This window comes from Ascaphus truei, chromosome 2, assembly GCF_040206685.1.
Source record: "Ascaphus truei isolate aAscTru1 chromosome 2, aAscTru1.hap1, whole genome shotgun sequence".
NCBI classification, from domain to species: domain Eukaryota; kingdom Metazoa; phylum Chordata; class Amphibia; order Anura; family Ascaphidae; genus Ascaphus; species Ascaphus truei.
The window spans coordinates 469,566,117-469,638,205 of NC_134484.1; the positions used below are offsets into that span (position 1 = coordinate 469,566,117).

At 51.5% G+C, this 72,089-nt stretch overlaps 2 protein-coding genes across 3 annotated transcripts; both read right to left on the minus strand.

Moving 5' to 3' along the window:
* Window positions 1-8,598: 8,598 nt before the first annotated feature.
* On the minus strand, window positions 8,599-35,619 carry LOC142488338 (uncharacterized). 2 transcript variants are annotated; one of them, XM_075588723.1, is made up of 5 exons: window positions 35,430-35,617; window positions 22,925-23,051; window positions 16,425-16,538; window positions 11,743-11,789; window positions 8,599-10,786 (listed from the first exon to the last, which is right to left on the minus strand). In XM_075588723.1, the coding sequence occupies exons 1-5, from the start codon at window positions 35,448-35,450 to the stop codon at window positions 8,942-8,944; spliced, it is 2,154 nt and encodes a 717-aa protein (XP_075444838.1). In that variant the 5' UTR covers window positions 35,451-35,617; the 3' UTR covers window positions 8,599-8,941. The 2 variants fall into 2 exon arrangements, with proteins under 2 accessions (XP_075444838.1, XP_075444839.1); XM_075588724.1 differs by lacking the exon at window positions 22,925-23,051 and having other exon boundaries at window positions 11,663-11,789; window positions 35,430-35,619.
* Window positions 35,620-39,316: 3,697 nt separating this feature from the next.
* Window positions 39,317-42,395, minus strand: LOC142488294 (paraneoplastic antigen Ma1 homolog). The gene is made up of 3 exons (XM_075588666.1): window positions 41,061-42,395; window positions 40,614-40,730; window positions 39,317-39,349 (listed from the first exon to the last, which is right to left on the minus strand). The coding sequence occupies exons 1-3, from the start codon at window positions 42,393-42,395 to the stop codon at window positions 39,317-39,319; spliced, it is 1,485 nt and encodes a 494-aa protein (XP_075444781.1).
* Between the last annotated feature and the right edge of the window lie 29,694 nt (window positions 42,396-72,089).

Below are 72,089 nucleotides of genomic sequence, written 5' to 3' on the forward strand. Positions count from 1 at the left end.
GCCATGATCTCAAAGCGACGCCTTTTGATAAATTGGTCAAAGATAGTGGAGTTCCACAGAGAGAGATCTTTCGTTATCTCCAGTTAAGGGCCTTTTACGCTAAAGTCAGGCCCACTATTTCGCTCTCCCTGTTTGAAAGACCGTGTCTAGGAGCAGACTCTCACGAAAAGGCTGATATTGAAACTACACGGCCAATTTTCCCTGCCAGCCGAAGACCCCCCCAAGTTAAGCTCACTGTACATTTATAGAAAAATGGGAAATAGATTTGGGTGAGGAATTGGAGGATGAGGATTGGGAGACTTTTTTCGAAAGCTGTAGCCCAAAGCTCAATCTGTTCATCTATCTGGGAAAATGCGTACAAAGTTATGACCCGTTGGTAAAACACTCACAAAAAAATAGCTAAATTTGTCCCAGGCTACTCCCCTATGTGTCCTAAAAGGTAGTGGGGGAGTGGCCTCTTTTCTACATATGCGATGGTCAAGCCCTCGTGTGCAGGCCCATTGGAGATCCTGGATCAGCCAGATCATGGGCTCGGACATTCCCCTAGATCCGTGGCTGTTTCTACTAAACAAACCACTTCTAGACCGCACTAGGGCGGAAAACAAGCTATTAACACCTTATCACCGCGGCACGGTGTGCCTTAGCAGGTCTTTGGAAACAAGATAAATTGCCATCAATCCAGCTAATTAGAAACAAGGTATGGTTTTTGTATGTATACAACAAAAGAGACAGGGGTGCCCAATGCTACATCCAATTGAGAAAACATGTAAAGTAATAAGTATAAAGTTTAAATACTTCAATAATAATATTTAGCGTCATAAGCCTGCATACCAAACGTCAAGGTATAACCACAATTAATGCAGGTCCTACACTACAATGTGAACCCTTCCCTTTACCCCTGTATGAGGGAAAAGAACCATAATAGATCCTGTTCTTTGCAGCAAAGTGAAAAGACCTCCCAAGTTAAAAAGGTGATGAATGAGCTCTGGGGGGGGGGGGGGGTGCCAATGAGCTAGCTGGGAATGTGTGTGTTAATGGTTTGTATGTGCAAAAAAAAAAAAAAAAAAACTCACTAGTTTTCTGAATGATACTTGTAAAAATTTCCAGAAGGTGTGGATAATGTTCACAGGCAGCCGAAATGTAGCCTAAGGGCAGGGACCCGCTGCGCCCGGCGGCCACACGAGCGTTCCCCACCAGCAGGGGAATTCTCCCGAGCCGGTCCCGGTCCCCCCTGGCTGCACTGCTCACTACACGCTGTGACGCGTCAGCCGCCAGGGGATTCAAGAGAATTGTAATCCCTAGCGTCGACGCGTCACGTGGTGTGGCTGTGAGCCAATGAGGGGAGGCTTCGGGAGGAGGGGAGGCTTCGGGGAGCGGGGAGGAGTGTGGAGGGAAAGCAGCGTGAGTGCCTGTCTGTGTGTGTATGTGTGTGTCTGAGTGCCTGTCTGTGTTTATGTGTGTGCCTGAGTGCGCGAGTGCCTGTGTGTGTGTACAGTATGTGTGCATGAGTGTCAGCGTGTGAGCCCGCAGCATCTCGCGAGCCTGAGGAGGGGGGGGGTAGCGGGTCCCTCTGCTTAAACCACACCCCCCCTCCCACTCCAGCCCCGGCTCCCTACTGACCGCATATCGCGGTCTGTGTCTGTCAGCGCCCCGCCTGTCTGCTGTGCGGGCGCACTGATTGAGGGAGCGGGGCCTAAGGCCTGGGACACAGCAGGTTCAGCCGCGCTGAGCCGCACTCCTGCTCTGCCTCGCCTGCTCAAAATGGAGTTTTTTCCTGTCCTGGCAGGCGAGGCAGCGTTCGCGCTTTGGGGGCGGGGCGGAGCAGAGGCGTGTCAGGAGGTGGAGCGGGAGGCGGGGCTAATCCCTCGCTCACATTGGATGTTTTTGGTCACGTGACCGCTCACATCGCTTCCCCGAGCGGCAAATTTGAAACTTGCCTGTCTCGGCAAAGTTTCTCAGCCTCCGCACGCATCAGCACGCATGCGGAAGGGGAAACTATAGCCGCGCTGATGACAGATGCAGGGGGTTAGTGCATCTGCTCAGCCCGGCTGAACCTGCTATGTCCCAGGCCTTAATCTATCTCAGCTTGTAGGAACCCATGTTCCTTGCCCACCACCTCGGTTTCCTCAGAGATAGACCCCATAAAGGACAAAGAGGCTGCCCCAGAATCTCCTTGTAAAAAGCAAATTATGATATGTTTATGTAGAGTATTGTTTTTGAAAAACCAAAATGCTGTTTCTCCCCCCCCCTGCCCCTGCCCCTCCCGTTTCTTTTTTTGTATCCAACCTCCCCTGATAACCCACTCAATTATGCTATATTTCTGTAAATCCCTGCTTTGCTACCCAATAAAAAAACATTAAATTGAAAAAAAAAAAAAAAAAATCACCACCATCACAAATACAATTTCTGTGACAAAAGTCAAAGAAGTTTCACTTAAAATGTGCGTGCTTGGCACACACAACGGTTTATATATATATATATATATATGTTATGTGTGTATATATATATATATATATATATATATATATATATATATACACACATTACTGTAGTTTTCCTCTGACCATAGCTGACCCGTCTCACCTTCTGGGCTAATTACAGACCCTGGATGTAGAATCCAAATAATAACACTGTGTAAATATACCCGGCACTGATCCGGAGGGCGCTGTGACTATTAGATAGACTAGTGCCACATAAATACAGCGCTATAAACATTTGACAACATTTTATCTATCTCCTCTGATTGCCACCAGATTGCACAGTGCCTGGGAAAATCACCAGCAAAAAGCTAACTACAGGCATACCCCGCATTAACGTACGCAATGGGACCGGAGCATGTATGTAAAGCGAAAATGTACTTAAAGTGAAGCACTCCCTTTTCCCCACTTATCGATGCATGTACTGTACTGCAATCGTCATATACGAGCATAACTGATGTAAATAACGCATCTGTAACAGGCTCTATAGTCTCCCCGCTTGCGCACAGCTTCGGTACAGGTAGGGAGCCGGTATTGCTGTTCAGGATGTGATGACAGGCGCATGCGTGAGCTGCCGTTTGCCTATTGGGCGATATGTACTTACTCGCGAGTGTACTTAAAGTGAGTGTACTTAAACCGGGGTATGCCTGTATATCTTTTTGATATTAACTATTCCTAATAGTGTATAGTACATCCATGCGACAATCAAACGGCATTATCAGAGCTGCAGCCCTCCCACGCCCCCCACCCCACGCTACCTACGGACCGCCAATAGTGGTCAAGTGCCTCTCCACACACCGCCTGTATGCAGTGCGGGCACGCCGACTGAAGCAGCGGGGCCTCGGCCCAAGTCCGCGCTTATAGTCCTTGCGACAGCGACGCTGATGTCACGCTGCGGTCGCTGAATTTTTTTTAATTTTATTGACTTCCAGCGATTGCGAACACGCCGTCGTGCCGCTCCTTCTATAAGCGCACGCGACGGATTCAATACATTTGTTTTGACGCGACGTTGCGTCGCCATCACTATAAGCCGCGGTCCCAGTCTGCACTGTAGCATGCGCGCCCGGTGGAGTGCTAGTACGTGCCCAGCGATTCACCGCGATCTGCGGAGGCAGATATTGCGACAGGGGGGGGGGGCGTAACCATGAACTCAGCTAGTTCGCCCTTATTGGCTGAACCGCCGGGGGGGGGGCGTGGTCACGCCTCCATCGAAGTTGCAAATACAACAAAATTGTATTTGGAAAAACCCGTTGTAGAGCGCGGTTGCCAGGTGCGCGCCAAGGTACCTAGTGGGCCCAGCCCCACTGAAGGGCGGTACTTGTTCGTACAGCGCACGCCGAGCCGTGCGCTGCAGAACGCACTGGGACCGCAGCCTTAGGCTTGCATGAAACCCACATGTATTCAAGACCGACCACCTCCTTACCATCTCCCACTGAAAGAATGACTACCTGTTAATATCAGGGACAATAGAATACAGAGTGCAGCGTTTGGTCTAGAAGCCGATACCATTAGGAAATAGATTGTCCAGCCATGATGACAAGCCCCTGTGTGAACGCAGAAAGGTCAGGCGTGCGCTCTGCTACATTTTTTACTTACCGTAACCATAAACTGGGAAGATATGGAAGTCAGAGAAGGTAAAATGGGCAGAGATTCTGCACTGTACCGACAAAAAAAGGATGACGTTTTATTTAAAGCTGCAGACCAAGCAATATCCTACATGTTTTTTTTATTTATTTTTAATAAATCAGTTCTGTACTATGAGAAAATACTTGTAGCATTTTTCTTTAAAAAAAACAACATTTTAATGTATTATAACGTAACAAGTATTTGTTGTTTCTATAGCAACCATTTACAAAGTCACACCCCCTTCCTCTTCTGAAACAGGCTCTGGCACAACCCTTTTTGAGCCCTGCACTCTCTCTAGCAGGGCACCTATTGTATCTAGTGACTGCCTGGTCACATGATCTTCCCCACAGAACTTTGCTTCTTTGGTCCTATTCTGCTGCACTGACTGCCATTTAGTGAACCCCGAGCCCAATCTTCCCCGATCGATCACAGGGGAACGGAACGATTGGCTACTTAGCAAATTACTTATCATTGGGGGGATTGCATTAATGCACATATTAAGGGGGGGGGGGGGGGACTGGCAGCTTTTACAGCTGCTTAAGTCATCCTAAATAAGTGTTAAAGTGACTCACACACATCAAGGTGATTTAAATAAAAGGTATATTTCTGTTTGCTTATCTGGTCTGTTTAATAAAATCATTGTTTGCCTGGGTGGTGCAGTCTCTCTCTTAACATGCCTGAATACCGACCTGCAGCCGGCACGCAACGCGGGACAGAATTACGGGCGCCAACGCCACAAGGTGCGGAGGAGATAACACAATGTCCAGGGGTCGCCACAGAAGGTATCATTGTTATTTCCCCTTACTGTTTTTCCGCTATATATATATATATATATATATATATATATATATATATATATATATATATATATATATATATATATATATATATATATATATATATATATATATATATATATATATAACCATAATACTGAGTTAAGTTATGGTGAGTAAAAAAAGTGACAAAAACCCTCCACAGGAAAGCAAATATGCAAATATAGCTGTATGCTCATCTGCATGTCTTAGGCAGGTCTGCAACCCTGCCTTTCCCCATTATCACCCAGCATACAGCACTTCCACTGCAGCAAGGGATTCTGGGAAATGACATGCAAATGAGCACAGAGTGTCACTTTTTGCCTCAATAACCATTTTTAACATGGTTCCCTATAGGCTTGTCACTTTTTTTACTCACCATAACTTAACTCAGTATTATGGTTTAGCCTATCCCATAAGCCTCTCTTGCATTCCCAGTAAAATCAACCCCACACTGATGAGACCCATCAAGGTCGAAACGGCTGTCTGTGGGTGGTTTTCTGGGTATGCACCATAACCCTGGCTGTGCTCAAAGCTGTGACCATGCAGCAAGCTTAAGCCTATAGGGAACCATGTTAAAAATGGTTATTGAGGCAAAAAGTGACACTGTGTGCTTATTTGCATGTCATTTCCCAGAATCCCTTGCTGCAGTGGAAGTGCTGTATGCTGGGTGATAATGGGGAAAGGCGGGGTTGCAGACCTGCCTAAGACATGCAGATGAGCATACAGTTATATTTGCATATATATATATATATATATATATATATATATATATATATATATATATATATATACACATACTGTATACACACACACACACGTATATATATATATATATATATATATATATATATATATATATATATATATATATATATATATATATATGTACCGTTTTAGCTGAGCATAATAATCAAAAACGAACAGACGATACCGTTCTGTGGCTAAACTAAATGCTTATATTTGTGCAAGCTTTCGAAATACACTGATCTTTTCTTCCGGCGATGGTACATTGAATCAAGCAGGCAAGGGTTTAACTTAAAAACAGTGCCTATGGAATGTTATCTGTGACTGAAACCTAACACCCCCCCTGTGTAGTATGCGATTTATGACTACAGGTGTTACATAGTCCCTGCATGTTAGGGATGTAAGAGTGTGTGTGTGTATAAATGTATGTATGTAAATATAAATGAAGGAAGAGCCCACAGTATATACAGCGCTTTACAAAAGGTGTGTGTGGAGTGGGAGTATATATCAATGGTGTGGGTAGGTGTGGAAATGTAAGAGGCTGTTGCATTACTAAAAGTGTGTGTAGATACTATATGGTCCTTATTTGTATATAGGGATGGAATTACATAGAGTATTTGTATGTGTAAGAGACAGCTGTGTTTGCATACATATAACGCAGTATGTATAGACATGGCCTTTAGCTCTCATGGGAAGAGAGTTCTCTCATGTCAGTAGTGACTCATAAAACTTCGGTCTCGGTTTAGGCCACCGCTACGTGTCCTGAACAGTTGCATACTGTAAATTTGTATTCATGCAACCGTCTCTCTTTCGGCATCATTCTTTCAAGTGACTTTCTCTCCACCTGTCACTTGAAGCCCCTTACATACCTTCGGTACATCGATGACATCCTCCTGATTTGGACCTCTGCTGAACAGGAACTCCTACAGTTCCATGAGAACTTCAATACATTCCACCCGACCATCAACCTCAAACTCACCCATTCCCCGGACAAAGTATATTTCCTAGATACCACCATTACTATAAAGACCAACTAACTACAGACTTCTTTATACCGCAAACCAAAAGACAGAGCCAGCTATTTGAGGGACAACAGCTTCTACCCGACGCACACTAAGCATGCAACCATCTACAGTCAAGCCATACGATAGAACCGGATATGCTCCGATACAGCAGACAGCGGATTACAGTCTTAAGATCGGATTTTATAACCAGTGGATATAACCGCAGAATTGAAGACCAGCAAATCCACAAAGCCACCAGAATATCAAGAAGTGATCTCCTTGAATACAGACAGAAAGAGACAAGCAACAGGGTACCTTTGGTGGTCACATATAACCCACACCTAGAAGCCCTGCGCAAGATCACAAGGGAACCCATTCTGCAGGTAGATACAAGACTGCAACAGGTCTTCCCTGAAACACCCTTATTATCATACAGACAACCTCATAATCTCAAGAAAATGATGGTGAGAAGTAAGGTACCCAACAATACAACTGAATGCGGGACCATGCCAAGACGCAATATGCAAAACCTGCGCAATGCTCCACACAGTGGACACAATACACATACCACACAATCTGGAGTACAAAATCAGAGGAAGGTTCACCTGTTCCTCCAGCAATGTCATGTATCTCATCATGTGCATGAAATGCCCAGGGGGCTGCTACTACATAGGTGAGACGGACAGGGGCTACACAAGAGCTTGAATCTGCATTGCTGCAGCATCACACGCGGAAAAAGAGACAGTCCTGTCAGCGAACAATTCTCTGACTATGGCCATAAGATGAACGATCTGAAGGTGGCCATACTCAAAGGTAATCTTAGAACACCGAAAGAGAGACGGTTGCATGAATACAAATTTAGCAACTGTTCGGGACACTTAGCGGTGGCCTAAACCAAGACCGAAGTTTTATGAGTCATTACTGACACAAGTGAACTCTCTTCCCATGAGTGCTAAAGGCCATGTCTATACATACTGTGCTATATGTATGCACACACAGCTGTCTCTTACACGTACAAATACTCTATGTAATTCCATCCCTATATACCAATAGGGACCAAATAGTATCTACACACACTTTTAGTAATGCAACAGCCTCTTACATTTCCACACCTATCCACACCATTGATATACACTCCCACTCCACACACACCTTTTGTAAAGTACTGTATACACTGTGGGCTCTTCATTCATTTATATTTTCTCTCTCTCTCTCTCTCACACATCCCTAACATTCAGGGACTATTTAACACCTGTAGTCATAAATCGCATACTACACAGGGGGGGTGTTAGGTTTCAGTCACAGATAACATTCCTTTATGCCCTGTTTTTAAGTTAAACCCTTGCCTGCTTTATTCAATGTACCATCGCCGGAAGAAGAGATCAGTGTATCTCGAAAGCTCGCACAAATAAAAGCATTTAGTTAGCCACAGAACGGTATCGTTTTTGATTATATATATATACACACACACACACACACACACACAAACATGTGTATATATATATATATATATATATATACAAAAAATATATATACACACACACGTGTATGTATATATCTATATATAGTATGTATATGTGTGTATGTGTGCATGTATATATATATATATATATATATATATATATATATATACATATATATATATATACATATACATATACACACACACAAACATATATATATACACACATACATACATTCTAAAAACATAATAAAACACAATAACAGTTATTTAAATGAATGTGTAATCTGTTAGTGTCGATGAGAGTAATATAAATGACTAGAGACTTCTTGTAGCTGCTATATAACTGGCCTGGACTAGTCTCTTACTCAGTATTCGAGGACACAGATTACCAAGGAGTCGAGATGAAAATGGAAACAAATAACAAAAAAACTGCCAGCCTCCCCAAGGAAAGTAATACACGGTGATATAACTAGGATAATAATAATAAAAAGGTGTTGATCACAATAATGAGGTCACAGCTCTGTGCACTCACGGTATTCAGTCTATTTGCCACCCGGTGCTCAGTAACAGTGGTCCCGTGGTCAAACGGCTACCATCGACACTCCAGAGGTACAAGTACTGGCGCTCGTGGGGTCTTGTGTAAAAGGTATCAAATGTATTTAATGATCGGTTAATTTCACAAGACCACACGAATGCCCCTATTTCTTGTACCTCTGGATCACAATAATGCGCTAGATGTTATAAAAGTCCCAGTAGAAACAGCACAACACAAAGTATAGGAGGTGCTATGTCTAACCCAAAATGAAATTAAAAGACTCCAGGATGAAAGTTTGTTTTCCGAGGGTTCCTCAGCTGATTGTTCACCCCGTCTCTTATTTGTTGCTTTTCTACTCGTCCCAAGATAAAAAAGTATTCGCCCAAGCAGGAAAGGAGCTTGTTCTTCACATTGACTGGGATGGCTCTCTTCTGGTGGGTGCCATTATAGTTGGCCATGTGGCACCACTGGAGATAGGTGGGAAGGGGTACAAGGGAGCGAAACACCAGCCCGGCAAACCTCAGCAAACTGCCCTGTGAGGCCACATAGAGTTTTTCAATCCGCTCGCTGTTGATATGGCACATCTCAATATCGGGCAGGCAGGGTCCATGTCCCCTAGCTAGATAGCTTGCATCCAGTTTGGGCATTTTTGGTGGAGGGGAATGAGATATGATAATGGTGGGTGAAGAAGTCTGTGGCTGGGGAATGGCTGGAGGAGACAGATGTTTGGTGGAACCAGTCAACAATCCATTAGTTAAGGATGGCAATTTGCCAATGGAAGGATGCTGAATCACTGGTGGGTATTTCAGTTTCTTTTCAGCTTTTTTCCGCTTGGCCTTTATCACTCCCTTGCGGATCTTGTGAACTTTCACTGGAACAGTGGATTCCCGCAGTTTGCTGGACGTTGATAAGGTGGCGGAGGTCTTTAGCACTTTCTTAACACTAAATGGTCCCTTTAGCTTTTTCCGTTTCATCAGTTTAACAAATTCTGGGGTGGAATCAGATGTCTTTTCAGATGGAGCTTCCGGACTGTTCGATGATGCAGAGTAAAGCTCCACATCTGACGGTGAATGCGTCTCGGCTGTTGTTCGGCTACCAAGGAGGAAGGCAGAGGTTAAAGTGGGCATTATTATCTGAATTTCTGGTGATATAGAACGAATGTTCGGCAAAGTGGGCATCATTATCTGGAAGTCGGGGGACATAGCAGGGGTGGGCTGAAAAGTAGGCATCATTATCTGAATGTCTGGAGATATAGCAGTGGTGGTCTTCAAAGTAGGTATCATTATCGGATTGTCGGGGGACCTAGAAGTGGTGGTCTGCAAAGTAGGCATCATTATCTGAATGTCTGGAGACATAGCAGTGGTGGTCTTCAAAGTAGGCATCATTATCGGATTGTCAGGGGACCTCGCAGTGGTGGTCTGCAAAGTAGGCATCGTTTTCTGAATGTCTGGAGACATAGCCGTGGTGGTCTTCAAAGTAGGCATCATTATCTGATTGTCGGGGGATCTAACAGTGGTGGTCTGCAAAGTAGGCATTATCCGGATGTCGGGGGACCTAGCAGTGGTGGTCTGCAAAGTAGGCATAATTATCTGAATGTCGGGGGCCATAGCAGTGGCAGTACATACAGGGCTGGATTGCAAATTGGGCAGGTTTACAGTAGGGACCTCCATAGCTTCTGGCTCTTCTGAGAAGACAAGCAAACTCTGAGCACCCAGAGGGCTGGTGCATTCTCGCTCCTTTGTCACGGGTGTATCAGCCTGAAAACTAGGCGTATCATAGCTGGGGATGGAGAGGCAAAAGTCTGGCTCCTCTTTAGGTGAGTAAGGCATCTCTGCAATGTACTCAGGTGGATTTGTGATACTATAATCTATGGGTGCTTCGTAAGGAAATAACCCCTGGCTGATCTCCTCCAGCTTCCCCAGGATGTCCCGATGAGACTGCTCCATGTACGCCCGGATCTTCCGCTGCTCTTTCTTCAGTCCCTGAAGACTCTGAATGATTAGTTGTCTCTCCTTACGATCATCCAGCGAGGTGCGCTGAAGAACGCCCATCCGACGTTGGAGGGCAGCCAGACTCCATCCTTTCATTCCGTTCATCTTCGCCCGGAGCAGCAACTTCTGAAACAAAAACACAAAAAAACAGTGAGCAGGATGGGGGGAAATCATTCTGAATCACATGGTACCGCGATCAACACCAACTACAAATTAATCCTCAAGATGAAGCAATGCCCTTCACTGTTAGTGAGGCCTACAGTAGACTAAAATGTCCATTTTGCTATAAAATGGAACAAGTATCCTATCAGTTTCCCAACACCACGCACACAAAATACAAGTGGATGGTTAATTTTCCCTCATCAGGATAATGACCTCATCAGTATTCCTGACCTCTGATTAATGAAGAAAACAATTAGTCGGACAGCACTCCAACAAAAGAATAAGGTTCGATCAACTGAAATATATACCAGCCTGCCAGCCAGTGGGGGAACAGGGGAGATTACGCATTGGGTGATAGGAGACAGACTGCACTACACTAAAAGAAATACAACATACCTTTCTTCTGCTTCGGGAATGTGGGGAATGGGCTTAAAGAATGGATTTAGGGCTCGAAACGTTGCCCCCTGACTTCCGGAACTATTTATACTTGGATTGCTCCCTACCACTATACATTTTGATTTCTAACACCCCCATGACACATTCAACGTGATCCAGATCAGTTCGGTATACATTTGAATGCAAATGAGTATATCTCGCTACTTGGTTAAAGTGCATATGTGTTACTATTACAATATATTGGCTTTCACTGTGTGTTGATGTTTTCTCTGGCATAACGCCAGTGGTATTATATTTCGTTTTTATACCAATTGAACACGGTCTTTCTTTTTTTTTTGCAATTACCATTTTGGGACTATACAATCATTATTTTGGGCTTTCATTCTTTGTATGGCCCCGATGACAATTTTAAGTTTTGACCTCTAGTTTCAGTTCTTCACTAACCTCCAAGGTGTCCTTGTCATCTGAATAGGCAGAGACGGGGTGTCGAGAGGGCATTGTCTTACTGAAGTAACAGTTCTTACCTTTGACAATGAAGCACCTAAGCCAGACTCCCTTTTTATTCTGGGAACTGCAAGAAAACAGCAAGGGGACAGATAGCATAACAACAGGGAGGCAACACTGAAAAAGCAAGTCACAATATACAAGGAAAAAGGCCTAAAATCTAAATTTCAGTCCAGCTGAATTCGTACAGAACCCCTGCAGCCTACATCTGCGTCACCCCAAAGGCGGGACGTCTGAAAGGGTTCCCCAAGAGATGCTCCCATCTGCACAGAACCAGCATGCTAAGGGTTAACATCTGGGATTGCTTGCTGCTTGTGTGTTTCGTCTGCCCCACCCTCTGCAGCGTTTATGACTCTGGACAAAGGAATGTCAAAGTCCAGCTGAACTCATTCAGAACCCCTTCAGCCCACATCTGCGTCGCCCCAAAGGCAGAGAGCCGAAGGGTGTCAGCCGTCTGCTGCCGATCACTGCTCTTACAGCTGCTCGGATACTGGGGTGCATAAAGTCTCCTAACACAGCACATTGCAGGCCTATCCTACCTCTTCTAACACAGCACATTGCAGGCCTATCCTACCTCTTCTAACACAGCACATTGCAGGCCTATCCTACCTCTTCTAACACAGCACATTGCAGGCCTATCCTACCTCTTCTAACACAGCACATTGCAGGCCTATCCTACCCCTCCTAACACAGCACATTGCAGGCCTATCCTACCTCTTCTAACACAGCACATTGCAGGCCTATCCTACCTCTTCTAACACAGCACATTGCATCCCTATCCTACCTCTTCTAACACAGCACATTGCAGGCCTATCCTACCCCTCCTAACACAGCACATTGCAGGCCTATCCTACCTCTTCTAACACAGCACATTGTAGGCCTATCCTACCTCTTCTAACACAGCACATTGCATCCCTATCCTACCTCTTCTAACACAGCACATTGCAGGCCTATCCTACCCCTCCTAACACAGCACATTGCAGGCCTAGCCTACCTCTTCTAACACAGCACATTGTAGGCCTATCCTACCTCTTCTAACACAGCACATTGCAGGCCTATCCTACCTCTCCTAACACAGCACATTGCAGGCCTATCCTACCTCTTCTAACAAAATGTCAACCTTGTCTTTAACTGTATGCCGTATATCAACCGTCCCCCTGGCTCACCCACACTCATTTTCAATGAGTTCGACTGCTTCCTTTCTTCACTCTCGCCCTCTCCCAACCCCCTTATCCTCGGTGACTTTAACCTCGACAACCCCACCTTTGCTTCTGCCTTCATCCCCCTCATCTCCGCCTTTGGACTCTCTCTCACCAAATCTCGCCCCACCCACATACACGGAGCCACCCTCGATGTCATCCTCACGGCAAGATACCATGCAGAGTCCCCCCTCCACACTTCTTGTCCCACCTGTCGATCACCTCCTCCTCTCCATCATCCTTTGCATCACGTTTCGTGCCCCTCCTCACCACTCATCCCATCCTTCGCAGAAACCTAAAATCCATTGATCCATCCTCCCTTATCTCCTCCACCTCATCACTCCTCACCCCAGTCACACAATTTTCCTCTCTCCCACTGAACTCTACCCTATCCATCCTCAAGCCTGCCTTATCCTCCTCCCTCGACTCAATCACACCACTCCACCCTGTGCATCCCACCACAAAGCCACCTCAACCCTGGCTCACCTGCCAACTCAAAACATTCTGTCTCTCCCTTCACACAGCCAAGAGATCATGGAAATCTTTCCGTTCCTCATCCTCACTTGCCAACTTCCAATCCTTCCACCATCAAATCACAAAATCACAAATATGCGATAGCATCCTTACCACCTCACTTTCACCTCATTCACGCCAACTGTTCTCCACCCTAAACAATCTGCCTGATCCTCTCTCTCGCCAAAGCCCCTCACCTCCTACTTCTCACAAAAAATTAACAACAGCCATGCTTCCTTCCCCACTGCTGCCCTCGCTCCACCCACCCACTCATTTCCCCTCCTTCTGCCCAAACTCTGATGAATATCTCCTCCCAATCAAACGCTCTCATCCCACCAAATCCCCTTCTGACCCCATTCCACACTCCCTCCTCACACTCCTCCTCCCCTATCTCTCCTACGTCTCCCTATCGAGAGGACAATACCCAGACTCCTTCAAACGGTGGTAGTCATCACTCTCCTCAAAAAAAAAACCTCTCAACCATGCCCACCTCTACAACTTTCTCTCTCACTCCTTCCATATTTCTTAAAACTCCGATTGCATCGTTCACAACCAACTCTCCACCTTCATCCACACCCATTCCCTCCCTCCCATTGTCCAGTCTGGCTTCCACCCCTCACACTCTACTAAAACTGCACACTTCACCATCCACAACTTTCTCTCCCAAGCTCGCTACTCCAAACTCTCTTCCATCCTCCTCGACCTCTCATCAGCCTTTGACATCAATCACCTTACTCACCTCCACCCTCATCAACCTTGGCATCACTGACACCACCCTCTCATCCTACCTCTCCCACCGCTCCCACTGTCACCATCAACAATTCATCCTCTCTGTCCACCAGCCTCCAAGTGGGTGTGCTCCAAGGCGCCATCCTTGGTCCTCTCCTCTTTTCCCTCTACACTCCCTCCCCCCCCTCTTTGACCTCATCTCCTCCCATGAATTCAACATCCATTTTTTTGCAGATGACATCCAAATTTATTTCTCCTTCCCACTATTCTCACCTGAACTTTCCACCCATATATCTCTGTCTACCTTTCTGCCATTTCCACCTGGATGTCCTCCCATTTCCTACATATTAACCCAGCTAAGACTTTCTTGCTTCCCGCTCCCTTCCATCCACCCCCAATCCCCCCATCTCCTTTGCCCCCCCTCCCCCTTGGGTTGCAACCTTGGAGTCACCTTTGACCCTTCTCTCCTTTTCGCCCAACACATCACGTATACAACATAAGAAAAATGTGTCCACTCATTTCTCTCTTCTCTCTCCTTGGCCAAACTTCTCATCCACTCCCTCTTCTTCACTCATCTGGACTACAATTCCCTTCTCCTTGGTCTTCCCCTCTACTCTTCCATACCCCTCCAACAAATCCAAAACGCTGAAGCCCATAGACGTCTTAATCACCCCCGCTCTGTCCTTCTCTCACAACTCCACTGGCTACACATCCAACAACTTTCCCTCTTCAAATTCCTCAAGTTTGAGCACTTCTCTCTCGCTACACCCCTTCCCGTCCTCTTCGCTCCGACTGCCACAACCATCACTCCCCCCTCCAGCCCCCTGTGCCTCCTCTCGATTCAGATCCTTTGCCTTACTCGCCCCCCTCCACTTAAAACTAGCTCCCCCACTACCAGTGCTGCACCGAGGGAGTCGCGTGCCCTGGGCAGGTCGCCCCTCCTCCAGTAACGTCAAATGGTGCTGCAACGTCACGTGACGATGCGGTGCCGTGATAACGTGGCGCCACGTGATGTTCCGTTGTCATCGAAACGCACCGCCACGTGACGTCGGACCCTGAAAGAGGAGACGGCAAAAGGAAAGTGCATGTGCGCTCTAACCCCGGTGCCATCTTTAAATGTCCGGCAATGTCGAGGTCGAGGTGTCGCGTCGTAGTGGTAGGCACGGGACTCAGAGCAGCGGCGCAAGCAAAGGACATTAACACGCCACGGACAAGAGCAAATCCAGAGACTTGACCAGAACCAATGCACACTCACCAAGCAAGCTCTCAATGCACCTAACCCATAGCCCGACCATAATGTTCCCGCTGCAGTGACATTTGAACAATTACTGTATCATCTAATCCAGGGGTGCACCAACTGCGGGGCGCGGTGCTTGCAGAGGCCCCACGGTCTTCCCCATAGCATTTAAATCAAACGCCGGGGGAGTGCACAAGGCCTCTGTAATTCCCTTGCCTGATCTCCCGCGGCTTCTGGTGATGCGTTGCCATGGCAGGGGATGTACTGCTGTATTTAGGGGTGCCCTATTACCCACTGAAAATATCATGTACTTGGACATGCGCAATATGCAAATGGGACTTTCTGGGAGAAGGGTCTTTACTGATGTATTAAGTGGGCTACTGATTAAGCCCAATTAAGTATAAAAAACCCGTTAAAGTGTATTAAATTAATCAGAGCCAATGACAAGGTAACGTTTCTGGACAAAGAGTCCCTTTGTTTGGTCTGAAGAAGAGACTCTTTGTGCAGAAACGTTACCTTGTCATTGGCTCTGATTAATTTAATACACTTTGAAGTTTTTTGACTCTACCACCGTCTTTTGTGTGCTCCTTCTATTTCTTGTTTATTGCTATTACGTGGATCCAGCTTTGGGACGCCGAGATCAGCAGGAGGTGAGCACCAAAAGGGAATACACTGCAAATGTATTTTTCTAAACAGTGGTGTGCCATGTATACCTTCTCTTTTCCAAGCCCAATTAAGTAAAATGAAACCGTTTGAGCCCTGCAGTCACTGTCCTGTGACTGTCAGAAAGTACATTTACCCAACCGTGTCACAGGTAACCGCGTGTTAACTCCGGGATTCAGGGTGCATACATTTAAGGCTCATGTAAAAAATATATATTAAATACTCTTATTACCATTAAAAAGCCACTGAGGCTGTGAGAGAGATACAGTATACATAGTGGGACGCCCTCACATAAATATCCATTCTGTAAGCAAGCTTTAAAGTAAAATGGTCCCTCGATGCCGCAAGCCTCGCTACTCACCAACGGGACAGTTCCCGGGGCTGCAATTCTGATTGGTCGTTCCGTGTCCTCCAGGTCTCAGCAGTCTCCACTTCTCCAGAGCAGATATTAAATCAGGTTTATCTGCTGCACAGCCTGAAGAAGACGTACAGAGCACAAAGAAAGAAAGAAAAAAAGTCAATAGGCCTCTGAAGCCACCCACAGCCCCCAACGTAAAACACAACAGTGACCAGAAAGGACTCCAGGTCTACTGGCTATCGACCTCGAATGAATGAAGGAACCTTCAACAAGTTCCTCTGACTCCGTGGGACCTCGGCCACCCATCCTATGTACTTCAAATCTCCTATTCTATGTACTTAAAGTAATATCACTACTACAGGGTGTATTTGTTTTCATTTAACACTTTGTATGCCAGGTGGGCCTTCTGTCAGATATAGGGTAAAATAACATCTCTAAGTTGACGTGTAACATTACCACATAACCCATTGGAATAGCATGTATGGAGTTCTTACGTTTCAAAAAACATAGTGCAACAAAAACAACGATGGTGTCTTTAAAATGTAAAACATTGGCCATTAACCGTTTTTCTCATGAAATCTCGGGCAATGTCCAGCAGAAAACCAAATTTCCAAGTGTACAGTACAATAGCAGGAGGTTAAATTAAAGACGTGGGGGGGATGGGGGGAGGAGATTTTGGATGGATTGGAGAGGGGACAGTCGGATGAGAGGGAATGCCAAACTAGGAGGTTGAATTAGTCGAGGTGAGATATAATGAGTGAATTAAGATTTTGGTTGCTTATCCAGTGAGACAAGGGCGTCTACTAGTGATATCTCGTAGCTGGAGGTGGCAGGACAGGAAGGGATGAACGTGAGGAAGAAAGGAAGGGGATGGTTGGATGTGACCCATTGGCAGCTGGCTTGAGGTGTTGACAAGATTGTGGAGTTATTGATGTTGTGTTGACAAGATTGTGGAGTTGTTTATGTTGAGGGAGAGTTTAGGAGTAGGGGTGCTAGTGGAAAAGAGAGATTGGGAGTTCTGTTTTGGACAAGTTAATCAGTTACCAGTGGAACATCCAGGAAGAGAGCGGAGAGACAGTTGGTGACAGGAGAGAAGGAGGTTAATTTGTGTAGCATCAGCATAGAGATGATGCTGAAAACCAAATGAATGTATTTAGTTGACCAAGAGCAGAGGTAGAGAGTGCAGAGGACCTAGTGGGAAAGTGGGAGTGGAGGAGACACCAGAGAAATAAACACTAGAAGAGCAGTTAAGTAAGTTGGATATGAACCAGCAGAAGGCTGCATGCTGGAGACCAGTAGAGTGGAGAGTGTGCAGGAGAAAGGGATGTCAAAGGTCGCAGAGAGATCCAGGAGAACAATTACGGAGAAGTTACCCATAGATTTAGGTTAGGCCATGGGCTACTTTTGTACTGCTGTCTAATTGGTTTGTAGAGGGCAAAAGCGAGATTGCGGAGAGTTGGAGAGATACAGTAAATCAATCGTTGGTATACAAGCGCTCGAGTAGCTTGGAGGCAACGGGAGAAGAGCGATAGGATGGCAGTTACAGAGAGGTTGGGTCAAGAGAGGGTGTGATGAAAGCATGTTTAAAGATGGGTGGGAATTTGCCAGTGTTAAGATATAGGGGGCTATGCACAAAGCAGTGATAAGGGTTTTTAAGTGAGATAAATGCCTTTATTTCTCAATATTGCGTGCAGCGTGATTCGCAAAGCAGTGATAACACTGCAGTATCGCGCTTAAAAGGCTCTTTATTATCAAAACACCGTCATTGCTAAAAAAAATGCGCCATAAATTGCGCCATAAAGCACTTATCTCCCTTAAAAACACTTATCACTGCTTTGTGCATAACCACCATAGTGTCAGAAAAAGAAGGGAGTTAAGATATAGTGTCAGAGAGAGAGCAGAGAGAGAGAAGTGAGTTAAGATATAGTGCGTCGGAGAGAGAAGTGAGTTAAGATATAGTGTCAGAGAGAGAAGTGAGTTAAGATATAGTGTCAGAGAGAGAACTGCGTTAAGATATAGTGTGTCGGAGAGAGAAGCGAGTTAAGATATAGTGTCAGAGAGAGAAGTGAGTTAAGATATAGTGTGTCGGAGAGAGAAGTGAGTTAAGATATAGTGTCAGAGAGTGAGAAGTGAGTTAAGATATAGTGCGTCGGAGAGAGAAGTGAGTTAAGATATAGTACGTCGGAGAGAGAAGTGAGTTAAGATATAGTGCGTCAGAGAGAGAAGAGAGTTAAGATATAGTGCGTCAGAGAGAGAAGCGCGTTAAGATATAGTGTGTCGGAGAGAGAAGCGCGTTAAGATATAGTGTGTCGGAGAGAGAAGCGCGTTAAGATATAGTGTGTCGGAGAGAGAAGCGCGTTAAGATATAGTGTGTCGGAGAGAGAAACGCGTTAAGATATAGTGTGTCGGAGAGAGAAGCGCGTTAAGATATAGTGTGTCGGACAGAGAAGCGCGTTAAGATATAGTGTGTCGGAGAGAGAAGCGCGTTAAGATATAGTGTGTCGGAGAGAGAAGTGCGTTAAGATATAGTGTGTCGGAGAGAGAAGTGCGTTAAGATATAGTGTGTCGGAGAGAGAAGTGCGTTAAGATATAGTGTGTCGGAGAGGGTGTGAAGATGCTGTAGGAGAATAGGGCCAGGTGATAGCATGAGAGGATGAAAGGAACATGGAGACTTCCTCCTCCTCTGCCCCAGCAGTAGAATGAGGTGTGTGTGTGTGTGTGTCAGTGTGTGTGTGTGTGTGTCAGTGTGTGTGTGTGTGTCCCGACATGAGATGTCATGTCTGACAGTGTCGATTTTATCTTAGAAGTAGATGGCAAGGTCATGGGTCGGGAAGGTGTAGTAGTTGGGCAGAGAAAGGAGTGAAAAGTGGCAAATAGGCAATGAGGGTCAGAGGACAGAGTAGAAATGAGAGAAGAGAAGTATGTTTGCTTGGCATGAGAAAGGCCTGCGATGCAGGGGGAAAGTAGTCATTTGTATTAAAGGAAATCTGCTTTCTTTAGATGGTGATCTCCTTGAGTAACGTTCAGCAGTGCATGAGCTGTATAGAGAGGTGCAAGAGATGTACTGCTGTATAGAGAGGTGCACGAGATGTACTGCTGTATAAAGAGGTGCACGAGATGTACTGCTGTATAGAGAGGTGCAGGGGATGTACTGCTGTATAGAGAAGTGCAGGGGATGTACTGCTGTATAGAGAGGTGCAGGTGGTGTACTGCTGTATAGAGAGGTGCAGGGGATGTACTGCTGTATAGAGAGCTGCAGGGGATGTACTGCTGTATAGAGAAGTGCAGGGGATGTACTGCTGTATAGAGAGGTGCAGGGGATGTACTGCTGTATAGAGAGGTGCAGGGGATGTACTGCTGTATAGAGAAGTGCAGGGGATGTACTGCTGTATAGAGAGGTGCAGGGGATGTACTGCTGTATAGAGAGGTGCAGGGGATGTACTGCTGTATAGAGGTGCAGGGGATGTACTGCTGTATAGAGAGGTGCAGGGGTGTACTGCTGTATAGAGAGGTGCAGGGGATGTACTGCTGTATAGAGGTGCAGGGGATGTACTGCTGTATAGAGGTGCAGGGGATGTACTGCTGTGTAGAGGTGCAGGGGATGTACTGCTGTGTAGAGAGGTGCAGGGGAGGTACTGCTGTATAGAGAGGTGCAGGGGATGTACTGCTGTGTAGAGAGGTGCAGGGGAGGTACTGCTGTGTAGAGAGGTGCAGGGGATGTACTGCTGTGTAGAGGTGCAGGGGATGTACTGCTGTATAGAGAGGTGCAGGGGTGTACTGCTGTATAGAGAGGTGCAGGGGAGGTACTGCTGTATAGAGAGGTGCAGGGGAGGTACTGCTGTATAGAGAGGTGCAGGGGATGTACTGATGTATAGAGAGGTGCAGGGGATGTACTGCTGTATAGAGAGGTGCAGGGGATGTACTGCTGTATAGAGAGGTGCAGGGGAGGTACTGCTGTATAGAGAGGTGTAGGGGATGTACTGCTGTATAGAGAGGTGCAGGGGATGTACTGCTGTGTAGAGAGGTGCAGGGGATGTACTGCTGTATAGAGAGGTGCAGGGGAGGTACTGCTGTATAGAGAGGTGCAGGGGATGTACTGCTGTATAGAGAGGTGCAGGGGAGGTACTGCTGTATAGAGAGGTGCAGGGGATGTACTGCTGTATAGAGAGGTGCAGGGGAGGTACTGCTGTATAGAGAGGTGCAGGGGATGTACTGCTGTATAGAGAGGTGCAGGGGAGGTACTGCTGTATAGAGAGGTGCAGGGGATGTACTGCTGTATAGAGAGGTGCAGGGGAGGTACTGCTGTATAGAGAGGTGCAGGGGAGGTACTGCTGTATAGAGAGGTGCAGGGGATGTACTGCTGTATAGAGAGGTGCAGGGGATGTACTGCTGTATAGAGAGGTGCAGGGGAGGTACTGCTGTATAGAGAGGTGCAGGGGGTGTACTGCTGTATAGAGAGGTGCAGGGGATGTACTGCTGTATAGAGAGGTGCAGGGGAGGTACTGCTGTATAGAGAGGTGCAGGGGATGTACTGCTGTATAGAGAGGTGCAGGGGAGGTAAGGCTGTATAGAGAGGTGCAGGGGATGTACTGCTGTATAGAGAGGTGCAGGGGATGTACTGCTGTATAGAGAGGTGCAGGGGAGGTACTGCTGTATAGAGAGGTGCAGGGGAGGTACTGCTGTATAGAGAGGTGCAGGGGATGTACTGCTGTGTAGAGAGGTGCAGGGGATGTACTGCTGTATAGAGAGGTGCAGGGGATGTACTGCTGTATAGAGAGGTGCAGGGGATGTACTGCTGTATAGAGAGGTGCAGGGGAGGTACTGCTGTATAGAGAGGTGCAGGGGATGTACTTCTGTATAGAGAGGTGCAGGGGATGTACTGCTGTATAGAGAGGTGCAGGGGATGTACTGCTGTGTAGAGAGGTGCAGGGGATGTACTGCTGTATAGAGAGGTGCAGGGGATGTACTGCTGTATAGAGAGGTGCAGGGGATGTACTGCTGTATAGAGAGGTGCAGGGGAGGTACTGCTGTACAGAGAGGTGCAGGGGATGTACTTCTGTATAGAGAGGTGCAGGGGATGTACTGCTGTATAGAGAGGTGCAGGGGATGTACTGCTGTATAGAGAGGTGCAGGGGATGTACTGCTGTATAGAGAGGTGCAGGGGATGTACTGCTGTATAGAGAGGTGCAGGGGATGTACTGCTGTATAGAGAGGTGCAGGGGATGTACTGCTGTATAGAGAGGTGCAGGGGTGTACTGCTGTATAGAGAGGTGCAGGGGATGTACTGCTGTATAGAGAGGTGCAGGGGATGTACTGCTGTATAGAGAGGTGCAGGGGTGTACTGCTGTATAGAGAGGTGCAGGGGATGTACTGCTGTGTAGAGAGGTGCAGGGGATGTACTGCTGTATAGAGAGGTGCAGGGGATGTACTGCTGTATAGAGAGGTGCAGGGGATGTACTGCTGTATAGAGAGGTGCAGGGGATGTACTGCTGTATAGAGAGGTGCAGGGGTGTACTGCTGTATAGAGAGGTGCAGGGGAGGTACTGCTGTATAGAGAGGTGCAGTGGATGTACTGCTGTATAGAGAGGTGCAGGGGAGGTACTGCTGTATAGAGAGGTGCAGGGGATGTACTGCTGTATAGAGAGGTGCAGGGGAGGTACTGCTGTATAGAGAGGTGCAGGGGATGTACTGCTGTATAGAGAGGTGCAGGGGATGTACTGCTGTGTAGAGAGGTGCAGGGGATGTACTGCTGTATAGAGAGGTGCAGGGGATGTACTGCTGTATAGAGAGGTGCAGGGGATGTACTGCTGTATAGAGAGGTGCAGGGGATGTACTGCTGTATAGAGAGGTGCAGGGGATGTACTGCTGTATAGAGAGGTGCAGGGGATGTACTGCTGTATAGAGAGGTGCAGGGGATGTACTGCTGTATAGAATTAGGATATTGGCTGACAGATTACGAGAGAACGAATCGATCAGCAGCGCTCTGTAGGTAATTATTATTTCTTTTTTTGGATCCCCTCTTTAAATGTTTCATCCTCTCCGTTGCCCGTTTTTTCGACCCTCTGCTTGACCCCAACGTAGATGAGGATTACAGGACCGGGCAGGTTTCCTCCTCCCTAATCTGTAAAGTGGCATCTCCACCTCCTTCCTGCAGATAATTTTCTCCCCGTCTAGTCGCCCCCAGTACATGCCTCGTCCCGCCTGAGACTAGACACGCGTTTCGCCGTGAGACTAGACACGCGTTTCGCCGTGAGACTAGACACGCGTTTCGCCGTGAGACTAGACACGCGTTTCGCCGTGAGACTAGACACGCGTTTCGCCGTGAGACTAGACACGCGTTTCGCCGTGAGACTAGACACGCGTTTCGCCGTGAGACTAGACACGCGTTTCGCCGTGAGACTAGACACGCGTTTCGCAGTGAGACTAGACACGCGTTTCGCAGTACAGCGCGGATCCAGACACCAGCACACAACCCGGGCTGCCCTGGTGCGTGGGGCCATTACCTAGGGAATGTAACAGCTCGTAGTTGTCCCTCATCACATCCGCGTACAGCTCTTTCTGCCAGTCCTGTAAGCTGTTCCACTCCTGCTCCGAGAAACGCACAGCGACGTCTTCAAACGTGATCTGCTCCTGGAAAGGACACAATTACTGGCCTTTTTCTCTCGCCCCGGGGTGATGCCAAACACTCCGTGCCGGGTAAGTGGGGCAAAATATGGAACACCCTGCACTCAGCCCTCTTGTATTTGTACAAGGTAAGATGCACTGTGGCAGGAGCGGGCCAACTCCAGTCCTCAAGGGCCACCAACAGGTCAGGCTTACAGGGTATCGCTGCTTCAGCACAGGTGGCTCAGCTAATGGCCGAGCCTCTGAGGCCACTGTGCTGAGGCAAGGAATTGAGCCGTCAGTGCTGAAGCAGGGAATCGAGCCACCTGTGCTGAAGCAGGGGTATCCTTAAAACCTGACCTGTTGGTGGCCCTTGTGGACAGGTGTTGGCTGCCCCTGCACTATTACTTCCGTGCTGATCAAACTCACAATGCTGATTTGCCCCCGAGAAACGCTGGTGCTGCCGGGTATTTTCTGAGACCCGCGGGGTAGCCGGCGCTGTTTTGATGTGAGTAAATGAGAAGCTGGCAATCACGTCAAAAGGATTGCGTCTCTTCTCAATACAAAATGGTGTTACTGTGGCTCACGACTTTGTCAGTTCTCAGAGAACGACGGATTGTTTCGGAGTTTTTTCGGGGCAAGAAGAGCTGCCAGCTCCTGTAACCGTAATTCTGTCATTTCCAGGGAGAAAATGAGAAAATGCCGTCTGCTTCTCATGCAAATCCAGAAAACGCAAACTTTGCAGAGACACCTACCTATCTCCCTGCGCACCCACCTACCTGCCACCCCGTATAACAGCGCAGACACACCTACCCGTCACCCCGTCTAAAAGCGCACACACCTACCTGCCACCCCGTATAACATCGCAGACACACCTACCCGTCACCCCGTCTAACATCGCATGCACACCTACCCATCACCCCGTCTAACAGCGCAGACACACCTACCTGTCACCCCATCTAACAGCGCAGACACACCTACCTGTCACCCCGTCTAACAGCACAGATATACTTACCTATCACCCCATCTAACCGTGCACACACCTACCTGTCACCCCGTCTAACAGCGCAGACACACCTACCTGTTACCACATCTAACAGCCCAGACACACCTACCTGTCACCCCGTCTAACAGCGCAGACACACCTACCTGTTACCACATCTAACAGCCCAGACACACCTACCTGTCACCCCGTCTAACAACGCAGACACACCTACCCCGTCTAAAAGCGCAGACACACCTACCCATCACCACATCTAACAGCGCAGACACACCTACCCGTCACCACATCTAACAGCGCAGACACACCTACCCGTCACCACATCTACCAGCGCAGACACACCTACCTGTCACCACGTCTAACAGCGCAGACACACCTACCTGTCACCACGTCTAACAGCGCAGACACACCTACCTGTCACCCCGTCTAACAGCGCAGACACACCTATCCATCACTCCGTCTAACAGTGCAGACACACCTACCCGTCAACCCATCTAACAGCGCAGACACACCTACCTGTCACCCCATCTAACAGCGCAGACACACATACCCATCACCCATATAACAGCGCAGAGACATCTACCTGTTATGCCGTCACACAGCACAGACACACCTACCCGTCACCCTGTCTAACCGCGCACAGACCTACCCATCACCCTGCCTAACAGCTCAGACACACCTACCCGTCACCCCGTCTAACAACGCATGCACACCTACCCGTCACCCATATAACAGCGCAGACACACCTACCTGTTACCCAGTCTAACAACGCATGCACACCTACCCGTCACCCCATATAACAGCGCTGATACACCGACCTGTCACCCCATCTAACAGCGCACACACCTACCCATCACCCCGTCTAACAGCCCAGACACACCTACCCATCACCCCGTCTAACAGCGCAGACACACCTACCCGTCACCCCATCTAACAGCGCAGACACACCTACCTGTCACCCATTCTAACAGCGCAGACACACCTACCCATCACCCCATCTAACAGCGCAGACACACCAACCTGTCACCCCATCTAACAGCGCAGACACACCTACCCGTCACCCCATCTAACAGCGCAGACACACCTACCTGTCACCCAATCTAACAGCGCAGACACACCTAACTGTCACCCATTCTAACAGCGCAGACACACCTACCCATCACCCCGTCTAACAGCGCACACACCTACCTGTCACCCCGTATAACAGCGCATGCACACCTACCTGCCACCCCATCTAACAGCACAGATATACTTACCTGTCCCCGTCTAACAGCTCAGACACACCAACCCGTCACCCAGTCTAACCGCGCACACACCTACCTGTCACCCCATCTAACAGCGCAGACACCTACCCGTCACCCCATCTAACAACGCATGCACACCTACCCGTCACCCCGTCTAACAGCACAGACACACCTACCTGTCACCCCGTCTAACCGCGCACACACCTACCTGTCACCCCGTCTAACAGCACAGATATACTTACCTGTCACCCAGTCTAACCGCGCACACACCTACCTGTCACCCCATCTAACAGCGCAGATACACCTACCTGTCACCCCATCTAACAGTGCAGACACACCTACCTGTCACCCCGTCTAAAAGCGCAGACACACCTACCCATCACCACATCTACCAGCGCAGACACACCTACCCGTCACCACATCTAACATCGCAGACACACCTACCTGTCACCACGTCCAACAGCGCAGACACACCTACCTGTCACCCCATCTAACAGCGCAGACACACCTACCTGTCACCACGTTTAACAGCGCAGACACACCTACCTGTCACCACGTCTAACAGCGCAGACACACCTACCTGTCACCCCGTCTAACAGCGCAGACACACCTACCTGTCACCCCGTCAAACAGCGCAGACACACCTACCTGTCACCCCGTCTAACAGCGCAGACACACCTACCTGTCACCCCATCTAACAGCGCAGACACACCTACCTGTCACCCCATCTAACAGCGCAGACACACCTACCTGTCACCCCGTCTAACAGCGCAGACACACCTCCTGTCACCCCATCTAACAGTGCAGACACCCCTACCTGTCACCCCGTCTAACAGCGCAGACACACCTACCTGTCACCCCATCTAACAGTGCAGACACACCTACCTGTCACCCCATCTAACAGTGCAGACACACCTACCCATCACCCCATCTAACAGCGCAGACACACCTACCCGTCAACCCATATAACAGCGCAGACACACCTACCTGTCACCCAATCTAACAGCGCAGACACACCGACCTGTCACCCGTCTAAAAGCACAGATACACCTACCTGTCCCCCGTCTAACAATGCAGATACACCTACCCGTCACCCCATCTAACAGCGCATGCACACCTACCCGTCACCCCGTCTAACAGCCCAGACACACCTACTTGTCACCCCGTCTAACAGCGCAGACACACCTACCCATCACCCGTCTAAAAGCACAGATACACCTACCCGTCACCCTATCTAACAACGCATGCACACCTACCCGTCACCCTATCTAACAACGCATGCACACCTACCCGTCACCCCATCTAACAGCGCATGCACACCTACCTGTCACCCAATCTAACAGCGCAGACACATCTACCTGTCACCCATATAACAGCGCAGACACACGGACCTGTCACCCGTCTAAAAGCACAGATACACCTACCTGTCCCCCCGTCTAACAATGCAGATACACCTACCCGTCACCCCATCTAACAGCGCATGCACACGTACCCGTCACCCCGTCTAACAGCCCAGACACACCTACTTGTCACCCCGTCTAACTGCGCAGACACACCTACCCATCACCCGTCTAAAAGCACAGATACACCTACCCGTCACCCTATCTAACAACGCATGCACACCTACCCATCACCCCATCTAACAGCGCATGCACACCTACCCGTCACCCATTCTAACAGCGCAGGCACACCTACCCGTCACTCATATAACAGCGCAGAGACATCTACCTGTTATGCCGTCACACAGCAGAGACACACCTACCCGTCACCCTGTCTAACCGCGCACAGACCTACCCGTCACCCCATCTAACAACGCATGCACACCTACCCGTCACCCCGTCAAACAGCGCACACACCTACCCATCACCCCGTCTAACAGCGCAGACACACCTACCTGTCCCCCCGTCTAACAATGCAGATACACCTACCCGTCACCCTATCTAACAACGCATGCACACCTACCCGTCACCCCGTCTAACAGCGCAGACACACCTACCCGTCACCCCATCTAACAGTGCAGACACACCTACCTGTCACCCATTCTAACAGCGCAGACACACCTATCCGTCACCCATTCTAACAGCGCAGACACACCTACCCATCACCCCATCTAACAGCGCAGACACACCTACCCGTCACCCCATCTAACAGCGCAGACACACCTACCTGTCACCCCGTCTAACAGCGCAGACACACCTACCCATCACCCCATCTAACAGCGCAGACACACCTACCTGTCACCCAATCTAACAGCGCAGACACACCTACCTGTCACCCATTCTAACAGTGCACACACCTACCCATCACCCCGTCTAACAGCACATGCACACCTACCTGCCACCCCATCTAACAGCACAGATATACTTACCTGTCCCCCCGTCTAACAGCTCAGACACACCAACCCGTCATCCAATCTAACCGCGCACACACCTACCTGTCACCCCATCTAATAGCGCAGACACCTACCTGTCACCCCATCTAACAACGCATGCACACATACCCGTCACCCCGTCTAACAGCACAGACACACCTACCCATCACCCCGTCTAACAGCGCAGACACACCTACCCGTCACCCCATCTAACAACGCATGCACACCTACCCGTCACCCCATCTAACAGCGCAGACACACCTACCCGTCACCCCGTCTAACCGCGCACACACCTACCTGTCACCCCATCTAACAGCGCAGATATACTTACCTGTCACCCCGTCTAACCGCGCACAGACCTACCTGTCACCCCATCTAACAGCGCAGACACACCTACCTGTCACCCCGTCTAACCGCGCACACACCTACCCGTCACCCCATCTAACAGCACATATATACTTACCCGTCACCCCGTCTAACCGCGCACACACCTACCTGTCACCCCATCTAACAGCGCAGACACACCTACCCGTCACCCATTCTAACAGCGCAGGCACACCTACCCGTCACTCATATAACAGCGCAGAGACATCTACCTGTTATGCCGTCACACAGCAGAGACACACCTACCCGTCACCCTGTCTAACCGCGCACAGACCTACCCGTCACCCCGTCTAACAACGCATGCACACCTACCCGTCACCCAGCGCACACACCTACCCATCACCCCGTCTAACAGCGCAGACACACCTACCTGTCCCCCCGTCTAACAATGCAGATACACCTACCCGTCACCCTATCTAACAACGCATGCACACCTACCCGTCACCCCGTCTAACAGCGCAGACACACCTACCCGTCACCCCATCTAACAGCGCAGACACACCTACCTGTCACCCATTCTAACAGCGCAGACACACCTACCCGTCACCCATTCTAACAGCGCAGACACACCTACCCATCACCCCATCTAACAGCGCAGACACACCTACCCGTCACCCCATCTAACAGCGCAGACACACCTACCCATCACCCCGTCTAACAGCGCAGACACACCTACCTGTCACCCCATCTAACAGTGCAGACACACCTACCTGTCACCCCGTCTAACAGCGCAGACACACCTACCTGTCACCACGTCTAACAGCGCAGACACACCTACCTGTCACCCCGTCTAACAGCGCAGACACACCTACCCATCACCCGTCTAAAAGCACAGATACACCTACCCGTCACCCTATCTAACAACGCATGCACACCTACCCATCACCCCATCTAACAGCGCATGCACACCTACCCGTCACCCATTCTAACAGCGCAGGCACACCTACCCGTCACTCATATAACAGCGCAGAGACATCTACCTGTTATGCCGTCACACAGCAGAGACACACCTACCCGTCACCCTGTCTAACCGCGCACAGACCTACCCGTCACCCCATCTAACAACGCATGCACACCTACCCGTCACCCCGTCAAACAGCGCACACACCTACCCATCACCCCGTCTAACAGCGCAGACACACCTACCTGTCCCCCCGTCTAACAATGCAGATACACCTACCCGTCACCCTATCTAACAACGCATGCACACCTACCCGTCACCCCGTCTAACAGCGCAGACACACCTACCCGTCACCCCATCTAACAGCGCAGACACACCTATCCGTCACCCATTCTAACAGCGCAGACACACCTACCCATCACCCCATCTAACAGCGCAGACACACCTACCCGTCACCCCATCTAACAGCGCAGACACACCTACCCATCACCCCATCTAACAGCGCAGACACACCTACCCATCACCCCATCTAACAGCGCAGACACACCTACCTGTCACCCAATCTAACAGCGCAGACACACCTACCTGTCACCCATTCTAACAGTGCACACACCTACCCATCACCCCGTCTAACAGCACATGCACACCTACCTGCCACCCCATCTAACAGCACAGATATACTTACCTGTCCCCCCGTCTAACAGCTCAGACACACCAACCCGTCATCCAATCTAACCGCGCACACACCTACCTGTCACCCCATCTAACAGCGCAGACACCTACCTGTCACCCCATCTAACAACGCATGCACACCTACCCGTCACCCCGTCTAACAGCACAGACACACCTACCCATCACCCCGTCTAACAGCGCAGACACACCTACCCGTCACCCCATCTAACAACGCATGCACACCTACCCGTCACCCCATCTAACAGCGCAGACACACCTACCCGTCACCCCGTCTAACCGCGCACACACCTACCTGTCACCCCATCTAACAGCGCAGATATACTTACCTGTCACCCCGTCTAACCGCGCACAGACCTACCTGTCACCCCATCTAACAGCGCAGACACACCTACCTGTCACCCCGTCTAACCGCGCACACACCTACCCGTCACCCCATCTAACAGCACATATATACTTACCCGTCACCCCGTCTAACCGCGCACACACCTGTCACCCCATCTAACAGCGCAGACACACCTACCCGTCACCCATTCTAACAGCGCAGGCACACCTACCCGTCACTCATATAACAGCGCAGAGACATCTACCTGTTATGCCGTCACACAGCAGAGACACACCTACCCGTCACCCTGTCTAACCGCGCACAGACCTACCCGTCACCCCGTCTAACAACGCATGCACACCTACCCGTCACCCAGCGCACACACCTACCCATCACCCCGTCTAACAGCGCAGACACACCTACCTGTCCCCCCGTCTAACAATGCAGATACACCTACCCGTCACCCTATCTAACAACGCATGCACACCTACCCGTCACCCCGTCTAACAGCGCAGACACACCTACCCGTCACACCATCTAACAGCGCAGACACACCTACCTGTCACCCATTCTAACAGCGCAGACACACCTACCCGTCACCCATTCTAACAGCGCAGACACACCTACCCATCACCCCATCTAACAGCGCAGACACACCTACCCGTCACCCCATCTAACAGCGCAGACACACCTACCCATCACCCCGTCTAACAGCGCAGACACACCTACCTGTCACCCCATCTAACAGTGCAGACACACCTACCTGTCACCCCGTCTAACAGCGCAGACACACCTACCTGTCACCCCGTCTAACAGCGCAGGCACACCTACCCATCACCACATCTACCAGCGCAGATACACCTACCCGTCACCCATTCTAACAGCGCAGGCACACCTACCCGTCACTCATATAACAGCGCAGAGACATCTACCTGTTATGCCGTCACACAGCACAGACACACCTACCTGTCACCCTGTCTAACCGCGCACAGACCTACCCGTCACCCTGCCCAACAGCTCAGACACACCTACCCGTCACCCTGTCTAACAACGCATGTACACCTACCCGTCACCCCGTCTAACAGCTCAGACACACCGACCTGTCACCCCGTCTAACAGCGCACACACCTACCTGTCACCCCGTATAACAGCGCAGACACACCTACCTGTCACCCATTCTAACAGCGCAGACACACCTACCTGTCACCCCGTCTAACAGCACACACACCTACCTGTCACCCCGTATAACAGTGCATGCACACCTACCTGCCACCCCATCTAACAGCACAGATATACTTACCTGTCCCCCCGTCTAACAGCTCAGACACACCAACCCGTCATCCAATCTAACCGCGCACACACCTACCTGTCACCCCATCTAACAGCGCAGACACCTACCCGTCACCCCATCTAACAACGCATGCACACCTACCCGTCACCCCGTCTAACAGCGCAGACACACCTACCCGTCACCCCGTCTAACCATGCACACACCTACCTGTCACCCCATCTAACAGCGCAGACACACCTACCCGTCACCCCGTCTAACAGCACAGATATACTTACCTGTCACCCCGTCTAACAGCTCAGACACACCAACCCGTCACCCAGTCTAACCGCGCACACACCTACCTGTCACCCCATCTAACAGCGCAGACACCTACCTGTCACCCCATCTAACAGTGCAGACACACCTACCTTTCACCCCGTCTAACAGCGCGGACACACCTACCCCGTCTAAAAGCGCAGACACACCTACCCATCACCACATCTAACATCGCAGACACACCTACCTGTCACCCCGTCTAACAGCGCAGACACACCTACCTGTCACCCCATCTAACAGCGCAGACACACCTACCTGTCACCCCGTCTAACAGCGCAGACACACCTACCTGTCACCCCATCTAACAGTGCAGACACACCTACCCGTCACCCCGTCTAACAGCGCAGACACACCTACCCGTCACCCCGTCTAACAGCGCAGACACGCCTACCCGTCAACCCATCTAACAGCGCAGACACATCTACCTGTCACCCCATCTAACAGTGCAGACACACCTACCCATCACCCCATCTAACAGCGCAGACACACCTACCCGTCAACCCATATAACAGCGCAGACACACCTACCTGTCACCCAATCTAACAGCGCAGACACACCGACCTGTCACCCGTCTAAAAGCACAGATACACCTACCTGTCCCCCGTCTAACAATGCAGATACACCTACCCGTCACCCCATCTAACAGCGCATGCAAACCTACCCGTCACCCCGTCTAACAGCCCAGACACACCTACTTGTCACCCCGTCTAACAGCGCAGACACACCTACCCATCACCCGTCTAAAAGCACAGATACACCTACCCGTCACCCTATCTAACAACGCATGCACACCTACCCGTCACCCTATCTAACAACGCATGCACACCTACCCGTCACCCCATCTAACAGCGCATGCACACCTACCTGTCACCCAATCTAACAGCGCAGACACATCTACCTGTCACCCATATAACAGCGCAGACACACCGACCTGTCACCCGTCTAAAAGCACAGATACACCTACCTGTCCCCCCGTCTAACAATGCAGATACACCTACCCGTCACCCCATCTAACAGCGCATGCACACCTACCCGTCACCCCGTCTAACAGCCCAGACACACCTACTTGTCACCCCGTCTAACAGCGCAGACACACCTACCCATCACCCGTCTAAAAGCACAGATACACCTACCCGTCACCCTATCTAACAACGCATGCACACCTACCCATCACCCCATCTAACAGCGCATGCACACCTACCCGTCACCCATTCTAACAGCGCAGGCACACCTACCCGTCACTCATATAACAGCGCAGAGACATCTACCTGTTATGCCGTCACACAGCAGAGACACACCTACCCGTCACACTGTCTAACCGCGCACAGACCTACCCGTCACCCCGTCTAACAACGCATGCACACCTACCCGTCACCCATTCTAACAGCGCAGACACACCTACCCATCACCCCATCTAACAGCGCAGACACACCTACCCGTCACCCCATCTAACAGCGCAGACACACCTACCTGTCACCCCGTCTAACAGCGCAGACTCACCTACCTGTCCCCCCATCTAACAGCGCAGACACACCTACCTGTCACCCAATCTAACAGCGCAGACACACCTACCTGTCACCCATTCTAACAGTGCACACACCTACCCATCACCCCGTCTAACAGCACATGCACACCTACCTGCCACCCCATCTAACAGCACAGATATACTTACCTGTCCCCCCGTCTAACAGCTCAGACACACCAACCCATCATCCAATCTAACCGCGCACACACCTACCTGTCACCCCATCTAACAGCGCAGACACCTACCTGTCACCCCATCTAACAACGCATGCACACCTACCCGTCACCCCGTCTAACAGCACAGACACACCTACCCGTCACCCCGTCTAACAGCGCAGACACACCTACCCGTCACCCCGTCTAACAGCGCAGACACACCTACCCGTCACCCCATCTAACAACGCATGCACACCTACCCGTCACCCCGTCTAACAGCGCACACACCTACCTGTCACCCCATCTAACAGCGCAGACACACCTACCCGTCACCCCGTCTAACCGCGCACACACCTACCTGTCACCCCATCTAACAGCGCAGATATACTTACCTGTCACCCCGTCTAACCGCGCACAGACCTACCTGTCACCCCATCTAACAGCGCAGACACACCTACCTGTCACCCCGTATAACAGTGCATGCACACCTACCTGCCACCCCATCTAACAGCACAGATATACTTACCTGTCCCCCCGTCTAACAGCTCAGACACACCAACCCGTCATCCAATCTAACCGCGCACACACCTACCTGTCACCCCATCTAACAGCGCAGACACCTACCCGTCACCCCGTCTAACCATGCACACACCTACCTGTCACCCCATCTAACAGCGCAGACACACCTACCCGTCACCCCGTCTAACAGCACAGATATACTTACCTGTCACCCCGTCTAACAGCTCAGACACACCAACCCGTCACCCAGTCTAACCGCGCACACACCTACCTGTCCCCCCATCTAACAGCGCAGACACCTACCTGTCACCCCATCTAACAGTGCAGACACACCTACCTTTCACCCCGTCTAACAGCGCAGACACACCTACCCCGTCTAAAAGCGCAGACACACCTACCCATCACCACATCTAACATCGCAGACACACCTACCTGTCACCACATCTAACATCGCAGACACACCTACCCGTCAACACATCTAACATCGCAGACACACCTACCCGTCACCACATCTAACAGCGCACACACCTACCTGTCACCACATCTAACAGCGCACACACCTACCTGTCACCCCATCTAACAGCGCAGACACATCTACCTGTCACCCAGTCTAACCGCGCACAGACCTACCCGTCACCCTGCCTAACAGCTCAGACACACCAACCCGTCACCCCATCTAACAGCTCATACACACCTACCTGTCACCCCGTCAAACAGCGCACACACCTACCTGTCACCCATATAACAGCGCAGACACACCTACCCATCACCCGTCTAAAAGCACAGATACACCTACCTGTCCCCCGTCTAACAATGCAGATACACCTACCCGTCACCCCATCTAACAACGCATGCACACCTACCCGTCACCCCGTCTAACAGCGCAGGCACACCTACCCGTCACCCATTCTAACAGCGCAGGCACACCTACCCGTCACTCATATAACAGCGCAGACACACCTACTTGTCACCCCGTCTAACAGCACAGACACACCTACCCATCACCCGTCTAAAAGCACAGATACACCTACCTGTCCCCCCATCTAACAATGCAGATACACCTACCCGTCACCCTAACAGCGCAGACACACCTACCTGTCACCCCGTCTAACAGCGCAGACACACCTACCCGTCACTCATTTAACCGCAGATACACCTACATATATATGATATACATACACACAATGTGCTATATGACAGAGGGGAGGATATCCCCTGTGGGCCCTTCCTGATACTGTCACCCTCCTTTGACTGTAACAGCTGCCCTGAATGTTACACTTCCCATGAAACATGTCCATAGTAATAATAATAATAATAATAATAATAATAATAATAATACACATTTCCCAATGTGAAGATGACAGTGGCAGTATATCGATACACAGATCACAACAAAAAACACAATTCCTAAACACATGCCATGACAACACCATCCTCACACATCTATACAACATACATGCACCTGAACACACACATACATGTGCAGGGACCCTCAGCTGCAGCTCAGCACACACACATTCATCACTGCATCTGGAACAAAGTGTCACTGGATTGCTGAGCTAACTCCTTGTTGCTAATCTGCATTGAGTCCCAGGCTCTGGGGGGGACCGGGGCCCTGCATGGGGACAGTGTTATTGGGAAGGGGGGTGGGGTGTTGGCTCCACACCCCTGGGTCTCATCCCTACCTGCGAGCAGCCTCTTTCCATCCTCCCCCGCCGGCCTGGGCTGCCCTGGACACCCCAGATTGCCCTGCACAGCTCACATTTGCCTGTGGGATCGGTAGCACTTCCTGCAGCCTGTGTGCAGCCCAGGAACTGAGCTCACAGCACAGGGGGGAGGGCACACAGGGGGGAGGGCTGGGGGCAGAGAGGGGCAGGGAGAGGACAGGCACCCATGCACTGTGAGATACTACTGCACTGGGGAGAGAGCTGATGGAAACTAAACAAAGCATTGCAAAGCACAGTCATCTGGCAAGGAGACTCTAAACCCCCCAGTGCATGCTGGGAGTTGTAGTCCAGCTCCTAAGGCTGCAGTCCCAATCATGCAGCATATACATTTGGGTGTTCTGTATGTATGTGTAACGGGTATTCCCCCACCCAATCGCAGATATTGTGTAGATGCAAGGAACATATATTGTTACTCAGGTGTGGTGCATAACCTGTTGGCTCACAGGAGGGCTGAGCTTCCGCCACGGGGAACCTGGGGCAATTACACTAGGGGTGATCACTTACAACGATGCAGCGCCTCCACCTGCGATGGCTCCCACCAGAGGGGGAGTGGTTCCTCGCAGGACAATCACAATAACCAAATACACAGGTGTGAGATAACCAAAGAGCTTTTAGTGAGAACACAATAACACAGATATATCACACTTCATATAACACGTGTCCCTCTCTAGAGGGAACACTAATCACAGCGTATCACACCACTCTACCTCTGCGCCACGGCGGACGCCCAAACATTATGCGCCACGGCGGACGCCAATACCTTATGCGCCACGGCGGACGCTAATACCTTATGCGCCACGGCGGACGCCAATACCTTATGCGCCACGGCGGACGCCAACGATTGTACAGAGAAAACCCTCCCTGTGTTCAGTAACCCCAACCCAATGTCTCGCACTCCCAAGTCATAAACCAGTGTGTGTGTGTGTGACTGCGCAGCCACTATGTCGGTTGATAGGCCTTGTTGGTGCACGTGAGGGTGTGGGTTACCTGCCGAGCACTCCAGTACTCGGACCTGCAACGGACTTCTCAAAGGATCTAGACGAACTCCTTCACGATTTCCGGATCCAACACAGGATGATCCCTCAGGGGCGATCCCACCCTGATAACAGTCCAGCTTGCTCCACAAGACACGCAGTATTCTTTATTCTTACTATCTAATAGCTAATGGGGCTGATCCCTCTCTAGGGCCTGTCCCTACAATACTTCACTAAGATGACTCAGGGCTATCTGGGGCCTAGGGGAATAGCTGGCCTAGTGCAGAGAGTCACTGACTCCTGCACCCTACCTCCTTCCCCTAGCTGCTCCGGTCACCAACTGCCTGTGTGCAAAAACCCCGCGAAAAGTATCCATTCCCTGCAAGCAGGGAGCTCCTCCAGCCCTATTGGCTCCCTGGCGTCACATGGGGTTCCCTAATGCTCCTGGGATCTGTAGTCCCTGGCCAATACCTTCCCTGGTAGGCTAGGGCTTCGCGGGCTTACATCTGCGCATGCGCGAGCTGACTGGAGTCTCCCGCACCTGCTCTAACTGCGCATGCGCGAGCTATCTTTCAATGGCGGCGCCCTGCTCCGTTAGCCCTGCTCCGTTAGCCGCCGCGACTCCATCAATGCGATCGCAGCCTCGGCAACCGGCCCGATCGCGTCCCCGGCAACCGGCCCGACCGCGTCCCTGGCAACCGGCCGCAACTATAGACAACGCTCGGCTCGCATCCTAGAAGGAGGGGGGTGAGTACGCAAGGGGGACCTGGCTACATCCTCCCCCTGGTAAAATCCCCAACGTCCTCGCTTGGGACACCCTGCAATACAACTATATACAAAAGTTATATAATGAAAATTTCAACAACCAACCGTGATTTCGCTATTATCAGCTCTAAATCAGATTATACATTTCACTGAACATCACAATAACTGACTGTACTTTGCTGCGAGCCCGCTGCTGAGCCTCATAATGGGGTGCCCCAACTTGATCATAGGTTACCCGATTTGGAGGGTACCTGACTCTTTGGCTCCTACGGAGTTGTTCTTCCGCGACTCCCTCGGGGGAGTAGTACACATAGTCCTGAGGCTCAGCCTCTTCCCTCGAGGGGATAATGGTCTCTGAACAGTCTCTGTTAGGCACAAAGCACGGGCTCTGTGCATCCAAAGGATGGCCCGTTGGGGCCACCTTAGTAGGCATTGTCCCATGGGGCCCTTTACCCGTAGCTCCTCCGGGAGATGCCCCTTCTGTGGGGAAGTCCCTTTGAGAGGGTCCCTCCATAGGATCTTCAGAAGTTTCAGAGTGGGTCTCGTTATTGACAGTCTCTTGACCCATCTCTGACGACTCGTGCTCACCGTTGAGCGGTGTGGCCAGTATCTCTGTCTCTTCATCTTCTACTTGTGGAAAGGGGAGAAGATGATTACGGTGCCTTACCTTTACCCGGCCATCAGTGTCTTTGATGCGATAAACCGGGAGGCCAGGCATCTGGGATTCTATTTCATACACTCCGTCTCTCCATCGGTCGGCCAATTTGTGCTTTCCCGGGACTCCCAAATTCCGAAGCAATACAGCATCCCCAGGACGAAGTTCCCGATATCTGACCTTATGGTCGTATCGCCTTTTGTTGTCAGCGTTCAACTTAGCTGTAGCCTTCTCAGCTTGTTGATAGGCCTGCTGTAAACTGTCTTTGAGTCTTTGTACGTATTTGAAATGGGTAGCATTGTGTATCCCATCCGTCGAAACTCTAAGACGTATGTCCACTGGCAGTCTTGCCTCTCGCCCAAACATGAGGAAGTAGGGGGAGAATCCCGTTGATTCGTGTCTAGTGCAATTGTACGCATGCACCAGGGCCTCTACGTGTCGGCTCCATTCAGTTTTCTGAGCACTCCGTAGTGTTCCGAGCATATCCAATAAGGTTCGATTAAAGCGCTCCGGCAGTGCATCTCCTTCGGGGTGATACGGGGTTGTTCGCGACTTGGTGATATCCAGCATTTTGAGTAACTCTCTGATCAAAGTACTCTCAAAGTCCCGCCCTTGATCGGAGTGAAGGCGGTTGGGGAGACCGTAGTGCACGAAGTACTTCTCCCATAATATTTTTGCCACGGTGATAGCTTTCTGATCTTTAGTGGGGAAGGCCTGAGCATACCGGGTGTAATGGTCCGTGACGACTAGCACGTTGCATATTCCCCGGCTGTCAGGCTCAATGCACAGAAAGTCCATACACACAAGGTCCATGGGGTCCGAACTTTTTAGATGGCCCATGGGGGCTGCTCGTGTAGGCAGGCTCTTGCGCTGTATACACCTAGTACAGCGGCGACAGTGACGTTCAACGGCCTCGTGTAGAGACTTCAACACCAGATATTGTAAGTTCTTAGGGAGGACTAGTTGTCACCTATCCGGGTGGTTGTGGTATTGCACCACCCGATAGAGTAAGCAATGGTCTATTTCGAATTTGTCCCATTCCCGCATGAGCAAGGCCACCAGGTCATTGGGTGCGCGTTTCAGAAGGGCTGCGTTCTGCTTTTCAACGGCTCGCCTGATAATACTAACGACAGGGTCTCGTATTTGGTAGTCTACTAGATCCTTCCACCGTAATACCTTGTCATGCGGGATGTTCATCCCTTTTGGGTCGCAGTAGGGGGCTGGGACAGCCTGCGACCGGCATCCCAATGAGTCAGCCACTCTTAATTCTGAAAAGGCCACTTGGTTGTTGACGATAGCGGCCATGCTACACATAGCTCGCACTCCTGGTCCTGGGATTTCCTCCCATTCCTCATCATCTGGATTAGCACTTAAACCGGGTCGTCTGGATAGAGCGTCAGCCCCTATATTCAAGGGTCCCGGCTTATACTTCATGGTGAACCGATAGCTGCTTAGAGCGGCCAGCCAGCGGTGTCCAGCGGCGTCTAATTTAGCCGAGGTGTTGACATAAGTGAGGGGATTGTTATCCGTCCTTACTTCGAAGGTAACACCGTACAGGTAGTCGTGGAGCTTCTCGGTGATAGCCCACTTGAGAGCCAGAAATTCCAACTTGTGGACGGGGTATCTCTGTTCACTGGGTGTCAGGCTGCGGCTGATGTAGGCCACAGGCCGAAGGCCCTCAGGGTGCTTTTGATGTAGGACGGCACCCAGTCCATTGAGACTGGCATCCACATGTAGAACGTAAGGTTGTTCGGGGTCAGCATACGCAAGCACCGGTGCCTCGGTTAGACACTTCTTCAATTTCAGGAAGGCCTGCTCGCACTCAGGCGTCCATTTATCACCAAACGGTTGGCGTGCCGATACAGCTTTCCTCCCGGTCTCTGAGGGATATATCTTCAACAGACTGTTCAGGTGTTTAGCTCTACTAGAGTACCCTTCCACGAAGCGACGGTAATACCCACAGAATCCCAGGAAGGATCGCAGCTCCGTGACATTCTCGGGACGAGGCCAGTTCACTACTGCTTCTACCTTGGCGGGGTCGGTGGCGATCCCCTGGGCGGACACGATGTGCCCCACGTAAGTCACTGAGGTATGACAAAACCGGCACTTGTCTAGGGACAATTTCAGCCCTTCATTCCCTAGCCGGTCTATTACTTTAAGTAACCGCTCTTCGTGCTCTTCTAGAGTCCTTCCGAAGACAATGATGTCATCCAGATATACCAGACACTCCCGCGGGTTCATATCCCCGATTGTCTTCTCCATCAACCTTTGGAAGGTAGCAGGCGCCCCACATATACCTTGGGGCATACGTGTGAATTGGTAGAATCCCAAGGGGCAGACGAAAGCTGTCTTCTCCTGATCTTCCTCGTTCATAGGTACCTGATAGTACCCCGATCGCAGGTCGAGCACGCTGAACCATTGACTTCCATTCAGCGCATTCAGGATCTCTTCAATACGCGGAAGGGTGTACTGATCCGGTATCGTACGATTGTTCAGGGTTCGATAATCAACACACAGTCGTACGGATCCGTTCTTTTTACGCACCACCACTATGGGCGACGCATAGGGCCCCCGAGACTCCTTCAAAATCCCGGCCCCTTTCATGTCGTCAAGGGTTTCCCTCACATCGTCCATATCCCGCGGGGCGATGCGGCGAGAGCGTTCTCGGAACGGGGTGGTATCATTCAGTCGGATGGTATGTTGGGCACTGCGACTGCACCCCACATCCATCTCACTTGTGGAGAATACCTGTCGGCGTTGGTTCAACTGAGTGGCTAGCCGCTCCTTCCACTGAGTGGACAGCGTCGACTCCCCGAAGTTGAAGTCCAGCTCGACTAACCGTTCGTCCACGGCCACCGCCTTCACCTGAGGCGTGGTTTCTACAGGGCTGACTGGATATATGCAACCTAACTTCTGGTCGGCATCAAATTCCATCAAGAAGGGGGAGAGATTCTGTACATACACGTGGGTTCGGAGTGGGATCTTAGTTGTCCACTCCCTCACTTCGGGTAGTATCCTATACGCTCTCGGGACTTCTTCGTCTTCAGGCGTATTCTCCAGGGAGAACAGCTGATCACTCTCCTCTCGTTCGGGATAACAACACCAGACGGCCATCTTTTGTACTCCCCCTGGTAATATGGTCGTCAGTCCCCGTTGACAATTGTATAGATCCCCATGACGCTCCAGAGCATATACCCGTTTGCATTCCTCTCGTAGGACTGGATCTAGGAGGGAGGTGGCTAGCGGCAATTCGTTAGTCTCTTTCAAGTACGCTCGGACCACCGCTTGTACTATGTCGGTGTTGGTACCCAGGATGATCGGATACTTGTACTGATCCTGGGGCTCCGGACACACTAGCGCTGTTACAAACATAGAGTGTTGCTTGGACTTGGCCCCAGTGGCTTTAGTCGGATCACTGGTGGAAGGCTCCTTAACCTTGGCGGGAGTATGCAACCGGGCGTAGGCTTCATGTCTCTTTATCTCATCCATTAACTCATCCCAGCAAGGGGGATCACCTCGCATCCGGGAACATTTAATCATGAGGGCGATAGAATTGTCGGGAAGTGCTCCTCTCAGGAATTGATTCCAGCAATACTCATTCACCTGTGTGGACTCAATCTGGTCCCTTTTTCGCATCTCCCATAAGACAGCCCTAATTCGCTGAAGGTAATCAGATAGCTCTTCTCCCAGTTTCTGGCGAAGGTTGAAGTAGCGCGTCATCAGTTGTCCTTCGTCTTCAGTTCGCCCGTAGGCCCGTTCAAGAGTCTCTAACATTTGCTGAGCGGTAACATCCGCATGTTGATCCTTAGCCAGTCGTATTGTGGTGGAAGCGGGTGGCCGCAGGCATTCCATTAGGCGTTGTCGTTTTGCTAACTCAGGGCACGTCCACTCTTCTACAACCTGGGAAGTGTACTCTATCCACACTTCAAACGCTTCTTCACCCGCCGGGGTTGGTTTTGTCCCTGAAAAGATTTTTAGTTTGTGATACTGCTGTTGGATCGACGCTTCGGCCTTGGCCCCTCCCAGCTTGGCAATAATCTGAGCTAGCATTCGGATGTCATTTCCCTCGGTAGCAGAGGGCTGGGCAATACTTAGTGGTGGACTGCAGTCGGCGGCGGTACCTAAATTAGACTCGCAATAACTCTCAGGGGGGGAAGGTGATGTACACATATCCACCTCTTCCAAGTTCGTGTGGGAACTGCGGGGCTCAGATTTGATGGGTCGCTCCGGGTACACCACCGTACAATCAACATCAGCCGAGCCTTCGAACCACAAGCTGGACGGACCGTGGCTTTCATTTATATTTCGCCCGATACTCACTAACACGGAGCAATACCCCTTGTCTTCCAAGTGTTGATCAACCACGACTATGGGGGCAGTCCCCCGGAGATGAGGGTTTTGCCTCAATGCCGCTCGTATCTCTGATGAGGGAATATCTACAGGGACGTGGCACACCGCCAGCGCATGGGCCGGCGGCACTCCCAACTTCAGGGCCCAGTCGTGGACCTCGTGTCCGGACTTTACAACCATGATAAAAACATAGGAATTGGACAATTTGGAAAAATAAGATAGGGCACCCCAGGTCTCTCGATCTCAGCAGCGCCTCCAAATGTAACGGGTATTCCCCCACCCAATCGCAGATATTGTGTAGATGCAAGGAACATATATTGTTACTCAGGTGTGGTGCATAACCTGTTGGCTCACAGGAGGGCTGAGCTTCCGCCACGGGGAACCTGGGGCAATTACACTAGGGGTGATCACTTACAACGATGCAGCGCCTCCACCTGCGATGGCTCCCACCAGAGGGGGAGTGGTTCCTCGCAGGACAATCACAATAACCAAATACACAGGTGTGAGATAACCAAAGAGCTTTTAGTGAGAACACAATAACACAGATATATCACACTTCATATAACACGTGTCCCTCTCTAGAGGGAACACTAATCACAGCGTATCACACCCCTCTACCTCTGCGCCACGGCGGACGCCCAAACATTATGCGCCACGGCGGACGCCAATACCTTATGCGCCACGGCGAACGCTAATACCTTATGCGCCACGGCGGACGCCAACGATTGTACAGAGAAACCCCTCCCTGTGTTCAGTAACCCCAACCCAATGTCTTGCACTCCCAAGTCATAAACCAGTGTGTGTGTGTGTGACTGCGCAGCCACTATGTCGGTTGATAGGCCTTGTTGGTGCACGTGAGGGTGTGGGTTACCTGCCGAGCACTCCAGTACTCGGACCTGCAACGGACTTCTCAAAGGATCTAGACGAACTCCTTCACGATTTCCGGATCCAACACAGGATGATCCCTCAGGGGCGATCCCACCCTGATAACAGTCCAGCTTGCTCCGCAAGACACGCAGTATTCTTTATTCTTACTATCTAATAGCTAATGGGGCTGATCCCTCTCTAGGGCCTGTCCCTACAATACTTCACTAAGATGACTCAGGGCTATCTGGGGCCTAGGGGAATAGCTGGCCTAGTGCAGAGAGTCACTGACTCCTGCACCCTACCTCCTTCCCCTAGCTGCTCCGGTCACCAACTGCCTGTGTGCAAAAACCCCGCGAAAAGTATCCATTCCCTGCAAGCAGGGAGCTCCTCCAGCCCTATTGGCTCCCTGGCGTCACATGGGGTTCCCTAATGCTCCTGGGATCTGTAGTCCCTGGCCAATACCTTCCCTGGTAGGCTAGGGCTTCGCGGGCTTACATCTGCGCATGCGCGAGCTGACTGGAGTCTCCCGCACCTGCTCTAACTGCGCATGCGCAAGCTATCTTTCAATGGCGGCGCCCTGCTCCGTTAGCCGCCGCGACTCCATCAACGCGATCGCAGCCTCGGCAACCGGCCCGATCGCGTCCCCGGCAACCGGCCCGACTGCGTCCCTGGCAACCGGCCGCAACTATAGACAACGCGCGGCTCGCATCCCAGAAGGAGGGGGGTGAGTACGCAAGGGGGACCTGGCTACATATGTATATCTTTATTCATATAGCGCCATCCAGGTACATAGCGCGTCCCCGCAGTGACGTAATAATATAACACATAATGGGAATAAGCGCTTCAGACATGGCTGTAACAATAGGAAAGGGGGGTCCCTGCCCCGAAGAGCTTGCGATCTAAGGCCGCCTCCATAGTCCCCGCGCCGCAATCAAAAGGCCGTAACTCAATGAGGATGTTCATAGAGCTGCCGCGCGTCCACAAGAGCGACGGCGCTCGCGATTTCAGAGGAGACAAAATCATTCGATCCTGACGCGCGACGGTCGGGTGACGCGAGCCAATGAGGGCGAACCAGCCCAGTGACGTCACGGACCTGCCTCCACGTCGTGCGCGTGATAGACATTTTACAGGCCACAGATGGCGCGGGTGACGCCGTGCGTTCCATCACGCACCTCTATCCGAGGCCGCAGTGTTATTGCTTCGCAGAGATATTGCACGAGACATCATACAGGGGAGAATAAAATACAAATACTGCAGAATACAGCGGCCCCTTACTCCTTTGCTGTGAGAAAGCGCGCGAAAAAACGTCGGCACATAGCGTTATTGCGGATGACATCCTAGTGCGCGTTAATGAGGAAGTGGTCTGTGTCACCACGTATAGGGCTTAGCCTAGATGCGCATACTCTGAGCACTGATCTGTACCTGCTGTACGAGCGCATACTCTGAGCACTGATCTGTGCCTGCTGTACGAGCGCACACTCTGAGCACTGATCTGTACCTGCTGTACGAGCGCATACTCTGAGCACTGATCTGTACCTGCTGTACGAGCGCACACTCTGAGCACTGATCTGTACCTGCTGTACGAGCGCACACTCTGAGCACTGATCTGTACCTGCTGTACGAGCGCACACTCTGAGCACTGATCTGTACCTGCTGCACGAGCGCATACTCTGAGCACTGATCTGTGCCTGCTGTACGAGCGCACACTCTGAGCACTGATCTGTACCTGCTGTACGAGCGCACACTCTGAGCACTGATCTGTACTTGCTGTACGAGCGCATACTCTGAGCACTGATCTGTGCCTGCTGTACGAGCGCACACTCTGAGCACTGATCTGTACCTGCTGTACGAGCGCACACTCTGAGCACTGATCTGTACCTGCTGTATGAGCGCATATTCTGAGCACTGATCTGTACCAGCTGTACGAGCGCATACTCTGAGCACTGATCTGTACCTGCTGTACGAGCGCACACTCTGAGCACTGATCTCTACCTGCTGTACGAGCGCATACTCTGAGTACTGATCTGTACCTGCTGTATGAGCGCACACTCTGAGCACTGATCTGTGCCTGCTGTACGAGCGCACACTCTGAGCACTGATCTGTACCTGCTGTACGAGCGCATACTCTGAGCACTGATCTGTACCTGCTGTACGAGCGCACACTCTGAGCACTGATCTGTACCTGCTGTACGAGCACATACTCTGAGTACTGATCTGTACCTGCTGTATGAGCGCATATTCTGAGCACTGATCTGTACCAGCTGTACGAGCGCATACTCTGAGCACTGATCTGTACCTGCTGTACGAGCGCACACTCTGGGCACTGATCTGTACCTGCTGCACGAGCGCACACTCTGAGCACTGATCTGTACCTGCTGTACGAGCGCACACTCTGAGCACTGATCTGTACCTGCTGTACGAGCGCACACTCTGAGCACTGATCTGTACCTGCTACACGAGCGCATACTCTGAGCACTGATCTGTACCTGCTGTACGAGCGCATACTCTGAGCACTGATCTGTACCTGCTGTACGAGCGCACACTCTGAGCACTGATCTGTACCTGCTGTACGAGCGCATACTCTGAGTACTGATCTGTACCTGCTGTATGAGCGCATATTCTGAGCACTGATCTGTACCAGCTGTACGAGCGCATACTCTGAGCACTGATCTGTACCTGCTGTACGAGCGCACACTCTGAGCACTGATCTGTACCTGCTGTACGAGCGCACACTCTGAGCACTGATCTGTACTTGCTGTACGAGCGCACACTCTGAGCACTGATCTGTACCTGCTGCACGAGCGCACACTCTGAGCACTGATCTGTACCTGCTGTACGAGCGCATACTCTGAGCACTGATCTGTGCCTTCTGTACGAGCGCACACTGAGCACTGATCTGTACTTGCTGTACGAGCGCATACTCTGAGCACTGATCTGTACCTGCTGTACGAGCGCACACTCTGAGCACTGATCTGTACCTGCTGTACGAGCGCATACTCTGAGCACTGATCTGTACCTGCTGCACGAGCGCATACTCTGAGCACTGATCTGTACCTGCTGTACGAGCGCATACTCTGAGCACTGATCTGTACCTGCTGTACGAGCGCATACTCTGAGCACTGATCTGTACCTGCTGTACGAGTGCATACTCTGAGTACTGATCTGTACCTGCTGTACGAGTGCATACTCTGAGTACTGATCTGTACCTGCTGTACGAGCGCATACTCTGAGCACTGATCTGTACCTGCTGTACGAGCGCATACTCTGAGCACTGATCTGTACCTGCTGCACGAGCGCATACTCTGAGCACTGATCTGTACCTGCTGTACGAGCGCATACTCTGAGCACTGATCTGTACCTGCTGTACGAGCGCATACTCTGAGCACTGATCTGTACTTGCTGTAGGAGCGCACACTCTGAGCACTGATCTGTACCTGCTGTACGAGCGCATACTCTGAGCACTGATCTGTACTTGCTGTATGAGCGCACACTCTGAGCACTGATCTGTACCTGCTGTACGAGGGCATACTCTGAGCACTGATCTGTGCCTGCTGTACGAGCGCATACTCTGAGCACTGATCTGTACCTGCTGTACGAGCGCATACTCTGAGCACTGATCTGTACCTGCTGTACGAGCGCACACTCTGAGCACTGATCTGTACCTGCTGTACGAGCGCATACTCTGAGCACTGATCTGTACCTGCTGTACGAGCGCATACTCTGAGCACTGATCTGTGCCTGCTGTACGAGCGCACACTCTGAGCACTGATCTGTACCTGCTGTACGAGCGCACACTCTGAGCACTGATCTGTACTTGCTGTACGAGCGCATACTCTGAGCACTGATCTGTGCCTGCTGTACGAGCGCACACTCTGAGCACTGATCTGTACCTGCTGTACGAGCGCACACTCTGAGCACTGATCTGTACCTGCTGTACGAGCGCACACTCTGAGCACTGATCTGTACCTGCTGTACGAGCGCACACTCTGAGCACTGATCTGTACCTGCTGTACGAGCGCACACTCTGAGCACTGATCTGTACCTGCTGTACGAGCGCACACTCTGAGCACTGATCTGTACCTGCTGCACGAGCGCATACTCTGAGCACTGATCTGTACCTGCTGTACGAGCGCATACTCTGAGCACTGATCTGTACCTGCTGTACGAGCGCACACTCTGAGCACTGATCTGTACCTGCTGTACGAGCGCATACTCTGAGTACTGATCTGTACCTGCTGTATGAGCGCATATTCTGAGCACTGATCTGTACCAGCTGTACGAGCGCATACTCTGAGCACTGATCTGTACCTGCTGTACGAGCGCACACTCTGAGCACTGATCTGTACCTGCTGTACGAGCGCACACTCTGAGCACTGATCTGTACTTGCTGTACGAGCGCACACTCTGAGCACTGATCTGTACCTGCTGCACGAGCGCACACTCTGAGCACTGATCTGTACCTGCTGTACGAGCGCATACTCTGAGCACTGATCTGTGCCTTCTGTACGAGCGCACACTGAGCACTGATCTGTACTTGCTGTACGAGCGCATACTCTGAGCACTGATCTGTACCTGCTGTACGAGCGCACACTCTGAGCACTGATCTGTACCTGCTGTACGAGCGCATACTCTGAGCACTGATCTGTACCTGCTGCACGAGCGCATACTCTGAGCACTGATCTGTACCTGCTGTACGAGCGCATACTCTGAGCACTGATCTGTACCTGCTGTACGAGCGCATACTCTGAGCACTGATCTGTACCTGCTGTACGAGTGCATACTCTGAGTACTGATCTGTACCTGCTGTACGAGTGCATACTCTGAGTACTGATCTGTACCTGCTGTACGAGCGCATACTCTGAGCACTGATCTGTACCTGCTGTACGAGCGCATACTCTGAGCACTGATCTGTACCTGCTGCACGAGCGCATACTCTGAGCACTGATCTGTACCTGCTGTACGAGCGCATACTCTGAGCACTGATCTGTACCTGCTGTACGAGCGCATACTCTGAGCACTGATCTGTACTTGCTGTAGGAGCGCACACTCTGAGCACTGATCTGTACCTGCTGTACGAGCGCATACTCTGAGCACTGATCTGTACTTGCTGTATGAGCGCACACTCTGAGCACTGATCTGTACCTGCTGTACGAGGGCATACTCTGAGCACTGATCTGTGCCTGCTGTACGAGCGCATACTCTGAGCACTGATCTGTACCTGCTGTACGAGCGCATACTCTGAGCACTGATCTGTACCTGCTGTACGAGCGCACACTCTGAGCACTGATCTGTACCTGCTGTACGAGCGCATACTCTGAGCACTGATCTGTACCTGCTGTACGAGCGCATACTCTGAGCACTGATCTGTGCCTGCTGTACGAGCGCACACTCTGAGCACTGATCTGTACCTGCTGTACGAGCGCACACTCTGAGCACTGATCTGTACTTGCTGTACGAGCGCATACTCTGAGCACTGATCTGTGCCTGCTGTACGAGCGCACACTCTGAGCACTGATCTGTACCTGCTGTACGAGCGCACACTCTGAGCACTGATCTGTACCTGCTGTATGAGCGCATATTCTGAGCACTGATCTGTACCAGCTGTACGAGCGCATACTCTGAGCACTGATCTGTACCTGCTGTACGAGCGCACACTCTGAGCACTGATCTCTACCTGCTGTACGAGCGCATACTCTGAGTACTGATCTGTACCTGCTGTATGAGCGCACACTCTGAGCACTGATCTGTGCCTGCTGTACGAGCGCACACTCTGAGCACTGATCTGTACCTGCTGTACGAGCGCATACTCTGAGCACTGATCTGTACCTGCTGTACGAGCGCACACTCTGAGCACTGATCTGTACCTGCTGTACGAGCGCATACTCTGAGTACTGATCTGTACCTGCTGTATGAGCGCATATTCTGAGCACTGATCTGTACCAGCTGTACGAGCGCATACTCTGAGCACTGATCTGTACCTGCTGTACGAGCGCACACTCTGGGCACTGATCTGTACCTGCTGCACGAGCGCACACTCTGAGCACTGATCTGTACCTGCTGTACGAGCGCACACTCTGAGCACTGATCTGTACCTGCTGTACGAGCGCACACTCTGAGCACTGATCTGTACCTGCTGCACGAGCGCATACTCTGAGCACTGATCTGTACCTGCTGTACGAGCGCATACTCTGAGCACTGATCTGTACCTGCTGTACGAGCGCACACTCTGAGCACTGATCTGTACCTGCTGTACGAGCGCATACTCTGAGTACTGATCTGTACCTGCTGTATGAGCGCATATTCTGAGCACTGATCTGTACCAGCTGTACGAGCGCATACTCTGAGCACTGATCTGTACCTGCTGTACGAGCGCACACTCTGAGCACTGATCTGTACCTGCTGTACGAGCGCACACTCTGAGCACTGATCTGTACTTGCTGTACGAGCGCACACTCTGAGCACTGATCTGTACCTGCTGCACGAGCGCACACTCTGAGCACTGATCTGTACCTGCTGTACGAGCGCATACTCTGAGCACTGATCTGTGCCTTCTGTACGAGCGCACACTGAGCACTGATCTGTACTTGCTGTACGAGCGCATACTCTGAGCACTGATCTGTACCTGCTGTACGAGCGCACACTCTGAGCACTGATCTGTACCTGCTGTACGAGCGCATACTCTGAGCACTGATCTGTACCTGCTGCACGAGCGCATACTCTGAGCACTGATCTGTACCTGCTGTACGAGCGCATACTCTGAGCACTGATCTGTACCTGCTGTACGAGCGCATACTCTGAGCACTGATCTGTACCTGCTGTACGAGTGCATACTCTGAGTACTGATCTGTACCTGCTGTACGAGTGCATACTCTGAGTACTGATCTGTACCTGCTGTACGAGCGCATACTCTGAGCACTGATCTGTACCTGCTGTACGAGCGCATACTCTGAGCACTGATCTGTACCTGCTGCACGAGCGCATACTCTGAGCACTGATCTGTACCTGCTGTACGAGCGCATACTCTGAGCACTGATCTGTACCTGCTGTACGAGCGCATACTCTGAGCACTGATCTGTACTTGCTGTAGGAGCGCACACTCTGAGCACTGATCTGTACCTGCTGTACGAGCGCATACTCTGAGCACTGATCTGTACTTGCTGTATGAGCGCACACTCTGAGCACTGATCTGTACCTGCTGTACGAGGGCATACTCTGAGCACTGATCTGTGCCTGCTGTACGAGCGCATACTCTGAGCACTGATCTGTACCTGCTGTACGAGCGCATACTCTGAGCACTGATCTGTACCTGCTGTACGAGCGCACACTCTGAGCACTGATCTGTACCTGCTGTACGAGCGCATACTCTGAGCACTGATCTGTACCTGCTGTACGAGCGCATACTCTGAGCACTGATCTGTGCCTGCTGTACGAGCGCACACTCTGAGCACTGATCTGTACCTGCTGTACGAGCGCACACTCTGAGCACTGATCTGTACTTGCTGTACGAGCGCATACTCTGAGCACTGATCTGTGCCTGCTGTACGAGCGCACACTCTGAGCACTGATCTGTACCTGCTGTACGAGCGCACACTCTGAGCACTGATCTGTACCTGCTGTATGAGCGCATATTCTGAGCACTGATCTGTACCAGCTGTACGAGCGCATACTCTGAGCACTGATCTGTACCTGCTGTACGAGCGCACACTCTGAGCACTGATCTCTACCTGCTGTACGAGCGCATACTCTGAGTACTGATCTGTACCTGCTGTATGAGCGCACACTCTGAGCACTGATCTGTGCCTGCTGTACGAGCGCACACTCTGAGCACTGATCTGTACCTGCTGTACGAGCGCATACTCTGAGCACTGATCTGTACCTGCTGTACGAGCGCACACTCTGAGCACTGATCTGTACCTGCTGTACGAGCGCATACTCTGAGTACTGATCTGTACCTGCTGTATGAGCGCATATTCTGAGCACTGATCTGTACCAGCTGTACGAGCGCATACTCTGAGCACTGATCTGTACCTGCTGTACGAGCGCACACTCTGGGCACTGATCTGTACCTGCTGCACGAGCGCACACTCTGAGCACTGATCTGTACCTGCTGTACGAGCGCACACTCTGAGCACTGATCTGTACCTGCTGTACGAGCGCACACTCTGAGCACTGATCTGTACCTGCTGCACGAGCGCATACTCTGAGCACTGATCTGTACCTGCTGTACGAGCGCATACTCTGAGCACTGATCTGTACCTGCTGTACGAGCGCACACTCTGAGCACTGATCTGTACCTGCTGTACGAGCGCATACTCTGAGTACTGATCTGTACCTGCTGTATGAGCGCATATTCTGAGCACTGATCTGTACCAGCTGTACGAGCGCATACTCTGAGCACTGATCTGTACCTGCTGTACGAGCGCACACTCTGAGCACTGATCTGTACCTGCTGTACGAGCGCACACTCTGAGCACTGATCTGTACTTGCTGTACGAGCGCACACTCTGAGCACTGATCTGTACCTGCTGCACGAGCGCACACTCTGAGCACTGATCTGTACCTGCTGTACGAGCGCATACTCTGAGCACTGATCTGTGCCTTCTGTACGAGCGCACACTGAGCACTGATCTGTACTTGCTGTACGAGCGCATACTCTGAGCACTGATCTGTACCTGCTGTACGAGCGCACACTCTGAGCACTGATCTGTACCTGCTGTACGAGCGCATACTCTGAGCACTGATCTGTACCTGCTGCACGAGCGCATACTCTGAGCACTGATCTGTACCTGCTGTACGAGCGCATACTCTGAGCACTGATCTGTACCTGCTGTACGAGCGCATACTCTGAGCACTGATCTGTACCTGCTGTACGAGTGCATACTCTGAGTACTGATCTGTACCTGCTGTACGAGTGCATACTCTGAGTACTGATCTGTACCTGCTGTACGAGCGCATACTCTGAGCACTGATCTGTACCTGCTGTACGAGCGCATACTCTGAGCACTGATCTGTACCTGCTGCACGAGCGCATACTCTGAGCACTGATCTGTACCTGCTGTACGAGCGCATACTCTGAGCACTGATCTGTACCTGCTGTACGAGCGCATACTCTGAGCACTGATCTGTACTTGCTGTAGGAGCGCACACTCTGAGCACTGATCTGTACCTGCTGTACGAGCGCATACTCTGAGCACTGATCTGTACTTGCTGTATGAGCGCACACTCTGAGCACTGATCTGTACCTGCTGTACGAGGGCATACTCTGAGCACTGATCTGTGCCTGCTGTACGAGCGCATACTCTGAGCACTGATCTGTACCTGCTGTACGAGCGCATACTCTGAGCACTGATCTGTACCTGCTGTACGAGCGCACACTCTGAGCACTGATCTGTACCTGCTGTACGAGCGCATACTCTGAGCACTGATCTGTACCTGCTGCACGAGCGCATACTCTGAGCACTGATCTGTACCTGCTGTACGAGCGCATACTCTGAGTACTGATCTGTACCTGCTGTGAGCACTGATCTGTACCTGCTGTACGAGCGCATACTCTGAGCACTGATCTGTACTTGCTGTACGAGCGCACACTCTGAGCACTGATCTGTACCTGCTGCACGAGCGCATACTCTGAGCACTGATCTGTACCTGCTGTACGAGTGCATACTCTGAGTACTTATCTGTACCTGCTGTACGAGCACATACTCTGAGTACTGATCTGTACCTGCTGTATGAGCGCATACTCTGAGCACTGATCTGTACCTGCTGTACGAGCGCATACTCTGAGCACTGATCTGTACCTGCTGTACGAGCGCATACTTTGAGCACTGATCTGTACCTGCTGTACGATCGCATACTCTGAGCACTGATCTGTTCCTGCTGTACGAGTGCACACTCTGAGCACTGATCTCTACCTGCTGCACGAGCGCATACTCTGAGCACTGATCTGTACCTGCTGTACGAGCGCATACTCTGAGTTCTGATCTGTACCTGCTGTACGAGTGCATACTCTGAGTACTGATCTGTACCTGCTGTACGAGCGCATACTCTGAGCACTGATCTGTACTTGCTGTACGAGCGCACACTCTGAGCACTGATCTGTACCTGCTGTACGAGCGCATACTCTGAGCACTGATCTGTACTTGCTGTACGAGCGCACACTCTGAGCACTGATCTGTACCTGCTGCACGAGTGCACACTCTGAGCACTGATCTGTACCTGCTGTACGAGCGCCTACTCTGAGCACTGATCTGTTCCTGCTGTACGAGTGCACATTCTGAGCACTAATCTGTACCTGCTGCACGAGCGCATACTCTGAGCACTGATCTGTACCTGCTGTACGAGCGCATACTCTGAGCACTGATCTGTACCTGCTGTACGAGCGCATACTCTGAGCACTGATCTGTACCTGCTGTACGAGCGCACACTCTGAGCACTGATCTGTACCTGCTGCACGAGCGCATACTCTGAGCACTGATCTGTACCTGCTGTACGAGCGCATACTCTGAGCACTGATCTGTACCTGCTGTACGAGCGCATACTCTGAGCACTGATCTGTACCTGCTGTACGAGCGCATACTCTGAGCACTGATCTGTACCTGCTGTACGAGCGCATACTCTGAGTACTGATCTGTACCTGCTGTATGAGCGCATACTCTGAGCACTGATCTGTACCTGCTGTACGAGCGCACACTCTGAGCACTGATCTGTGCCTGCTGTATGAGCGCACACTCTGAGCACTGATCTGTACCTGCTGTACGAGCGCATACTCTGAGTACTGATCTGTACCTGCTGTACGAGCGCATACTCTGAGCACTGATCTGTACCTGCTGTACGAGCGCATACTCTGAGCACTGATCTGTACCTGCTGCACGAGCGCATAATCTGAGCACTGATCTGTACCTCCTGTACGAGCGCATACTCTGAGCACTGATCTGTACCTGCTGTACGAGCGCATACTCTGAGCACTGATCTGTACCAGCTGTATGAGCGCTTACTCTGAGCACTGATCTGTACCTGCTGTACGAGAGCGTACTCTGAGCACTGATCTGTGCTTGCTGTATGAGCGCGTACTCTGAGCACTGATCTGTACCTGCTGTACGAGCGCACACTCTGAGCACTGATCTGTACTTGCTGTATGAGCGCATACTCTGAGCACTGATCTGTACCTGCTGTACGAGCGCACACTCTGAGCACTGATCTGTACCTGCTGTACGAGCGCACACTCTGAGCACTGATCTGTACCTGCTGCACGAGTGCGTACTCTGAGCACTGATCTGTACCTGCTGTACGAGCGCACACTCTGAGCACTGATCTGTACCTGCTGTACGAGCGCACACTCTGAGCACTGATCTGTACCAGCTGTACGAGCGCACACTCTGAGCACTGATCTGTACCTGCTGTACGAGCGCACACTCTGAGCACTGATCTGTTCCTGCTGCACGAGCGCATAATCTGAGCACTGATCTGTACCTGCTGTACGAGCGCACACTCTGAGCACTGATCTGTACCTGCTGTACGAGCGCACACTCTGAGCACTGATCTGTACCTGCTGCATGAGTGCATACTCTGAGTACTGATCTGTACCTGCTGTACGATCGCATACTCTGAGCACTGATCTGTTCCTGCTGTACGAGTGCACACTCTGAGCACTGATCTGTACCTGCTGTACGAGCGCACACTCTGAGCACTGATCTGTACCTGCTGTACGAGCGCACACTCTGAGCACTGATCTGTACCTGCTGCATGAGTGCACACTCTGAGCACTGATCTGTACCTGCTGCATGAGTGCATACTCTGAGCACTGATCTGTACCTGCTGCATGAGCGCATAATCTGAGCACTGATCTGTACCTGCTGTACGAGCGCACACTCTGAGCACTGATCTGTACCTGCTGTACGAGCGCATACTCTGAGCACTGATCTGTACCTGCTGTACGAGCGCATACTCTGAGTACTGATCTGTACCTGCTGTATGAGCGCACACTCTGAGCACTGATCTGTACCTGCTGTACGAGTGCATACTCTGAGTACTGATCTGTACCTGCTGTACGAGCGCATACTCTGAGCACTGATCTGTACCTGCTGTACGAGTGCATACTCTGAGTACTGATCTGTACCTGCTGTACGAGCGCACACTCTGAGCACTGATCTGTACCTGCTGTACGAGCGCACACTCTGAGCACTGATCTGTACCTGCTGTACGAGCGCACACTCTGAGCACTGATCTGTACTTGCTGTATGAGCGCATACTCTGAGCACTGATCTGTACCTGCTGTACGAGCGCACACTCTGAGCACTGATCTGTACCTGCTGTACGAGCGCACACTCTGAGCACTGATCTGTACCTGTTGGACGAGCGCGTACTCTGAGCACTGATCTGTACCTGCTGTACGAGCGCACACTCTGAGCACTGATCTGTACCTGCTGAACGAGCGCACACTCTGAGCACTGATCTGTACCAGCTGTACGAGCGCACACTCTGAGCACTGATCTGTACCTGCTGTACGAGAGCACACTCTGAGCACTGATCTGTTCCTGCTGCACGAGCGCATAATCTGAGCACTGATCTGTACCTGCTGTACGAGCGCATACTCTGAGTACTGATCTGCACCTGCTGTATGAGCGCATACTCTGAGCACTGATCTGTACCTGCTGTACGAGTGCATACTCTGAGTACTGATCTGTACCTGCTGTACGAGCGCATACTCTGAGCACTGATCTGTACCTGCTGTACGAGCGCACACTCTGAGCACTGATCTGTACCTGCTGTACGAGTGCATACTCTGAGTACTGATCTGTACCTGCTGTACGAGCGCACACTCTGAGTACTGATCTGTACATGCTGTATGAGCGCATACTCTGAGCACTGATCTGTACCTGCTGTACGAGCGCATACTCTGAGCACTGATCTGTACCTGCTGTACGAGCGCATACTCTGAGCACTGATCTGTACCAGCTGTACGAGCGCACACTCTGAGCACTGATCTGTACCTGCTGTACGAGAGCACACTCTGAGCACTGATCTGTTCCTGCTGCACGAGCGCATAATCTGAGCACTGATCTGTACCTGCTGTACGAGCGCACACTCTGAGCACTGATCTGTACCTGCTGTACGAGCGCACACTCTGAGCACTGATCTGTACCTGCTGCATGAGTGCATACTCTGAGTACTGATCTGTACCTGCTGTACGATCGCATACTCTGAGCACTGATCTGTTCCTGCTGTACGAGTGCACACTCTGAGCACTGATCTGTACCTGCTGTACGAGCGCACACTCTGAGCACTGATCTGTACCTGCTGTACGAGCGCACACTCTGAGCACTGATCTGTACCTGCTGCATGAGTGCACACTCTGAGCACTGATCTGTACCTGCTGCATGAGTGCATACTCTGAGCACTGATCTGTACCTGCTGCATGAGCGCATAATCTGAGCACTGATCTGTACCTGCTGTACGAGCGCACACTCTGAGCACTGATCTGTACCTGCTGTACGAACGCATACTCTGAGCACTGATCTGTACCTGCTGTACGAGCGCATACTCTGAGCACTGATCTGTACCTGCTGTACGAGCGCATACTCTGAGTACTGATCTGTACCTGCTGTATGAGCGCACACTCTGAGCACTGATCTGTACCTGCTGTACGAGTGCATACTCTGAGTACTGATCTGTACCTGCTGTACGAGCGCATACTCTGAGCACTGATCTGTACCTGCTGTACGAGTGCATACTCTGAGTACTGATCTGTACCTGCTGTACGAGCGCACACTCTGAGCACTGATCTGTACCTGCTGTACGAGCGCACACTCTGAGCACTGATCTGTACCTGCTGTACGAGCGCACACTCTGAGCACTGATCTGTACTTGCTGTATGAGCGCATACTCTGAGCACTGATCTGTACCTGCTGTACGAGCGCACACTCTGAGCACTGATCTGTACCTGCTGTACGAGCGCACACTCTGAGCACTGATCTGTACCTGTTGGACGAGCGCGTACTCTGAGCACTGATCTGTACCTGCTGTACGAGCGCATACTCTGAGCACTGATCTGTACGAGCGCATACTCTGAGCACTGATCTGTACTTGCTGTACGAGCGCATACTCTGAGCACTGATCTGTACTTGCTGTACGAGCGCACACTCTGAGCACTGATCTGTACCTGCTGCACGAGCGCACACTCTGAGCACTGATCTGTACCTGCTGTACGAGCGCATACTCTGAGCACTGATCTGTACCTGCTGTACGAGCGCACACTCTGAGCACTGATCTCTACCTGCTGTACGAGCGCACACTCTGAGCACTGATCTGTACCAGCTGTACGAGCGCACACTCTGAGCACTGATCTGTACCTGCTGTACGAGCGCACACTCTGAGCACTGATCTGTTCCTGCTGCACGAGCGCATAATCTGAGCACTGATCTGTACCAGCTGTACGAGCGCACACTCTGAGCACTGATCTGTACCTGCTGTACGGGCGCATACTCTGAGCACTGATCTTTACCTGCTGCACGAGCGCATACTCTGAGCACTGATCTGTACCTGCTGTACGAGCGCGCACACTGAGCACTCATCTGTACCTGCTGTACGAGCGCACACTCTGAGCACTGATCTGTACCTGCTGTACGAGCGCACACTCTGAGCACTGATCTGTACCTGCTGCACGAGCGCATAATCTGAGCACTGATCTGTACCTGCTGTACGAGCGTACACTCTGAGCACTGATCTGTACCTGCTGTACGAGCGCATACTCTGAGCACTGATCTGTACTTGCTGTACGAGCGCATACTCTGAGCACTGATCTGTACCTGCTTTACGAGCGCATACTCTGAGCACTGATCTGTACATGCTGTACGAGCGCATACTCTGAGCACTGATCTGTACCTGCTGTACGAGCGCATACTCTGAGCACTGATCTGTACTTGCTGTACGAGCGCACACTCTGAACACTGATCTGTACCTGCTGCACGAGCGCATACTCTGAGCACTGATCTGTGCCTGCTGTACGAGGGCATACTCTAAGCACTGATCTGTGCCTGCTGTACGAGGGCATACTCTGAGCACTGATCTGTGCCTGCTGTACGAGCGCATACTCTGAGCACTGATCTGTGCCTGCTGTACGAGCACATACTCTGAGCACTGATCTGTACCTGCTGTACGAGCGCACACTCTGAGCACTGATCTGTGCCTGCTGTACGAGGGCACACTCTGAGCACTGATCTGTGCCTGCTGTACGAGCGCATACTCTGAGCACTGATCTGTACCTGCTGTACGAGCGCACACTCTGAGCACTGATCTGTACATGCTGCACGAGCGCACACTCTGAGCACTGATCTGTACCTGCTGTACGAGCGCATACTCTGAGCACTGATCTGTACGAGCGCATACTCTGAGCACTGATCTGTACTTGCTGTACGAGCGCATACTCTGAGCACTGATCTGTACTTGCTGTACGAGCGCACACTCTGAGCACTGATCTGTACCTGCTGCACGAGCGCACACTCTGAGCACTGATCTGTACCTGCTGTACGAGCGCATACTCTGAGCACTGATCTGTACCTGCTGTACGAGCGCACACTCTGAGCACTGATCTGTACCTGCTGTACGAGCGCACACTCTGAGCACTGATCTGTTCCTGCTGCACGAGCGCATAATCTGAGCACTGATCTGTACCTGCTGTACGAGCGCACACTCTGAGCACTGATCTGTACCTGCTGTACGAGCGCACACACTGAGCACTCATCTGTACCTGCTGTACGAGCGCACACTCTGACCACTGATCTGTACCTGCTGTACGAGCGCACACTCTGAGCACTGATCTGTACCTGCTGCACGAGCGCATAATCTGAGCACTGATCTGTACCTGCTGTACGAGCGCACACTCTGAGCACTGATCTGTACCTGCTGTACGAGCGCATACTCTGAGCACTGATCTGTACCTGCTGTACGAGCGCATACTCTGAGTACTGATCTGTACCTGCTGTATGAGCGCATACTCTGAGCACTGATCTGTACCTGCTGTACGAGTGCATACTCTGAGTACTGATCTGTACCTGCTGTACGAGCGCATACTCTGAGTACTGATCTGTACCTGCTGTACGAGCGCATACTCTGAGCACTGATCTGTACCTGCTGTACGAGCGCATACTCTGAGTACTGATCTGTACCTGCTGTACGAGCGCATACTCTGAACACTGATCTGTACCAGCTGTACGAGCGCACACTCTGAGCACTGATCTGTACCTGCTGTACGAGCGCATACTCTGAGCACTGATCTGTACTTGCTGTACGAGCGCATACTCTGAGCACTGATCTGTACCTGCTTTACGAGCGCATACTCTGAGCACTGATCTGTACATGCTGTACGAGCGCATACTCTGAGCACTGATCTGTACCTGCTGTACGAGCGCATACTCTGAGCACTGATCTGTACTTGCTGTACGAGCGCATACTCTGAGCACTGATCTGTACCTGCTGCACGAGCGCATACTCTGAGCACTGATCTGTGCCTGCTGTACGAGGGCATACTCTAAGCACTGATCTGTGCCTGCTGTACGAGGGCATACTCTGAGCACTGATCTGTGCCTGCTGTACGAGCGCATACTCTGAGCACTGATCTGTGCCTGCTGTACGAGCACATACTCTGAGCACTGATCTGTACCTGCTGTACGAGCGCACACTCTGAGCACTGATCTGTACCTGCTGTACGAGGGCACACTCTGAGCACTGATCTGTGCCTGCTGTACGAGGGCACACTCTGAGCACTGATCTGTGCCTGCTGTACGAGCGCATACTCTGAGCACTGATCTGTACCTGCTGTACGAGCGCACACTCTGAGCACTGATCTGTACCTGCTGCAAGAGCGCACACTCTGAGCACTGATCTGTACCTGCTGTACGAGCGCATACTCTGAGCACTGATCTGTACCTGCTGTACGAGCGCATACTCTGAGCACTGATCTGTACTTGCTGTACGAGCGCACACTCTGAGCACTGATCTGTACCTGCTGCACGAGCGCACACTCTGAGCACTGATCTGTACCTGCTGTACGAGCGCACACTCTGAGCACTGATCTGTACCTGCTGCACGAGCGCATACTCTGAGCACTGATCTGTACCTGCTGTACGAGCGCATACTCTGAGCACTGATCTGTGCCTGCTGTACGAGCGCATACTCTGAGCACTGATCTGTACCTGCTGCACGAGCGCATACTCTGAGCACAGATCTGTACCTGCTGTACGAGCGCATACTCTGAGTACTGATCTGTACCTGCTGTATGAGCGCATACTCTGAGCACAGATCTGTACCTGCTGTACGAGCGCATACTCTGAGTACTGATCTGTACCTGCTGTATGAGCGCATACTCTGAGTACTGATCTGTACCTGCTGTACGAGCGCACACTCTGAGCACTGATCTGTACCTGCTGTACGAGCGCACACTCTGAGCACTGATCTGTACCTGCTGTACGAGCGCACACTCTGAGCACTGATCTGTACCTGCTGCACGAGCGCACACTCTGAGCACTGATCTGTACCTGCTGTACGAGCGCACACTCTGAGCACTGATCTGTACCAGCTGTACGAGCGCACACTCTGAGCACTGATCTGTACCTGCTGTACGAGAGCATACTCTGAGCACTGATCTGTACCTGCTGTACGAGCGCATACTCTGAGCACTGATCTGTACCTGCTGTACGAGCGCACACTCTGAGCACTGATCTGTACCTGCTGTACGAGCGCCCACTCTGAGCACTGATCTGTACCTGCTGTACGAGCGCACACTCTGAGCACTGATCTGTACCTGCTGTACGAGCGCACACTCTGAGCACTGATCTGTACCTGCTGTACGAGCGCACACTCTGAGCACTGATCTGTACCTGCTGTACGAGCGCATACTCTGAGCACTTATCTGTACCTGCTGTACGAGAGCATACTCTGAGCATTGATCTGTACCTGCTGTACGAGCGCATACTCTGAGCACTGATCTGTACCTGCTGTACGAGCGCACACTCTGAGTACTGATCTGTACCTGCTGTACGAGCGCACACTCTGAGCACTGATCTGTACCTGCTGTACGAGCGCACACTCTGAGCACTGATCTGTACCTGCTGTACGAGCGCACACTCTGAGCACTGATCTGTACCTGCTGTACGAGCGCATACTCTGAGCACTGATCTGTACCTGCTGTACGAGCGCATACTCTGAGCACTGATCTGTACCTGCTGTACGAGCGCATACTCTGAGCACTGATCTGTACCTGCTGTACGAGCGCACACTCTGAGCACTGATCTGTACCAGCTGTACGAGCGCACACTCTGAGCACTGATCTGTACCTGCTGTACGAGCGCATACTCTGAGCACTGATCTGTACCTGCTGTACGAGCGCACACTCTGAGCACTGATCTGTACCTGCTGTACGAGGGCACACTCTGAGCACTGATCTGTGCCTGCTGTACGAGGGCACACTCTGAGCACTGATCTGTGCCTGCTGTACGAGCGCATACTCTGAGCACTGATCTGTACCTGCTGTACGAGCGCACACTCTGAGCACTGATCTGTACCTGCTGCAAGAGCGCACACTCTGAGCACTGATCTGTACCTGCTGTACGAGCGCATACTCTGAGCACTGATCTGTACCTGCTGTACGAGCGCATACTCTGAGCACTGATCTGTACTTGCTGTACGAGCGCACACTCTGAGCACTGATCTGTACCTGCTGCACGAGCGCACACTCTGAGCACTGATCTGTACCTGCTGTACGAGCGCACACTCTGAGCACTGATCTGTACCTGCTGCACGAGCGCATACTCTGAGCACTGATCTGTACCTGCTGTACGAGCGCATACTCTGAGCACTGATCTGTGCCTGCTGTACGAGCGCATACTCTGAGCACTGATCTGTACCTGCTGCACGAGCGCATACTCTGAGCACAGATCTGTACCTGCTGTACGAGCGCATACTCTGAGTACTGATCTGTACCTGCTGTATGAGCGCATACTCTGAGCACAGATCTGTACCTGCTGTACGAGCGCATACTCTGAGTACTGATCTGTACCTGCTGTATGAGCGCATACTCTGAGTACTGATCTGTACCTGCTGTACGAGCGCACACTCTGAGCACTGATCTGTACCTGCTGTACGAGCGCACACTCTGAGCACTGATCTGTACCTGCTGTACGAGCGCACACTCTGAGCACTGATCTGTACCTGCTGTACGAGCGCACACTCTGAGCACTGATCTGTACCTGCTGTACGAGCGCACACTCTGAGCACTGATCTGTACCAGCTGTACGAGCGCACACTCTGAGCACTGATCTGTACCTGCTGTACGAGAGCATACTCTGAGCACTGATCTGTACCTGCTGTACGAGCGCATACTCTGAGCACTGATCTGTACCTGCTGTACGAGCGCACACTCTGAGCACTGATCTGTACCTGCTGTACGAGCGCCCACTCTGAGCACTGATCTGTACCTGCTGTACGAGCGCACACTCTGAGCACTGATCTGTACCTGCTGTACGAGCGCACACTCTGAGCACTGATCTGTACCTGCTGTACGAGCGCACACTCTGAGCACTGATCTGTACCTGCTGTACGAGCGCATACTCTGAGCACTTATCTGTACCTGCTGTACGAGAGCATACTCTGAGCATTGATCTGTACCTGCTGTACGAGCGCATACTCTGAGCACTGATCTGTACCTGCTGTATGAGCGCATACTCTGAGCACTGATCTGTACCTGCTGTACGAGCGCACACTCTGAGCACTGATCTGTACTTGCTGTACGAGCGCATACTCTGAGCACTGATCTGTACCTCCTGCACGAGCGCATACTCTGAGCATTGATCTGTACCTGCTGTACGAGCGCACACTCTGAGCACTGATCTGTACCTGCTGTACGAGCGCATACTCTGAGCACTGATCTGTACCTGCTGTACGAGCGCATACTCTGAGCACTGATCTGTACCTGCTGTATGAGCGCATACTCTGAGCACTGATCTGTACTTGCTGTACGAGCGCATACTCTGAGCACTGATCTGTACCTGCTGTACGAGCGCACACTCTGAGTACTGATCTGTACCTGCTGTACGAGCGCACACTCTGAGCACTGATCTGTACCTGCTGTACGAGCGCACACTCTGAGCACTGATCTGTACCTGCTGTACGAGCGCACACTCTGAGCACTGATCTGTACCTGCTGTACGAGCGCATACTCTGAGCACTGATCTGTACCTGCTGTACGAGCGCATACTCTGAGCACTGATCTGTACCTGCTGTACGAGCGCATACTCTGAGCACTGATCTGTACCTGCTGTACGAGCGCACACTCTGAGCACTGATCTGTACCAGCTGTACGAGCGCACACTCTGAGCACTGATCTGTACCTGCTGTACGAGCGCATACTCTGAGCACTGATCTGTACCTGCTGTACGAGCGCACACTCTGAGCACTGATCTGTACCTGCTGTACGAGTGCATACTCTGAGCACTGATCTGTACCTGCTGTACGAGCGCATACTCTGAGCACTGATCTGTACCTGCTGTACGAGCGCATACTCTGAGCACTGATCTGTACTTGCTGTACGAGCGCACACTCTGAGCACTGATCTGTACCAGCTGTACGAGCGCATACTCTGAGCACTGATCTGTACCTGCTGTACGAGCGCACATTCTGAGCACTGATCTGTACCTGCTGTACGAGCGCACACTCTGAGCACTGATCTATACCTGCTGTACGAGCGCACACTCTGAGCACTGATCTGTACCTGCTGTACGAGCGCACACTCTGAGCACTGATCTGTACCTGCTGTACGAGCGCATACTCTGAGCACTGATCTGTACCTGCTGTACGAGCGCACACTCTGAGCACTGATCTGTACCTGCTGTACGAGCGCCCACTCTGAGCACTGATCTGTACCTGCTGTACGAGCGCATACTCTGAGCACTGATCTGTACCTGCTGTAAGAGAGCATACTCTGAGCACTGATCTGTACCTGCTGTACGAGCGCATACTCTGAGCACTGATCTGTACTTGCTGTACGAGCGCATACTCTGAGCACTGATCTGTACCTGCTGCACGAGCGCACACTCTGAGCACTGATCTGTACCTGCTGTACGAGCGCATACTCTGAGAACTGATCTGTGCCTGCTGTACGAGCGCATACTCTGAGCACTAATCTGTACCTGCTGCACGAGCGCATACTCCGAGCACTGATCTGTACCTGCTGTACGAGCGCATACTCTGAGCACTGATCTGTACCTGCTGCACGAGCGCACACTCTGAGCACTGATCTGTACCTGCTGTACGAGCGCACACTCTGAGCACTGATCTGTACCTGCTGTACGAGCGCATACTCTGAGCACTGATCTGTGCCTGCTGTACGAGCGCACACTCTGAGCACTGATCTGTACCTGCTGTACGAGCGCACACTCTGAGCACTGATCTGTGCCTGCTGTACGAGCGCATACTCTGAGCACTGATTTGTACCTGCTGCACAAGCGCATACTCTGAGCACTGATCTGTACCTGCTGTACGAGCGCATACTCTGAGCACTGATCTGTACCAGCTGTACGAGCGCACACTCTGAGCACTGATCTGTACCTGCTGTACGAGCGCACACTCTGAGCACTGATCTCTACCTGCTGCACGAGCGCATACTCTGAGCACTGATCTGTACCTGCTGTACGAGCGCATACTCTGAGCACTGATCTGTGCCTGCTGTACGAGCGCATACTCTGAGCACTGATCTGTACCTGCTGCACGAGCGCATACTCTGAGCACTGATCTGTACCTGCTGTACGAGGGCATACTCTGAGCACTGATCTGTACCTGCTGCACGAGCGCATACTCTGAGCACTGATCTGTACCTGCTGTACGAGCGCATACTCTGAGTACTGATCTGTACCTGCTGTATGAGCGCATACTCTGAGCACAGATCTGTACCTGCTGTACGAGCGCATACTCTGAGTACTGATCTGTACCTGCTGTACGAGCGCATACTCTGAGTACTGATCTGTACCTGCTGTACGAGCGCATACTCTGAGTACTGATCTGTACCTGCTGTACGAGCGCATACTCTGAGCACTGATCTGTACCAGCTGTACGAGCGCACACTCTGAGCACTGATCTGTACCTGCTGTACGAGCGCATACTCTGAGCACTGATCTGTACTTGCTGTACGAGCGCATACTCTGAGCACTGATCTGTACCTGCTTTACGAGCGCATACTCTGAGCACTGATCTGTACATGCTGTACGAGCGCATACTCTGAGCACTGATCTGTACCTGCTGTACGAGCGCATACTCTGAGCACTGATCTGTACTTGCTGTACGAGCGCATACTCTGAGCACTGATCTGTACCTGCTGCACGAGCGCATACTCTGAGCACTGATCTGTGCCTGCTGTACGAGGGCATACTCTAAGCACTGATCTGTGCCTGCTGTACGAGGGCATACTCTGAGCACTGATCTGTGCCTGCTGTACGAGCGCATACTCTGAGCACTGATCTGTGCCTGCTGTACGAGCACATACTCTGAGCACTGATCTGTACCTGCTGTACGAGCGCACACTCTGAGCACTGATCTGTACCTGCTGTACGAGGGCACACTCTGAGCACTGATCTGTGCCTGCTGTACGAGGGCACACTCTGAGCACTGATCTGTGCCTGCTGTACGAGCGCATACTCTGAGCACTGATCTGTACCTGCTGTACGAGCGCACACTCTGAGCACTGATCTGTACCTGCTGCACGAGCGCACACTCTGAGCACTGATCTGTACCTGCTGTACGAGCGCACACTCTGAGCACTGATCTGTACCTGCTGTACGAGCGCATACTCTGAGCACTGATCTGTACTTGCTGTACGAGCGCACACTCTGAGCACTGATCTGTACCTGCTGCATGAGCGCACACTCTGAGCACTGATCTGTACCTGCTGTACGAGCGCACACTCTGAGCACTGATCTGTACCTGCTGCACGAGCGCATACTCTGAGCACTGATCTGTGCCTGCTGTACGAGCGCATACTCTGAGCACTGATCTGTACCTGCTGTACGAGCGCACACTCTGAGCACTGATCTGTACCTGCTGTACGAGCGCATACTCTGAGCACTGATCTGTACCTGCTGCACGAGCGCATACTCTGAGCACAGATCTGTACCTGCTGTACGAGCGCATACTCTGAGTACTGATCTGTACCTGCTGTATGAGCGCATACTCTGAGCACAGATCTGTACCTGCTGTACGAGCGCATACTCTGAGTACTGATCTGTACCTGCTGTATGAGCGCATACTCTGAGTACTGATCTGTACCTGCTGTACGAGCGCACACTCTGAGCACTGATCTGTACCTGCTGTACGAGCGCACACTCTGAGCACTGATCTGTACCTGCTGTACGAGCGCACACTCTGAGCACTGATCTGTACCTGCTGTACGAGCGCACACTCTGAGCACTGATCTGTACCAGCTGTACGAGCGCACACTCTGAGCACTGATCTGTACCTGCTGTACGAGAGCATACTCTGAGCACTGATCTGTACCTGCTGTACGAGCGCATACTCTGAGCACTGATCTGTACCTGCTGTACGAGCGCACACTCTGAGCACTGATCTGTACCTGCTGTACGAGCGCCCACTCTGAGCACTGATCTGTACCTGCTGTACGAGCGCACACTCTGAGCACTGATCTGTACCTGCTGTACGAGCGCACACTCTGAGCACTGATCTGTACCTGCTGTACGAGCGCACACTCTGAGCACTGATCTGTACCTGCTGTACGAGCGCATACTCTGAGCACTTATCTGTACCTGCTGTACGAGAGCATACTCTGAGCATTGATCTGTACCTGCTGTACGAGCGCATACTCTGAGCACTGATCTGTACCTACTGTATGAGCGCATACTCTGAGCACTGATCTGTACCTGCTGTACGAGCGCACATTCTGAGCACTGATCTGTACTTGCTGTACGAGCGCATACTCTGAGCACTGATCTGTACCTCCTGCACGAGCGCATACTCTGAGCATTGATCTGTACCTGCTGTACGAGCGCACACTCTGAGCACTGATCTGTACCTGCTGTACGAGCGCATACTCTGAGCACTGATCTGTACCTGCTGTACGAGCGCATACTCTGAGCACTGATCTGTACCTGCTGTATGAGCGCATACTCTGAGCACTGATCTGTACTTGCTGTACGAGCGCATACTCTGAGCACTGATCTGTACCTGCTGTACGAGCGCACATTCTGAGCACTGATCTGTACCTGCTGTACGAGCGCACACTCTGAGCACTGATCTATACCTGCTGTACGAGCGCACACTCTGAGCACTGATCTGTACCTGCTGTACGAGCGCACACTCTGAGCACTGATCTGTACCTGCTGTACGAGCGCATACTCTGAGCACTGATCTGTACCTGCTGTACGAGCGCACACTCTGAGCACTGATCTGTACCTGCTGTACGAGCGCCCACTCTGAGCACTGATCTGTACCTGCTGTACGAGCGCATACTCTGAGCACTGATCTGTACCTGCTGTAAGAGAGCATACTCTGAGCACTGATCTGTACCTGCTGTACGAGCGCATACTCTGAGCACTGATCTGTACTTGCTGTACGAGCGCATACTCTGAGCACTGATCTGTACCTGCTGCACGAGCGCACACTCTGAGCACTGATCTGTACCTGCTGTACGAGCGCATACTCTGAGCACTGATCTGTGCCTGCTGTACGAGCGCATACTCTGAGACCTGATCTGTGCCTGCTGTACGAGCGCATACTCTGAGCACTGATCTGTACCTGCTGCACGAGCGCATACTCTGAGCACTGATCTGTACCTGCTGTAAGAGCGCATACTCTGAGCACTGATCTGTACCTGCTGCACGAGCGCACACTCTGAGCACTGATCTGTACCTGCTGTACGAGCGCACACTCTGAGCACTGATCTGTACCTGCTGTACGAGCGCATACTCTGAGCACTGATCTGTGCCTGCTGTACGAGCGCACACTCTGAGCACTGATCTGTACCTGCTGTACGAGCGCACACTCTGAGCACTGATCTGTGCCTGCTGTACGAGCGCATACTCTGAGCACTGATTTGTACCTGCTGCACAAGCGCATACTCTGAGCACTGATCTGTACCTGCTGTACGAGCGCATACTCTGAGCACTGATCTGTACCAGCTGTACGAGCGCACACTCTGAGCACTGATCTGTACCTGCTGTACGAGCGCACACTCTGAGCACTGATCTCTACCTGCTGGACGAGCGCATACTCTGAGCACTGATCTGTACCTGCTGTACGAGCGCATACTCTGAGCACTGATCTGTGCCTGCTGTACGAGCGCATACTCTGAGCACTGATCTGTACCTGCTGCACGAGCGCATACTCTGAGCACTGATCTGTACCTGCTGTACGAGGGCATACTCTGAGCACTGATCTGTACCTGCTGCACGAGCGCATACTCTGAGCACTGATCTGTACCTGCTGTACGAGCGCATACTCTGAGTACTGATCTGTACCTGCTGTATGAGCGCATACTCTGAGCACAGATCTGTACCTGCTGTACGAGCGCATACTCTGAGCACAGATCTGTACCTGCTGTACGAGCGCATACTCTGAGTACTGATCTGTACCTGCTGTATGAGCGCATACTCTGAGTACTGATCTGTACCTGCTGTACGAGCGCATACTCTGAGTACTGATCTGTACCTGCTGTACGAGCGCATACTCTGAGCACTGATCTGTACCAGCTGTACGAGCGCACACTCTGAGCACTGATCTGTACCTGCTGTACGAGCGCATACTCTGAGCACTGATCTGTACTTGCTGTACGAGCGCATACTCTGAGCACTGATCTGTACCTGCTTTACGAGCTCATACTCTGAGCACTGATCTGTACATGCTGTACGAGCGCATACTCTGAGCACTGATCTGTACCTGCTGTACGAGCGCATACTCTGAGCACTGATCTGTACTTGCTGTACGAGCGCATACTCTGAGCACTGATCTGTACCTGCTGCACGAGCGCATACTCTGAGCACTGATCTGTGCCTGCTGTACGAGGGCATACTCTAAGCACTGATCTGTGCCTGCTGTACGAGGGCATACTCTGAGCACTGATCTGTACCTGCTGTACGAGCGCATACTCTGAGCACTGATTTGTGCCTTCTGTACGAGCGCACACTCTGAGCACTGATCTGTACCTTCTGCATGAGCGCATACTCTGAGCACTGATCTGTGCCTGCTGTACGAGCGCATACTCTGAGCACTGACCTGTACCTGCTGTACGAGCGCATACTCTGAGCACTGATCTGTACCTGCTGTACGAGCGCATACTCTGAGCACTGATCTGTACCTGCTGTACGAGCGCATACTCTGAGCACTGATCTGTACTTGCTGTACGAGCGCATACTCTGAGCACTGATCTGTACTTGCTGTACGAGCGCATACTCTGAGCACTGATCTGTACCTGCTGTACGAGCGCATACTCTGAGCACTGATCTGTACCTGCTGTACGAGCGCACACTCTGAGCACTGATCTGTACCTGCTGTACGAGCGCTTACTCTGAGCACTGATCTGTACCTCCTGTACGAGGGCATACTCTGAGCACTGATCTGTACCTCCTGTACGAGGGCATACTCTGAGCACTGATCTGTACCTGCTGTACGAGCGCACACTCTGAGCACTGATCTGTTCCTGCTGTACGAGCGCACACTCTGAGCACTGATCTGTACCTCCTGTACGAGGGCATACTCTGAGCACTGATCTGTACCTGCTGTACGAGCGCACACTCTGAGCACTGATCTGTACCTGCTGTACGAGCGCACACTCTGAGCACTGATCTGTACCTGCTGCACGAGCGCATACTCTGAGCACTGATCTGTACCTGCTGTACGAGCGCATACTCTGAGCACTGATCTGTGCCTTCTGTACGAGCGCACACTCTGAGCACTGATCTGTACCTGCTGTACGAGCGCACACTCTGAGCACTGATCTGTACTTGCTGTACGAGCGCACACTCTGAGCACTGATCTGTACCTGCTGCACGAGCGCATACTGTGAGCACTGATCTGTACCAGCTGTACGAGCGCATACTCTGAGCACTGATCTGTACCTGCTGTACGAGCGCATACTCTGAGCACTGATCTGTACTTGCTGTACGAGCGCATACTCTGAGCACTGATCTGTACCTGCTGTACGAGCGCATACTCTGAGCACTGATCTGTACTTGCTGTACGAGCGCATACTCTGAGCACTGATCTGTACTTGCTGTACGAGCGCATACTCTGAGCACTGATCTGTACCTGCTGTACGAGCGCACACTCTGAGCACTGATCTGTACCTGCTGTACGAGCGCATACTCTAAGCACTGATCTGTACCTGCTGCACGAGCGCACACTCTGAGCACTGATCTGTACTTGCTGTACGAGCGCATACTCTGAGCACTGATCTGTACCTGCTGTACGAGCGCATACTCTGAGCACTGATCTGTACCTGCTGTACGAGCGCATACTCTGAGCACTGATCTGTACCTGCTGTACGAGCGCATACTCTGAGCACTGATCTGTACTTGCTGTACGAGCGCACACTCTGAGCACTGATCTGTACCTGCTGCACGAGCGCATACTGTGAGCACTGATCTGTACCTGCTGTTCGAGCGCATACTCTGAGCACTGATCTGTACCTGCTGTACGAGCGCATACTCTGAGCACTGATCTGTACCTGCTGTACGAGCGCATACTCTGAGCACTGATCTGTACCTGCTGTACGAGCGCACACTCTGAGCACTGATCTGTACCTGCTGTACGAGCGCTTACTCTGAGCACTGATCTGTACCTCCTGTACGAGGGCATACTCTGAGCACTGATCTGTACCTCCTGTACGAGGGCATACTCTGAGCACTGATCTGTACCTGCTGTACGAGCGCACACTCTGAGCACTGATCTGTTCCTGCTGTACGAGCGTACACTCTGAGCACTGATCTGTACCTCCTGTACGAGGGCATACTCTGAGCACTGATCTGTACCTGCTGTACGAGCGCACACTCTGAGCACTGATCTGTACCTGCTGTACGAGCGCACACTCTGAGCACTGATCTGTACCTGCTGCACGAGCGCATACTCTGAGCACTGATCTGTACCTGCTGTACGAGCGCATACTCTGAGCACTGATCTGTGCCTTCTGTACGAGCGCACACTCTGAGCACTGATCTGTACCTGCTGTACGAGCGCACACTCTGAGCACTGATCTGTACTTGCTGTACGAGCGCACACTCTGAGCACTGATCTGTACCTGCTGCACGAGCGCATACTGTGAGCACTGATCTGTACCAGCTGTACGAGCGCATACTCTGAGCACTGATCTGTACCTGCTGTACGAGCGCATACTCTGAGCACTGATCTGTACTTGCTGTACGAGCGCATACTCTGAGCACTGATCTGTACCTGCTGTACGAGCGCATACTCTGAGCACTGATCTGTACTTGCTGTACGAGCGCATACTCTGAGCACTGATCTGTACTTGCTGTACGAGCGCATACTCTGAGCACTGATCTGTACCTGCTGTACGAGCGCACACTCTGAGCACTGATCTGTACCTGCTGTACGAGCGCATACTCTAAGCACTGATCTGTACCTGCTGCACGAGCGCACACTCTGAGCACTGATCTGTACTTGCTGTACGAGCGCATACTCTGAGCACTGATCTGTACCTGCTGTACGAGCGCATACTCTGAACACTGATCTGTACCTGCTGTACGAGCGCATACTCTGAGCACTGATCTGTACCTGCTGTACGAGCGCATACTCTGAGCACTGATCTGTACTTGCTGTACGAGCGCACACTCTGAGCACTGATCTGTACCTGCTGCACGAGCGCATACTGTGAGCACTGATCTGTACCTGCTGTACGAGCGCATACTCTGAGCACTGATCTGTACCTGCTGTACGAGCGCATACTCTGAGCACTGATCTGTACCTGCTGTACGAGCGCATACTCTGAGCACTGATCTGTAC

Excerpts from the sequence above, each read along its gene's own strand:
- LOC142488338 (XM_075588723.1), bottom strand. The coding sequence starts at position 35,450 with ATGGAAAGAGGCTGCTCGCAG. Across the intron at positions 23,052-35,429 it reads TGGAAAGAGGCTGCTCGCAG|GAGCAGATCACGTTTGAAGA; the intron begins GTAGGGATGAGA and ends TGTCCTTTCCAG. Across the intron at positions 16,539-22,924 it reads CGAGCTGTTACATTCCCTAG|GCTGTGCAGCAGATAAACCT; the intron begins GTAATGGCCCCA and ends CGTCTTCTTCAG.
- LOC142488294 (XM_075588666.1), bottom strand. The coding sequence starts at position 42,395 with ATGGTTGTAAAGTCCGGACACGAGGTCCACGACTGGGCCCTGAAGTTG. Across the intron at positions 40,731-41,060 it reads TACGAGAGGAATGCAAACGG|GTGAAGGCGGTGGCCGTGGA; the intron begins GTATATGCTCTG and ends ACCACGCCTCAG. Across the intron at positions 39,350-40,613 it reads AGTTGAACCAACGCCGACAG|ACGCCGCTGGACACCGCTGG; the intron begins GTATTCTCCACA and ends CGGCTAAATTAG.